Source organism: Castanea sativa, chromosome 11 (genome assembly GCF_040712315.1).
Source record: "Castanea sativa cultivar Marrone di Chiusa Pesio chromosome 11, ASM4071231v1".
Classification (NCBI taxonomy): domain Eukaryota; kingdom Viridiplantae; phylum Streptophyta; class Magnoliopsida; order Fagales; family Fagaceae; genus Castanea; species Castanea sativa.
In genome coordinates, this window is record NC_134023.1 from 52039386 (window position 1) to 52111474 (window position 72089).

At 35.1% G+C, this 72089-nt stretch overlaps 5 protein-coding genes across 8 annotated transcripts; 2 read left to right on the plus strand and 3 right to left on the minus strand.

Moving 5' to 3' along the window:
- Window positions 1–6291: 6291 nt before the first annotated feature.
- LOC142617150 (uncharacterized) lies at window positions 6292–13511 on the plus strand. 4 transcript variants are annotated; one of them, XM_075789866.1, is made up of 10 exons: window positions 6902–7032; window positions 7165–7260; window positions 7924–8033; window positions 10302–10370; window positions 10627–10742; window positions 10865–10919; window positions 11862–11982; window positions 12414–12485; window positions 12751–12845; window positions 13149–13511. In XM_075789866.1, exons 2-10 carry the CDS (start codon window positions 7233–7235, stop codon window positions 13254–13256), a joined length of 774 nt encoding a protein of 257 aa, XP_075645981.1. In that variant the 5' UTR covers window positions 6902–7032; window positions 7165–7232; the 3' UTR covers window positions 13257–13511. The 4 variants fall into 4 exon arrangements, with proteins under 4 accessions (XP_075645979.1, XP_075645980.1, XP_075645981.1 ...); XM_075789867.1 differs by having other exon boundaries at window positions 12438–12485; XM_075789864.1 differs by lacking the exon at window positions 7165–7260 and having other exon boundaries at window positions 6292–7032.
- Window positions 13512–16332: 2821 nt separating this feature from the next.
- Window positions 16333–18467, minus strand: LOC142615659 (nucleoside diphosphate kinase 1). The gene is made up of 4 exons (XM_075788399.1): window positions 18234–18467; window positions 17819–17867; window positions 17041–17272; window positions 16333–16629 (listed from the first exon to the last, which is right to left on the minus strand). The coding sequence occupies exons 1-4, from the start codon at window positions 18282–18284 to the stop codon at window positions 16515–16517; spliced, it is 447 nt and encodes a 148-aa protein (XP_075644514.1). The 5' UTR covers window positions 18285–18467; the 3' UTR covers window positions 16333–16514.
- Window positions 18468–28395: 9928 nt separating this feature from the next.
- LOC142616698 (uncharacterized) lies at window positions 28396–28839 on the plus strand. The gene is made up of 2 exons (XM_075789498.1): window positions 28396–28515; window positions 28645–28839. Exons 1-2 carry the CDS (start codon window positions 28396–28398, stop codon window positions 28837–28839), a joined length of 315 nt encoding a protein of 104 aa, XP_075645613.1.
- A 14901-nt stretch (window positions 28840–43740) lies between these two features.
- Window positions 43741–48619, minus strand: LOC142618096 (uncharacterized). The gene is made up of 2 exons (XM_075791098.1): window positions 47926–48619; window positions 43741–44812 (listed from the first exon to the last, which is right to left on the minus strand). Exon 2 carries the CDS (start codon window positions 44789–44791, stop codon window positions 43970–43972), a length of 822 nt encoding a protein of 273 aa, XP_075647213.1. The 5' UTR covers window positions 44792–44812; window positions 47926–48619; the 3' UTR covers window positions 43741–43969.
- On the minus strand, window positions 46363–50521 carry LOC142616699 (uncharacterized). Its single transcript, XM_075789499.1, has 3 exons — window positions 50005–50521; window positions 47926–48308; window positions 46363–46431 (listed from the first exon to the last, which is right to left on the minus strand). Exons 1-3 carry the CDS (start codon window positions 50519–50521, stop codon window positions 46363–46365), a joined length of 969 nt encoding a protein of 322 aa, XP_075645614.1.
- Window positions 50522–72089: the final 21568 nt, after the last annotated feature.

A 72089-nucleotide genomic window follows, 5' to 3' on the forward strand; every position in this document is an offset into this window, starting at 1 on the left:
TCTCAACATTCAACAACAAGTTACTTTTCAGAAACCACAATGTTTTTTCAAGGAAATTATTACACATGCTTTTAGAAAATTTTCTTTTGCCATTAAAAAAAAGAGAGCTAGATAATTAAGTAAATTAGATAGACAAACTTAGCATTAGCTTTTTCATATGCATGCCACATGTGAAAAAGTTGAGGCATCCACAAAAGCATGAATGCTTTCATGTTAGATTCACCAAAACGTAAAGTAGCCACAACTTTGGTGAAGACCCATGCATGCGCGTGGACCATAACTCTAATTAATTTTGAAGGCACTGATCCTGATAATAACACGACCAACACAAAAGCAAAATCCTGATATTAAAGGAGCAAAGTACAACATGATGTTGGTGTAGGGTCTCTCACATAAATGAAGTCTATACATCATGGCATGGTCCATGTTAGCAACATCCCATGTGACCCCTTTTTCTCTTTTAAGTCTTTTTCAAAAGGGTCTTTTTATCTTTGTAATTTATATATAGGTTCAGATATGTCTTTAGAACAAATTTTTTTTTTTTATAACTCCTTTATGAGAAATGTAAATGTATAAAAATTTTAAAAAAAATTCTTTTCTCATAAAATTTTTTTCTAAACCAATATACTTAGAGTATCCGTTAATTTTTCTTTTATAATTTTTAATTATCCTATTTTTTCATAAAAAATTTCTAAAAATATTTCCTAAACTAAAATGATGTTCTTTCTAAAATTTGGAAAATATAGATTATAATATAGCAATTTTTACTCCTACCCTTGCCCTTGGGCAATTGAAGTTTAGTAAATAGATCCTCTCCATATTTAAAATAGATTTATCACATGACTTATACTAATTGATCAAAAATTACAAATCTAAAGTTGTACAAACTATCAAGTTATTTTAAATGATGTGAAACTTTATATACTATTAAATCCAAGGAAAAAAGAAATATTCTAGCTATAAAATAAATTCTTCCATTTCTAGTGAAATGAAGATCTTGACCTTGAAGTTCGACCTACTATTCAAAAAATTTAACCTGAGAAACCAAGTAAATTTGTTCATTTGCTGATAGTTAATAGCAATTCAAAATTTGAAGTGCAATTTAAAATAAATATTCTAAATATAAATAAGGAACATTGTATTGTAATATTAAAGATGGTTGAAGCAATTTGCCAGGAAAAAAAAAATTGTTGCTTTATTTGTAAACATTTACATTTAACATTTAAATAGACAAGCAAATATAAATATTATAGAAAAATGAGATGACAAGAGATTAACACGAAGACAGCTACTTTAAATTTTAGGGGGAAAAAAAGAGAGGAGAAATTTAAAACATCCGCTAATGGTTCTCTAAAACCGACTAATATTTTCATAGTCTGTATTTACTTGAATAGATTTTAGCCTTTTTATTACAAAGGGGGAAAAACTCTTATTTATGTTTTTCTTTCATAGATTGAATATATTTCTAAATTTTGGATCGAACTTCATTGAAACAAGTAGGGTCTTTTTTAACCAAAGAAAACTTGTTTACTATACGGATTGAAATGATTCATGTTTATGTCAACCTTACAGTTTGTTTTGACACCTAAGAGTAGGGTTGTCCACGACCCACCCAGACCCGAAAAACCACTCGGAACCTGATCATTTTCACCTAAAACTGCCTGATCAAAGCCTGTTTTGGTCAGACGCAGGTTGCTAGCGCAAGGACCTGAGACCATCGGTTCGAGTTGCGGGTTGGCTGTTTGAGAAACCGATGAACCTGACCCGCCCGATGAGTTGTTCTTCCCTCATCGGAAATCACGAGTTTCGGCCAAAAACCGATAAGTCCAAACTCTTAAGTTCGACAATATAGGCAGATTTCGGCCAGATTCATCAAGATCTTGGCCCGATCTTTATAGATATAGGGAAATATCGGCCAGATCTCGTTAGATCTGACCAGATTTGGCAAGATCAGGCAATATTTCGGCCAAAATCCGGCCAGATTTCGCTCCACGCCAATAAACCCAAAACTGACCGATATGGACCCGAAACCGATACGACTCGAACCGGCAGACCCGAAACTCTATTTGGGTCGGTTACAGGTCAAACTTTTCCCCACCCGATGCATTTGGGTCAAGTCCGGTTAAGCACAAATCCGACCCGGCCCGACCTGTGGACACTCCTACATAAGACATATCATATCAACCTACTTAAAAAGTAGATTGTGTTAGGACTTAGTAGTTTTGACATGATTGTTAAACATGTAGTATTTAGTTCACCCATGTAGTTAAATTCCTTTATCTCAACATGCTACGAACATGAATTACCACCCAAATATCATTCTTACAACTCATATGTCAAAGCACCAAACATACCGAATCAGTTCTTGCATAATAGAAAATGTATAACATTTCAGCCAATCAAGCTCAAAATTCACCCACATTAGTTAATGCAAATTGTGTAAAAATACATGATTGCTATAGTAACGATAAATTTACATTGCACACTATTCATTTTGCATTTAGTTTTTTAGTAGAAGAGAATGAATGTTGGTTGTTGTATATGAAGAAAGAGAAACAATTAAAAAAATCAAGATTTTTTTGTTATTTTAATACATGTAGTATAAAATAGATAATTTGATATGCAGTGTCTTGAAAAATGAGTCTATAAAAAAAAAGTAGACACCTATGCTAAAATAGATAGAAATTTTTACACGAGTTGATTTGAATGCTCTTAACATCAAGTTACCAAAACACACTTGAATTTGTTATCCTTAAGTTTTTTTTTTTAAAAAAAGTTAAATTTTTTTTATACAAGATAGAAATTTTACTTTAACTTAATCTAAGTGTATATGTGTGTGAAGCTCCCTCCTAGGGACTTAAACCTTGACATTTGCCCTCTACACCCCACAAACACTTATCCTTGTGGAGTGACCATCGTACATTTAAAAGGTATTAATACAAAATTTACACATTTAATCCCTAAAATCACTCATATTAGTCAATGAAAAATATAAAAGGTATCAATTTACACATTTAAGCCCTAAAATCACTCATATCAGTCAAGCTAAAGATGTGTCAAATTGCAAAATTGCAATAATACTTGTATAAATTTACATTGTCACTATTAATTTTCCTTTTAGTTTTTTATTATCTCTTTACGTATCCCGAAGATAAATGAAGAAAGTAGATAATGATTATTGCGTGTGAAGAAAGAGAAATTATTAAAAAAATTCAAGAAAATTGATATTTTAATAAAATGTAATGTAAAATAGATAATTTGACGTAGAGCGTCTTGAAAAGTGAGTTATAAAATATAAAAAGTAGGCTCTTATGCTTAAGTAGGTTCTTATACTGTCACTATTCATTTTGTATTTAGTTTTTTATTATCTCTTTACATATCGTGAGGATAAAGGAAAATAGTAAACAGTAGTTGTTGTGTATGAAAAAAAAGAAACAATTAAAAAAAATTAAGAAAATGATATTTTAATAAAATGTTGTGTAAAATAAATAATCTGAGGCGTGGTGTCTTGAAAAGTGAGTTTGTGAAATATATAATGTAGGCTTTTATGTTAAAGTAGGCTCTTACATTATCACTATTAATTTCGCGTTTAGTTTTTTACTAAAGATTAAATTCTGTAAGGATATGGTATAAAACCAATGTTTTATACTTCTAATATCAACATGCCGTATTATCTTATCACATATTTAAGAATAAGCAAAACCACACTCAATCAATTCTAATACCCATATATAAATCCAATCAAATTAGGAGTTTATTGAGATGTTATTAGGTGTGGTAGGATATATTAAATTTTAAGTAAAATGTTGATATGGCAATCTCTTATTGGATGGTGTAAAATATAGGTTTTACACTCCATCCTTACCAAATACGGACTCTTTTTATTATCCATTTACGTATCGTGAGGATAAAGGAATAAAGTAGGCTAAAGTTTGTTTTGTTTTGTTTTTTTAATTTTTTAATTTTTTTTTAATACAAGATAGAAATTCTACTTTAACCTAATCTAAGTGTATATATGTGTGAAGCTCCCTCCTAGAGACTTGAACCATGACCCTTGCCCTCCACACCCCACAAGCACTTGTATTTGTGAAGTAACTATCGCACATTTAAAAGGTATCAATGCAAATTTTACACATTTAATCCCTAAAATCAATCATATCAGTCAATGAAAAATATAAAAGGTATTAATTTGCACATTTGAGCCCTAAAATCACTCATATCAGTCAAGTTAAAGATGTATAAAATTGCAAAATTGCTCTAATAACTGTACAAATTTACACCGTCACTATTCATTTTTCTTTTAGTTTTTTATTCTCTCTTTACGTATCCAGAAGATAAAGGAAGAGAGTAGATGATGATTATTATGTGTGAAGAAAGAGAAACTATTAAAAAAATTCAAAAAAATTTGATATTTTAATAAAATGTAGTGTAAAATAGATAATCTGACATAGAACGTCTTGAAAAGTGAGTTATAAAGCAGAAAAAGTAAGCTCTTATGCTTAAGTAGGTTCTTATATTGTCACTATTCATTTTGCATTTAGTTTTTTATTATCTCTTTACATATCGTGAAGAAAGACAAATAATTAAAAAAAATTAAGAAAATGATTTTTTAATAAAATGTTGTGTAAAATAGATAATCCGAGGTGTGGTGTCTTGAAAAGTGAGTCTGTAAAATGTATAATGTAGGCTCTTATGCTAAAGTAGGCTCTTAAATTATCACTATTCATTTCATGTTTAATTTTTAACCACCTTTTTACATAATGTGAGGATAAATGAATAAAGTAAATGGTAGTTGTTGTGGGCTCTTATGCTAAGGTAGGCTCTTACATTATCACTATTCATTTTACATTTAGCTTTTTATTATCTTTTTACATATCGTGAGGATAAAGGAATAGAGTGGATGATATTTGTTGTGTGCGAAAAGAGAAACAATTTAAAAAATCAAGAAAAATTGATATTTTAATAAAATTTTGTGTAAAATAGATAATATGAGGTAGTGTGTCTTAAAAAGTGAGTCTATAAAATATAAAATGTAGGCTCTTATGCTAAAGTAGGCTCTTACATTATCACAATTCATTTTTGCATTTAGTTTTTTTTTTATCATCTCTTTAGGTATCACGAGGATAAATGAATAGAGTGGATAACAATTGTTGTGTGTAAAGAAAAATAAACAATAAGAAAATCAAGAAAAATTAATATTTATAAAAAAATGTAATGTAATAGATAATTTAAGGTAGAGTCAAGAGTGTCTTAAAAAGTGAATTTGTAAAATAGAAAAAGTAGACTCTTAATTTTTGTATTTTCTCTTTATGTTTTGCGAGAATAAAGGAAGGGAGTGGATGATAATTGTTGTGTGTGAAAATAGATCAACAATTAAAAAAAATATATAAAATCAACATTTTAATAAAATATAGTGTAAAATTGGTGTTTTGAAAAGTAAGTCTGTAAAACAGAAAAAGTAGGCTTTGACATTGTCACTATCCATTTTGTCGTTAGTATTTGTATTTTCTCTTTATGTTTTGTGAGGATAAAAGAAGAGAGTAAATGATAATTGTTGCGTGTAAAGATAGATAAACAATTTTAAAAAATTGATATTTTAATAAAATATAATATAAAATTGGTGTCTTGATAAGTAAGTCTATAAAACAGAAAAAGTCAGCTCTTATACTAAAATAGACAGATCTTTTTTTATATACAAGCTGATTCAAATACTCTTAACATCAGGTTACCATTCTATTTAGAAGGAGATTATGAAGTGGTTATAAATGCTTTGAAGAGTGCCGAAAGATCCCTAGCTTCCTTTGATCATCTTATTGATAAGTAAAACCATCTTTAGAGGCTTTTAAGCATATTTGTTTTTTACAAACCCACAAATTAGACAATTTTGCAGCTCACAGTTTAGTTAAACATGATTGAGGATTTTCTTCCACACCTTCACGATGTTTTTCTAACCAATAAATAAAGTTTCAAGTACTTCTTCTCAAAAAAAAAAAAAAACAAAAAAGGTTACCATTCTATTTTTTATCTCAAAAGAAAAAAAAAAGTTACCAAAACACCCCTGAATCCGTTACCCGTGGTAAAAAGCCTCACTTCCCGCTTTTCAACTTTTTTTCAGTTCAAAGCCACCGTCCCCATAAAGCCCACACATGCACACCATCATTTCCAAACCATTCCGTTATATTTTCCCAAACAATATAAATATATATATATATAAAAACACAGTAAAAAAAAAAAAACTACCATAAAAAAAAAAGGCTATAAGAATTAAGATTCTAAAGTGCGTTTTAATAGTTTTTAATCTCCGATTTCCTCTCCAAAATAAAAAAGTTCTCCTCATGCTCATACAAACACACACAGCGAGAGCGAGCGAGCGAGAGAGAGAGAGAGAGAGAGAGAGAGCGCTATGTGTAAATGCAAAGTGTGACTCTGAAACTGACTCTCTCATGGTGTTCGAGTCTCAGATCTTGAGCGAACCCTAGCTTTTAACCCCGCACTCACTACACTTTTTTCTGCGGCCATTTTCCTTTCTCCGAAAGATTTCGATTTTCCTTACACTATTTCCTCAAGAATCGCTCTCGTTCTTCCAAGAAACGGCACCGTTTTCCGGTCTCGGCTCCGTTCCGATCCATTTCTCGCTTCGTTTCGCCGGAATCCGCCGGAGTTGGTAGAATTTCTCGTTCTTGCTCACTGGAATCTGCGATTTCCGGTTCGTTTTCCGAGCCGCATTATTCTGTATTGTATCAACCGCTCGCGGTTTTTCGTTGCGGCAGTGTTTGGATTTGTTTTTATTTTTTTTGGTTGAGTGAGTGAGTGAGAGAGAGAGAGAGAGAGAGAGGATTTGGTTTTTTTGGATTGGAGTTCGGTTTCAGATTGGTGAGGAAGAGATTGGCTAGGGTTTTGTTGGTGATGAAGAAGAAAGTCACTGTGTAGTGGCATTGGCTGTAAATATGGATGATAGAGGAGGGTCATTTGTAGCCGTGAGGAGGATTTCACAAGGTCTGGAGCGAGGCAATACATGTCATTCAACTTCTGGTATTTTTTTTTTGTTTGCTCACTATCTCGAACTTTCTCTCTTTAGAATTTACCTCGTCTCTCTTTCTCTCTCTCTAGAAAACTCTCTCTCTCTCTCTCTCTCTGAATCGCTTTTTCTTCTTTGAGGTTTAGATCTGTGAATTGGAAGTGAGTAATGGATGCATAGCACTGAGTATTAACTGAAGTTCTACGCTGACTTGATGTTTTCTGATATTCTAGCTTGCTGTGGTGCGTGAATTTTTGTGATGAATATATATATATTTTTTTGGTTTCTGATTTTGTATGATTTTTTTTTTTACTGTATTACTGTGAAATTTACTGTCTGTGAAGCTCATAATCGCGACGAAAACACTGTTGTTTAGTTGTTACTCTAGTTCATTGATGTTAGATTGGAATAGCTGTAGTTTTGAATCAGCCAAACGAATTTAAAAATTGCAATAGTTTTGCGTGATAAGTTTCGTATAGTTACGAGTTTTGTTCAATTGATTGATTACAGTAAATGTGTTTTTTGACTCTGTGTAAATGGTGATTTATGGGGGGTGTGTCCTGCATTTACGACTTGATGTGATTTGATTTTGCCTTGATATTGTAGTTTATAAATCAACTAACAGCCCTTATTTGTTGTTAAAGGCGTACTTTGCAAAAAATCTGTCGACGGTGAACAGTCTTCAGTTCAGTGTGCTTTGGTTTTACCGATGACAAAAGAAGAAGTTTGTAGATGTAGTTAATTCTGTCATAATGTACATTTGGATAATATAGCTTTGCAACTGAATATTTAGAAAGTTGATTTTTTCATTAGTGGGTGGTCAAATGTAAGATCCGAAAATAAAACTTTGCAGCTTAATATTTAGAAAGGTGATTTTCATTGGTGGGGGTTTTACCTTTTTACAGCTGAAGTTGTAGCAGGGTCGGCAGCATGGCTTGGAAGAGGTCTTTCTTGTGTGTGCGCACAGAGAAGAGAAAACGATGCTCGCCCCTCATTTGATTTAACCCCTGCCCAGGTAAAAATCTTGAGATTTGATTAATTGGCTTTTGTTAAGCACAACGGCATCAGTTCCTTTCTTATGCTCTTTGGGTAACCTGTCAGTTCTAAGTCTCTAGCTTTTACGAAGAAGGAAATTTAGTGGGTGACTATCCACGTTCTCTAATGATTTTTATAACTTCCATGTTCTCACAATCACATTTGATGGATGCATAATGAAGTAGTGGTTTGTTTTAAACATTGTAGTCTTAGTCTCAATTGCATTGTGAGAGGGCATCTAACCCCTCTCACTCTCTTTGTTTGACACTTCCTTCTGATTTGTTTTCAATGATTTCCCACAGATCATTTTTATTGGTCTTCACTATTCATTCTTGGTATCTCTGTTTGAATTTAATAATCAGATTGTTGTGTCGGCCTGTCCAATAATTATGGTCTTATTTTTCATTTGGTTGATGGAAATTGGCGTAGGGTTCATATTTGTAGGCAGTCTAACTTGCATGGAGCTTTCACAAACTAATCTAAGGGTTCTGGATGCCCATTTGAGTTTGTGAAATCTCGCACTTTTAATCTTTACAGATTGTCATGGGCCTTAAGCCCTTAATTTCTTCCATGTTTGTTTAGGTGACATGTAATTGAAGGGTCATTCTGATTTGGTTCATTACTAAATTGAAGACTTTAATGTCATATAGTGATTTATCCCATACATTCTTGTTTTCTGCTTGTCTCTGATGAACAATAGCTTGTATGTATTACCACACTAACCTACATCCATTTTCATTGTTTCATTGTGGATGGATCATTTTTGACAAACCAAAAGATGACTTTGTCTCAAATTCTGTTTTTAAATGCCTTTGGAAGGTGAGTGTTTGGTCTGGAATGTCCTAGGTTGACATGGAAACCTGTCATTGGTCGATGTAAATTGGAAACTTTGTCTTATATTTGTATTCACTAATTTTTCTTTCTGGATATAATCAATTATACAAGACTCTTCTCTTTTCAATCATCACTGTGAAAGCCCTTTTATGTGACTGCTCTAATTCTGAAGTGTCACAAGTCTTTTCGAAAAGGTGTATACTATAAGCATATAACATCGGATTGGTCTTGGCATAGTTATATGATATTACACTAACAATCAAACTGTAATTCAACTTGAATTGCTCCAACAAAATCAATTGGGGATCCAAAAGAATACATAGGTCAAACTTGCTGCTGAGTTCAGATTTATTACTCCTTTTGCCCACCATCTCCTCAAATTGTCCAGCTCTACTCCTTAGTGCAGCACTTACAATGTGTCCATGTGGAAATGTAATGGGATTTGTATTCCAAGTGCCTGAAATCAGTGTTATCTTGTATATAGAATTTCAAAAAAAATTATGATGTAGGACAAAACCAAAATGATGTAGTAATAAAATTTAAGGTCAGGAAAATATATGCAATCTAGGAGTCAGCACCTAGCAAGAGAGAACAAAACCTCTAGGATTTAGCACCTAGGGTTGGGTGCAGTCAGCACTAGACCATTGGAAAGATTTCAAGAGAAATTTTATTCATCAATCAAATTTTAATTTGTCTCCTTAGGAGGACAATACCATACTTACGTAGACTCTGATTCAACCGTAACTCTAGTTGACATAGAAAACCCTAATTCCAATTGATTTGGGAGATCCCAATTATTGAATTACAAAATAACCTCAGCACAGGGAAATTAAATAAAAAAGTATTAACCTAATAAAAAAATAAAACTCTAACTGACCAATAAAAAAAAAATTGACTTCCAAAATTAAATAAAAATAAATTTTTTTTTTGTGCTTCCCAAATTATATTATGGCAGTTATCTTAATTCATTTGGCCTGCATATCTAGGAAAAGATTTGTTGCCTATGCAGTTTATTGAAAGCTCATACTTCCAAAGGTAAAAGGTAGCTGTCTTAGGAAACTGATACTGTCATTGAAAAATGACTTGAAATGGCACTGTGACCTGTCAGCTCTCTTGGGACTAGAAACCATATCTACTGTGAGTATAGAATATTGCTTCCTGCTATATTTGCCACCATGATTCTGGTGGATCATTGTTTTCAATGTTGGTCAAGCACTGTTTCAATTTGGCACCAATTTTTACATGCTTTTAATTTGTTGCAGTTTCATCTTATTTCTATCATTAAACTAGGACATGTTAAAGCTTGCAAACTTGTCTTCTTAAACTACCATTCTTAATCTACCCTTATGGTTTATATTGATCAGTACTACTTCCATGAAAGTTCACAAAATTTCATTGACATTGGTGATGTCAGGAGGAATGCTTGCAGAGGCTACAGAGCCGTATAGATATTGCCTATGATAGTTCAATCCCTGAGCACCAGGTATCATTTTGTCTAAAGATTTGGTTAACTTTCTGGAAGTAGGTTTAATTTCCAATTATATTCATTGTATATATGCGAGCTTAATTTGGAAGAGTTCCTATATGTAAGCAATTTCCTTAAGTTTATTAGTTTGATATATGTGCATTTCTGTACATTCAGAGAAAAATTCATCAAATTTACATGGAACACCAGTACATTCCAACAATCTTGGAATTGTGAAGGCTCTTCTAATATTTTATGTGATTCTTTGTTTTAGGAAGCTTTAAGGGCTTTATGGAATGCTGCCTTTCCTGAAGAGGAACTTCGTGGTTTAATATCTGAACAGTGGAAAGATATGGGCTGGCAAGGCAAGGATCCATCAACAGATTTTAGGTAGATAAAATTTCATTCATTATATCCATCACACATTTATTGATAATTCCTGTTTTTATTTTGGGTTTTTTTGTATTATTAACCTTAATATCTCTAATTAATGGAATTTGGATATCTGGTAGGGGTGGTGGTTTCATATCATTGGAGAATTTGTTGTTCTTTGCGAAGAATTTTCCGGTATAATCTGTTTCTTATCTTGTTTTCTACTCCTTTTCTTTAAATATTCTTGAATGCTGACAAATAGATGTTTTTTTACTAGCAATTTGTTTAAAAGCCTTATTATATAAAATGGGAGGGGCACTAATGAAATTTATCATTGATAGCTTCGTTTTACATTGGAGGGAATGGGAGAACTAATGGTCATTTAAAAAAAAAAAAAAAAATTATCTGACTGTTTCTCTAGAAAATTTGGCCCTATTTGGCTAGATGCTTGTCTTATGTTACAATCACTACTACTGTGGTTTTCCCTTATAACGTGGAAATGTCATGAATCACTGGTAGTATCAAATAGTTCATAATCTTTGGACATTGTGATTATTTGACCAGTATTTTCTTTGTGCTCCTAGGGCCTTCTACCAATTTTTTGTTCAAGGATGGTGAAGTGGTGCCTTTGTGAATGCCTCTGTTTTTGGTTTTTCTACCCGTGTATATTTTTATATTTTGATTCTAATGTTAAGGCGTGGAATGTTGATTTGGATAACTCTCTATGAAATTAGCAATTACTAGTAAGATATCAATCATTTCAATATACATGTGTTAAAATGGGACACTTTGTGTGCAAGTTTGCATGACCGTAGTAAGCACATTCATTTTTAATGTGTAATACCTGCGTGTCTGAGAATCAGTTTCCAAAGAAATTTGAGGTAGGGCTGCCTACCATAATCTCTCCTAGAAGGCTAGACCTTGCAAAAGTGGGAGCTTTGTGCGCTAGGTGCAACTTTTTTGTAATACATGTGTGTCTGTCTTTGATGAACTTGTTCTTATTTCTGTAAAAGTTGTGCCACTCTGCAAACAATTTTTAGAAGGTTAATTTCAGCAAGTTTTAACTTTGGCCTTTCTTATATGCAGCTCTTGTTTTCATTTTGTTAATTTAAGAACTTATCGAACCTTTTAATGTAGAAATCCTTCCAAGATCTTCTCCGAAAGCAGGAAGGTGATAGGTCAGTGTGGGAATACCCATTTGCTGTAGCTGGTGTGAATATCACATTCATGCTTATACAGATGCTTGATCTGGAATCAGGTTAGTAACATTTTGTGTTCATTTCATGTTTAGATTCTTATGAGGATTATCCACCATTCCTGAGAGGAATGGTAATTTTTTTTAGAAAACTAGAAGAGCCCTTTGGACTCGCCTCTAGCTAGTAAAACTCACCTGCCAGAACCAATTGCTAGGTAATGCATTCACTCCTGATGGGCTAAGCAGTTTATGATCATGCCCAGGAGCAAAAATTATGGATATTATATACCATGTCAAATAGATCCTTCTGGCATATCCAAATTGTGCTTATGTGTGTTAATTTTTGAAATAATTGTATCCTAGAGTATGCTGCTAGCTGAAAATGCCAGATTCGAAAGGCAAATGGTTTTCTTGTCTCTTTCAAGTCAATTAATTTGAATTGGAATTTGATGTGTGAAAAATAGTATGGTCATAAATTTGATGCTTTTCATCAGATAACAGTGAATTTAATTGTACAGTCAAACCGCGGACACTTGTGGGAGCAAATTTTTTGAAGTTTCTTGCAGGTAATTTTGTGTTGGCTCTTAGTTTGAACTACTGCATTGTGTTACATTGTTGTTTATGAAAGTTGTATAGAAATATTGTGGAAGTATCCTTGTTGCCAATTCATATTCTCAATCTGAGGATCTATGTTAAGAATTATCTGGTTCTTTCATTAAGTTGATGTCATTTTCTATTGCAAGTATTTATCTTCAAACATCATAATTTTTTTTTTGCATGACAAAATGAATTGGCATTTGATCTTCTCTTATGATGTTTTTTGCATGACAGAAAATGAATCGGCATTTGATCTTCTCTATTGCATCACGTTCAAGCTAATGGATCAACAATGGCTTAATATGCGTGCATCATATATGGATTTCAATGTATGTATTCTTCAACCTGAGATTTCCTTGTAGTGATGTCAAGAACATTTTAAGTTACAATGAGTCCTTTGTAGACTGTCATCGATGAACAGATTAATAGAAAACCTCATAATAGTATCTACGGTTGTCCACTTGTCCTCTTGCTTAACAGAAATAGCTTGAATCATAATTATTGGAGAAATTGTTCTTGGATTCACAGATGCTGTGTTTATTAGCAGCAATGGCTGTTTTCCTGGCTGCTCTTTGATTGTTTGTAATTTGTCTTTGATGAATTGTGTTCTCTTATATTGTTTTTCTTTACAGACGGTGATGAAATCCACACGGCGTCAGCTGGAAAAAGAGTTGCTTGAGTTGCTTGAAGACATCACACGGCTGGAAGACTTGCCGTCATATGGCCTTCTTACCCGATAGTATAACTCCTAGATTTTAACACGATGGCTTGTAACAGCATAATTCATGTCGTCACTGGAGACACTTTTTTTTTAGCTAGATGGTGTTTGTATATGATACGGTGCTCCTCATTTTAATACTGCTTGCTCACAAGAGAGTGTTACCTTTTGATTTCTCAAAAAAGAGGGTTTCTTGTAGTTTGTAAGGCTGAGACAACTACGAAGTATGATTTCAATCAGCTGGTTTAATTACTGCAGTTAATTTTTTTTAGGCAAAGAGCATAGCATTTCTCTCACACTACTGCAAATTCAAAATGTAGGCATGGTACCAGCGTGGGGTTTGGTTTGGGTATAAAATGTTTTTCTGAAGATTTTATTGGATAAATGCTGTTCCAAACCGCAAGGAACTTTAACAAGGCAGTTAAATTATTGTTAAGACGTTGTGTACAGTTGACGAAACTGGAGTTTCTTCTGTTCTCTCATAATTTACATTTATAATATGGGGTTGTTATTTCATAGCATGAACGACCGGGGTGGTTTAATCAAGTATGAAATAATGAGGTCTATTTGTAGTTTTTTCAGAGTTGCGATTTGGAACTTTGATAAGTGATTCAATTTACTTACGCTGCCCAAGTTTTGTTTTGTTTTTGGTTTTTTTTGGGATGAATACACTGCCCAAGGTGCTCTCAAACTTTCCCCCTTAGACGGTTGTAGAGTTCCAATGTACTTAGCAGCCCATGGGAGTGACCAGGCGGTGGGCTTTTTAGGGGTATGCCGTGATGTAAATTCAAAGGTCTTACGTTCAATCTATTATACCATTGGCCATTGGGTTTTGAGGTGTCAATCTATTATACGATTGAGCCATGGGGTTTTGAGGTGTCATAGACAGAGTGGAATAGTTTAGCATATATATATATATATAAAGAAAATAAAATTAAGCAATTTATGTAGCTGTATATATCTTTTAGAGTTATGCTTCTTGTGGGGGATGAATATGAGCCTAGGTCGAGAACCAAAAGTCCAGTAAGATCATTTTTAGAAGGGTAGGCCAAGCCCAAAGACACGGATAAGGATTAAGTGATTTGATAGATAGAAGGGAACATTCTGATATCATTTTCACGAAGGGCCGGACAGACTACAATTACTGAGATAATAAACTGAATACTCCTTATGACGGATGACGAAAGGACCACGGGTAACCAATTCCCTTATGAATCGAGGTACCACCTTTCATTAAACCACTCCGGAAGCGCAAAGAAGGGATAAACACCACTAAAACAGTTACCTCCGCATTAATGAAGTTCTACACCTAATCTCTACTACATTAAATGCTAATTGATTAGCTTCACAGTGAAAACACTCTTTAAAAGTCCTATTTCATGATCAAAGAATGACATAACAAAGGGGGGATGGGACAAGTATCCCCCAAATTCAGCTGGGAATAGGCTAGCTGGGGAGAGAGGATAGGGAAAAATGACTATAAAAAGGAGGAGAGGTGCAATAGGAGGGGGGATTCAAAAAAGTTTAGTGAGAAAGCTTAGAGAAGAATAAGAGAGAGAAAATTGTAATAGAACAATATGTGTAAAAGTTTTGTCTTTATTCCTATCTCTTGTACCATAAAAATCCCATTTCTGTATCTATAAAAGCTTTTTTTGGTCCTTATCTTTCAATTGCTGTTTAGATCTCCCAAATGTGAAATATTTGCCCATTCTCTTTATAAAATAATTGTGCTAAGTCATTTTTTATATCACTTTTCTCTTAGTGGTTGTTTTTGGCCTCCACACTTCTTTTTTGGCAATAGTTGTATTTTTGTCAAGTATATATATATATTTTTTCAAACAACTTCTAGATGTAGTCATATTTTGGATAAATTACATTTTTCTATCCTAAACTATCGTCTTGAATTTCGACCTCCAATTCTAAATATACATTGCACTTGATCTCATTGACGTTTGTTTTGCTATTAACTTTTAACATGATTTAGCATTGAAAGAGCAATTTACCCCTCAATTATCTATTTTGGAGGGAGGAGTATATTAGTCTTTCAATACTAAATTTCTTCATACTAGCACCAAAATAGATGTTAGGGAACATTGAATAAGTGTAATTGGAGTGATTGTTAAAGATGGAAAAATGTAACGTTCCCTTGTATTTTTGTCCAATATATTTCTTTAAGCCCAACACACCGATAATAAAAAATAGGTTCAACTAGTCTTTTACGTTCCATAATGACGCGCTAACTTCTTCTCTCCCACTTTTACTTATTTATGCTGTTACTTGGACCTTAAAAGTTTTGAGTAGTGCTACATTCACAATATTTTTATAACATTTTCACAACAAATCACAAGTGGTTAGTTATTATTGGTTCAAATTTGAATTTAGCTCTGAGATTACTTTTTAAACCCAACAATAACAACCAGTAACAATCTACCGCTTAGAATTTGTTATAAAAATATTATAAACATATCATTTCTCAAAATTTTACCTGACTTGTGGTCCTACATAATTAGCAGCAAATGTTGGAAAGAATCAAAGGCATTTGCTCTCATACTCGCACATTTTCGCCCACTTACAAGTCACAAGTAAGGAACATTCATTTTTGGTTCGGAGGCCGAAACCTCAACCTCAATGTTGGCATTCCCCAAATCTCCTTGACGAACAAGCAATGGACCAAACAAGTTGAAATAAGTTGCAACATTTCTATTAATCAATAGAACAATCAACAATACTGTGTAAGCTATAGAAAAATTCACTCGTCCAATTTTTTGGTCTTCTAGAAGTTGTGCTAATCTTCTACATGCAGGACTGTTGGCCTGTCCACAATCTGATCTTATTGTTACTGCATCACGAGCTAGGCAGTTATACCGTTATACACCAAATAATAACTGCTGTTTTTTTTTTTTTTTTGGGTGCAAATAACCGCTGTTTGATTCAATGTCAATGCAGCCAAGTATTTAACTGTTACAAATTCAAGTGCCCCGACCAAAAATGATCCCCAAACATAAATTACCATATCAAATCAGAACCGCATCATGATTGATGGCCTATCATCCAAACTAAAAACAAAATATCTAAAATAACTCAGTGCACAACCAAACTTAAACTTAATAATCACCACTGCAATAAAAGTGCAAATGATAAGCACATCTCAAGTTCAAAGGGAAAAGACATGACATGAAAGTCAAAATTTCATAACTAGCTTATCAAGTTGTACTCATAAGACTCATAACAATAAATATGCGGAGGAAGCTAAGCATCAAACAGCGACTCAATCAAGCATTTACTCGTAGACCCAGTGGTGAAGGCTGCTCTCCCAGTTAACAGGGCCATCAGGGAACCACAGTGCAATTTCTTTCCTTGCACTCTCAACTGAATCACTTCCGTGAATGACATTCCTGTAAAACAGAAAGTAACTTCTACATCAGATATTGTTCAGTCCTCAGGTAGCACTAATCCAAGGTTACAATATAATCAACATTTTTCACTCTACACTCCTGCATAACAATTCAGTTTCAAAACTTTAAGCAACAGCTCCAGGAGATTATCAAAAGAAAGTAGAATGCCAAACATTTAGCTGTGATGCAAAAGTGAGAATTAGTAGACAAATTGCATTCAAGACGATATTTGCTAGCTCATTTATACAAGCTAACAACCCAAGCTTCGACAAATCCATTAACCACATAAACAAACCAATGACCTAAATGATATACCTTCGACTTATCAACAAAATAACCTAGAGGTTAAGAGTACAAATAGTGCAGTATGCTACAAGAGGGAAAAATAGTTAGGCGGAAAAATTTTGTTACCTGCCAATTTCAACAGCAAAATCACCACGGATGGTTCCTGGAGCAGATTCTGAGGGGTTTGTGGCTCCAATAATCTTTCGGCCAGTTAACACAACATTCTTACCTTCCCAAATCATAGCAACAACAGGACCAGAAATGATGTAATCAACCAATCCACTGAAAAAGGGCTTTGCAGACAGATCAGCATAGTGCTTCTCAGCAAAAGGTCGGTCCACAGTGATGAGCTTCAAACCTAAACACAATTCACATGTATTCAACTAGCAATGAGTAAAAGAATTTTAATATTAAGTCGGAGTTCAATAAAACTTGGGCAAGATAAACACATGAGCCTTGGCTGAAATGACAATTTCTTCCCCCCATAAAAATGGTTTGGATGGTCAGATAAAAGGTATAAGGACAAGTGGGTGGGTGTGAAGCTTACAGATCAGTATGTGTATAAATCATGAGAAGACATTCTTATAAAACTCATAGACATATGCCTTCTAAATATTCCTTTGCCTAATCACAATGGAAGTCTATGCATGTAGACTAGAAATTGTTCTAGTTTTGTTCTTAATATTGATCTGTCAAAGAGTAGGCCAAATATGATACATGAAACTGAGAACCCAGAGTCTCAGACAGACATTATCGATTTATATATTAGAAAAAACACACACACAAATAAATAAATAAATAAATATATATATATATATATATATAAGGCTTCCTAGCACATACTAAAGCCAAACCATAACAGTCACAGTTGATATTATAAGATCAACAGTAAAAAAGGTAGTACCTTTCAAAGAGAAACCCTTCTTCTCAAACCTGCTAATAATCTCACCAACCTGAAACACAAATAATTGCCTTAAATTATTGAACTACATTTAAATAACAAGTTAAATACTTCGCTTCCAAAAAATATCCAATGTAAACCAACCAAAACTATTTAAATTTCACATTAAGGTTTAACTATTTAAGCTCATCCCCTTTTCTCAGGGACCAAACACTAGATCTACAAACACCATCAACACTTCAAAAACCAAGTAAAAACCCACAACCCAATTCAGATTACATACCAAAAAAGCAAACCCAAAATTTTCCCTTCTCTTATCTGCACTTTCCCACCAGCCAAACCCCAGATCCATATACACACTATCAAAAAACCAAAAAACAAATCTTTTAACCCAAAAACAAAAAGAAAGACAACATACCAGGCCTCTCTGGACACCATCAGGCTTGATCATGATAAAGGTCTGCTCCATTTTTGTCTCTTGAGGTTTTGTGTTGTAGCTCTAAGGTGTTAAGAGAGGAGAGAGATTTGACGATATGATAAGAGAGAGAAAGGGAGAAAGAGAGTTATATAGACGGCTCAAAAGAGAACTCTTTAACCCTAATTGTTGCGCGTAAAGAATATTCGCTGAGTAACTCTTTTTGTTTTTTGTTTTGTTTTTTTTAAGATTTATTTGAGTAGTGTACTTGGTGGTCGATGACCACACCAACTGGGATGAAACGCATGGCCGATTCCCCCGTTATTTTCCACGGAAACGATATTGAAAAAAGTCAAAAACAATAAAAACAAATACGAGGAATAAAGTCACTCACACGTACATATATATATATATATTCTTGTTATTCGTAAAAAAAAAAAATTAACATAAGTAATAAAGTTTTTGATAGTTGAATAAAAGATTTAAGTCTAATATTTGCCTACACTAAAAATTGACTGGTGCTTCGGTGAAAAGAATGTTCCACCTTAAGGGTAAAATTGACCCGACTCAATACAGAGTTGGGTCATAATTTTTTTTTTTAATAGTGCATCAGGTTGAGTTTGGGACATGAGATTTATAAATCCGTCTAACTCGACTCGACCCGACCCACCTATATTTAATATAATTTTAAATTTTAAAAAACATATTATATAATTTTGTCATTTACTTTTTTACCTCTCTTTTGAAATAAAACTCAATCCATAGTTTGTGTTTGTTTGATATTATGTTCATGATTATTTGGTTATAAATTTGCTTTTATTTGTGTTGGTGTTGTTCTGATGCTCAATTTAATAATAATAGTAGTAGTAATTAAAAAAAAAAATCTGTCCAACTCATGGGTTCAACCCGATCCATGTAGGTTGGGTTAGACCCCTATAATGGGTTGGGTTGAGTTTGATTTTTTTTAACCCACCATGGTGGGTTAGGTTGAAAAAAATTTCTCAATCCGACCTATGCACATTCCTACTCCACCTAAATCTTAAGGGAAAGAATACTTTCACCCTTATGTTCATTTGATTAAACCTTGTTAAATTGGTGTTAAAATGTTATGTACTAAGAAAGGGTAGATTTTCAAAATTATCTTTTATTTTATAATTAAAATTCATTGATTTGGATTTTTAATTAAAATATTTACTATGATTTTTTTTTCTTTTTTTCAATGGTTTAGGGAGAGATTTATTGTTGCAAGTATTTTGGTACTTGATAAACTTTGCATTATTATTTTGAAGTTAACAATTATGTTTTTACTAATTATGGTTAAACTTTGGTAAACAAAATTTTAAATAAATTTATAATATTTTGTTACTAATATAAACAAAAGGAAACCTCTAGGGAGGGGAGTGTAATTACCCTAAGATTTAAATAGTATATATTCCTAATTAAGTGTACTTTTTTCTTTTTAATATGACTTCTACAATTAAAAATTTCTTCTAGAAATAAGGGGTCTAGATGGTTCCAGACATTCTAATATTTTATGTTTGGGATAGCAACTAATAAACCGTTCAAATTTTCTTTTAAATAGAGGGACTTATCATAAGTCAAACAAGTTTGAGACCCATGATAGAACTGAGAATTCTATCATTTCTTGTAATTTTCAAAATAAGAGTCAGATAAGATTTGTCCTACCATCCATATTTAGTATTAATTTATGTAATTTCCTCAATTTTTTCTTCAAATTTTGGCACTTATTTCAATTTTCTGCTAAATTTTGTGCCTAATATGAATTAGAGTTTTCTAAGGGTCTTCTAATGGTTCTAGAATTCCTTTGCTATACAATAGTGGTTATAAACCCTGAGCATTTGGCCTATTGAGCAATGGAATTTCGAAAAGTGATCTCCCCCCCTAACACCCCCACCCCAACTGTTAGAGTCTTTCATTTTAGATTCAAAAAAGCCCCTAAAAATTTTACAGTTATATTCTTGAAATAGACGTGTTTAATTTCTTATGGCTATCATTCTGTGATATAATTTTAATGGTTTATTTTATTTAAATGTCTAGTAAGTATAATTATATCTAAGAAAAATGATTTAGGGTCTGTTTGGTTGGGTGATAGAAAAAAAAAAAAAAGAATAGAAAAAAGAGAGGAGATGGAAAAATGAGAGGATTGAAGAGATTATAGTTTTCTCTCATGATATTTGGTTACGGAGATGAAAAACTTGAGGGTAGAAAACTCATTTGTTTGGTTGATAAAAAATGTGAGGAAAGAAAATGTAGTTTGTACTATTTACTCTCATGCAACTATTACCTAATATATAAAAAAGATTTTTTTTGCAATTAAAAAATCACTTTTCCATTATACTTTATATATATATATATGTATGTATGTATGTATTAGAGGTGAAAGCCACCATTTAGTTTAAAAAAAAAAAATCAACTACTTGATTCAACAAACAAATTGTAGCAACAAGTAATGTTAACGCACCATGAAATGGGTAATTTTGGTGTTTTCTTAAAACCCCTTTCCTTCCCTATTTTCTCCTAAAATCTCTCAAAATTTGAGAAATGGGATTTTGGTGAGCTCGGAGAGAAAATACCTAAACTCCACCAAAATCCCTTTGCCCCCATTTTCGAGTCTTTTTGCTAACTATTGCAAAAAATAAAGTTTATTGGTGTTATAGGTACTGTTCAAAGTTATTTGGAAAAATGAGGAAAGAGATTGAATTTCGGCAACGGCGTTGCCAAAATTGCAAGAAAAAGTATGAGACAGTGAAAGATAAGTGATGTGACTTGGGAGAGAGAAAAATTGAATTTCGGCAAATTGGTTATCGAAATTCTTGTCCTACCCAAGCTCTGCCCGTGAAGTGCCCTATGCATGCTAGGGGGAGTGCCCGAATGGTTTATCAATTGTGGCAACCAAGTTGCCGAAATTGTAGGAAATGGAGGAGAGAGAAAATATGAATTGTGGCAACCAAGTTGCCAAAAATGGGAGGAAAAAACAAATTGTGGTAATGGCATTGTAGAAATAGAAGGGAAAAAAATTGTTGCAATTGATTTGCTGAAAATTGGAGGAGAGAGAGAGTTGTTTGAATAAAAAAAAATATAGTACACATATTCTTATTCTTCAGTACTTTTTTTTTACCAAAGCAGTTTAATTTATGTATATGTCATGTTCTTTCATTTCGTATTGTAAAAGTACTCTATGAAACAAATAATGATAGATTAAAGTACACTGAGTACATTGATTTTTATTCTAAAAAAAAGTTCATAGATTGATTTGTGGCCATGACACTAACGAAATAGAAGGGAAAAAAAATTGTGGCAATTGATTTGTGGAATGATATTACTGAAATAGAAGGAAAAAAAAATGGTGGCAATTGATTTGTGGCAATGGCATTGTCGAAATAGGAGGAAAAAAAAAAGTGACAAATTGATTTGTGGCAATGGCATTGCTGAAATAGAATGAAAAAAAAAAAGTGGCAAATTGATTTGTGGCAATAGCACTGCCAAAATAGAAGGAAAAAAAAATTGTAGCAATGGTATTGCCGAAATAGAAGGAAAAAAAAATTGTGGCACAACTAAGGATTGTAAGTTTTGAGTTAATATAAGTTTTTTTTTGCTTTACTTATTAACTTACAGCTCTAGAAATTAATAGATTTATTATTATTGTATAAAGATATGCTTTGTAAATATTAGAAGCTAATACATTGTATGCCTATGATTATGATTATGATTATTGTTGTTGTTGTTGTTCAAATTTTAGATTAATGAATTTTTTATGGTTAAGACTACAAGCATTTTCAGTATTGTTGTTATTTTGTGTTTATTTATTATTATTTGATTGTGTTTTTTGTTGTTGTTGCAAGTATCACTTTATAATTCTCATTCTTTCAGTTGGTATCACAATTGTGGTAAACATCTTCAATTCTCTAATTAAATTTATGTATATGTTTTGTTAATTTTGAAATTATTTAATATTATTTATTGTTATTATTAGTGTGGGGCCTTGGGTTTCGGTCAAGAGCGTGGGGTTTTGGCTGAGATCATGAGTAGTCCGAGTCCGAGGAGGAATATCTCCTCAGATAAACTAAACATAGATCGGGTATAGATCCTAATGATCAAAGTGACCTTCTAGGAAGTTCTAATGATAGGGACGAGCATCATGAACATACAAGAAGGATAAGGACTCAAAAATATCTGAGGGAAAGCTGCTACACCACATTGAATGTCCTACAGCTAACTTTCTGACTGCATTTATGTAGAACAGACCCTGAACAGTGCTACTTCGGCAACCACAACTCACAGAAAGCTAGAAAGGGTGTCTGATGGGACAAGTACTCAAGTGGTGGCTTAAAAGATCAACAAGTGTAGGATTAAGATCATCTAAAAGGAGCTATATAATTAAAAAAGGAGAAGAGAAAGGGGGGGGGGGGAGCAATATCAATAACTCCTGTAACCATTGTCATCCAATATATACTAGAACAGAGCTCTTTGGACTGTGCCGAGGACAAACTTTCTCGCACAAATTGAGTTCAATTCTTGTTGGCTCATCATCCAAAACCATATTAACTGTTATCCATGTACTAAAACTTAGCTCTTTGACCCACTTTCTACAAATTTATTGTACTGGGTTCACTAGGCTAAGATCCCTTACATTTTGGGCTTGGTCTGAAAATCGTGGTCCTACAATTGGTGTCGTCTATGGGAAGAGCTTGTGTGATAGTGAGTGCAATGGTTAAATATGGTAGGATCAGGCCCCCATTAGCAGGAGTCCCTGGGGAAAGCGATTATGGTGGCCAGATTACTATGTGAGCAAGTCACTGCATGAGGCACACACAGTTGTTGTCCTAACTTAGCTTCCGCTCAAGTCTATACTATGAAGTGTGGATTATACGGGGAGGATTGCTGAATGGGGCACAGTTTTAGGGGCTTTTGACATCAAGTACGTGCCTCGTACCTCTGTCAAGGGCTAGGTCCTCGTGAATCTGGTGGTTGAGTTCGCTGAACCTCCACTAGAGGAAGTGGCAGTAACACATGAGCAATTCAAAGGGGCTCGGCGGCGGGGCTAGTTCTTGAAGGTATATATTGATATCTTTTAATCTTTTGAAATGGTTAAATAGAACTTTAGCTATATCGGGTCCTCAAACCTTCTACTTTAGGGAAATTAACACACACTGACATCTTTTGAAGTAGTTAAACAGAACCTTAGCTATGCCAGGTCCTCAGACCTCCTGCTTTGGGAAAATTAACACACATTGTCATATTTAGAAGTGGTTAAATAGAATCTTAGCTATGCTGGGTTCTAAGACCTCCTGTTTTGGGGAAATTAACACACACTAGCATCTTTAGAAGTGGTTAAACAGAACCTTAACTATGCCGGGTCCTTAGATTTCCTACTTTGGGAAAATTAACACACACTGACATCTTTTGAAGTGGTTAAACAAAATCTTAGCTATGCCGGGTCCTCAGACCTCCTGCTTTGGGAAAATTAACATACACTAGCAACTTTGGAAGTGTTTAAACTATAACTCAATCATACCTCGGTCCTCGGACCAAATGATGTGGAAAAGTTAACACTCCATAACAACTCTCAAAGTGTTCAAACTATAACTCAATCATGCCTTGGTCCTCGGACCAGATGATGTGGAAAAGTTAACACTCCATAACAACTCTCAAAGTGTTTAAACTATAACTCAATCATACCTTGGTCCTTGGACCAGATGATGTGGGAAAGTTAACACTCTATGACATCTCTCTCAAAGTGTTTAAACTATAACTCAATCATGCCTCGGTCCTCGGGCCAGATGATGTGGGAAAGTTAACACTCCATGACATCTCTCTCAAAGTGTTTAAACTATAACTCAATCATGCGTCGGTTCTCGGACCAGATGATGTGGGAAAGTTAACACTCCATAACAACTCTGAAAGTGTTTAAATTATAACTCAATCATGCGTTGGTCCTCGGACCAGATGATGTGGGAAAGTTAATACTCTATGACATCTCTCTTCAAAGTGTTTAAACTATAGCTTGATCATGCCTCGGTCCTTGGACCAGATAATGTGGGAAAGTTAACACTCCATGACATCTCTCTTCAAAGTGTTTAAACTATAGCTCGATCATGCCTCGGTCCTTGGACCAGATAATGTGGGAAAGTTAACACTCCATGACAACTTTCAAAGTGTTCAAATGAAACCTTAGTAATGCATGGCTCCTCGGACCACATACTTTGGGGAATTAACATTCCATGATATCTATTTGTTTCTCACTAAGTGTTAAGACAGACCTAAGATTATAACCAAATCCTCAGATTGGTAGCTCTGAAAGGAGCAATTTACAGTACAAATATGGGGCGCGTGAAACAGCACTCCCCCGGGTGTAAATCAAAGGATCAAAGCAGAATTAACTCTTAAGAATTCAAAACTCAACTTTTTTCCTTGGATGAGAGGAAAAAAATGGAGTTTTGAGGGGCTATTGTGGGGCCTTGGGCTTTGGTCGAGAGCGTGGGGTTTTGGCCGAGATCGTGAGTAGTCCGAGTCCGAGGAGGAATATCTCCTCGAATAAACTAAATGCAGATCGAGTATAAATCCTAATGATCAAAGTGACCTTCTAGGAAGTTCTAATGATAGGGACGAGCATCATGAACGTACAAGAAGGATAAGGACTCAAAAATATTTGAGGGAAAGTTGCTACATCACATTGAATATTTTGCAGCTAACTTTCTGACCGCATTTATGTGGAAAAGACCACTGAATAGTGTTACCTCGGCAACCACAACTCACAGAAGGCTAGAAAGGGTGTCTGATGGGACAAGCACTCAAGTGGTGGCTCAAAAGATCAACAAGTGTAGGATTAAGATCATCGAAAATGAACTATATAATTAAAAAAGGAGAAGAGAAAAGAGGGGGGGGGGGGAGAGCAATCTCAACAACTCTTGTAACCATTGTCATCTAATATATACTAGAACAGAGCTCTTTGGACTGTGTCGAGGACAAACTTTCTCACACAAATCAGGTTCAATTCTTGTTGGCTCATCATCCAAAACCATATTAACTGTTATCCATGCACTAAAACCTAGCTCTTTGACCCACTCTCTACAAATTTATTGTACTGGGTTCACTAGGCCAAGATCCCTTACATTTTGGGCTTAGTCTAAAAATCGTGTCGCTGCAATTAGTATATGACCACAAAAATTGTAATAAATTGCATTATTGTGATCTTTTTATAATCAATTTTACATTGTTGTTATCAATTATTACATCTATTACTTGGAAAAAATATATTGCATAATATGTTTGCTGGTTTATAATAAAGATATGTATGTGTATTATTATTATTATTATTATTATTATTCTTATTTAGTACAATAAATCGTACATTTGTGTTTCTTTTTCTTTAAAGTTTAGTTGGTATAAAAATTAATTATATGCTTTATAAATATTATACGCTAATATATTGTAAATATTATATATGGTTATATTATAGTTAATACTAATTATTGTATGTGATTATTTTTGCTAGAACTAATATTATTATTATTATTAAAAATGTTTCTTCATAAATCCTTTATTTGAGTTTCTTTCAATTTTATTATGAACTACAAGTATTGTAAGTTATATTTAATATTTAGCATAAAAAACTGTAGTAGTCACTATATATTAATTTTGTTATTTTTTATTATTATTGTTCTTTTGTTTTTATTTAGGATTATATTTTTTTAGAAGATATTTATGATTATCTGATTATGTTTTTTTTTTTTTTGTTCTTTCTTTATTTTCTTGCAAGTATCACTCTATAATTTCTACATTCCTTCACTTCATATCGCAATTGTAGTAAGCTTTTTGGCCCCCTAATTTAATTGGACATTATTTTCTTAGCTTGTAATTTTTTATATAGATGGTTTGTAAAAAGTATACCATCAGATATTGTAATTGTGGGGTATGAGAATTCTGAGTAAGGTGATCACATCATGTGTCACGCCTAGCTGAGAAGGACAGTTGCTGGGCCGAGGCCATGTCCTTGGATTTTATGATCACGTCATCAATGCGCTATCAAAGAAGGCTCTACTGTGCAGAAAGGGCCTTTAGGAAGGGAGATGGCATTGATGGGATTGAAAAGCTAGATACTGCCATCACATTTAATGCATCCCACCAAACCTTCTAGCCACATTTATGTGGAGAAGACCTTTGAATAGTGTTGCCTTGGACGCTGCATCTCTCAGGAACATGAAGAAGATACTAGATAAGACTGGAAGATGGGGAATGATCTGCGCAATGAACAGGTGGAAGGCCAGGATTATTTGAAAGTGTCTATATAAGATAAAAGACCCTCCATGAGAGAAAAGGGATCGGGAAAAATGAAGAAAGAAAAATACTGTAGACTCAAGAACAATATTTGTAATTTGTCTTTAGAAGAGAGAAATATAAGAATCAATCTCCTCAGCTCCAGTCTGAGGACAAATCTCAATATATGAACTGTTCCATCTTCATCCCATTGTAATTTTAGCCCATTGTCATCATTAACTCAACTCATTAAAACTTAGATTTAGAGCCTACTCTTTATAAATTTATTGTATTGGGCTATTTGGGCCTACACCCATCTTGTTTTGGGTTGAAGGTGTAAATTGCGACCTTACAATTGGCGCCATCTGTGGGGAATCTTGGTGTTTCGTAAGTTGAACGTGATGGTAGGCTCAAGTCTGCACCAAGCGGAATTGATGGGGTCCCAACATCAAGATCTCTTTTTGAATCTTGAAAGGGATAGGGACTAGGAGGGCAGTATACATACCACCTACACTAGCAAGAGTCAGTCACGAGGTGGGAGTCGAGTCTCTCATAAGGAAAATGCTAGAGCCATGCAGTTGGAGATTGATCCTTTGAAGAGGAAGCTCGCCACGAACGACGGAGGCGAACTCCTTCTTTTTTTGACCCTTCTCCTGATGATGGTGGATACAGCAGTTACAGGCCTAGATCAAGGACTCCCCCTAGTGAGTCTTTCTCATGTGAGGAGGACAACCCTCATGGCCGCAGAAGTAAGAATTCATCTTGCAGAGCACTGGGAAATGATGCTATGAGTAGAGCGTTGAATCAGATTTCCAGGTCGCCCTTCACACGTAGAACTGAATGAGGGAAACTTCCTTAGCGATTTACTTAGCCAACGTTCACCATTTACAGTGGCTGAATAGACCCTATGGAACATGTTAGCCAATTCAACTAGAGGATGGCTGTGCACTCTAGAAATGAGGTGTTGATGTGCAAGATTTTCCCATCTAGCTTGGGACTTGTGGTGATGAGATGGTTTAACGGTCTGAGGGCAGGTTCTATTGATTCCTCTAAATAGCTTACCCGGGTGTTTGGATCTCGCTTTATTACAAGTAGTAGAGTTTCTCGGCCTTTAAATTCATTGCTGTCTATGACTATGTGGGAAGGGGAAACCCTTAAAACGTACTCAAACAGATATTGGGAGATGTTTAATGAGATTGACGGAGACTTTGACGATGTAGCAATAAGGACTTTCAAGGTCGGCCTACCTGTCGGACATGATTTGAGAAAATCATTGACCAAAAAGCCTGTAAGGAGTGTGCGCTAGCTTATGGACCGTATTGACGAGTACAAGCAGGTTGAGGAGAATCAACAGTAGGAAAAGGGGAAAACGAAGGTTATCCTTCAAGAGATGAGGGATTTCAAGTTGGACAAATGCAACAATAATAGACCCTGAAGAGAGTTTTCTAGGCAATCTGGATCTACGGTTCTTCGGGTGGTCAACACGGTGTTCTGAGAACTGGTTCATCAAGTATTGGAAAAGATTAAGGATGAGCCCTACTTCAAATGGCCAAACAAGTTGGCAGGGGACCCTATGAGGCGCAATTAGAGTCTTCATTGTTAGTACCACCAGGAGCGAGGACATAATACTGAGGATTGCAGGACTCTCTGGAATCATTTGGAGCAATTAGTCAGGGATGGAAGATTAAAAAAATTTTTGTATTGGCCCAACGGGCAAGGAGATCAGACAGGGTCGGGAACACAAGAAAACACTTCCTCAAGGCCTCATTTGAGCACAATTAATGTCATTTTTGCTGCTGCTGGAAGGATCGATTCTCGTCCCTCCAGAGTGATGTCTATAGCACGAACACTTGCCGAGGACTCTAATTTTGGGCCGAAGAGGGCCAAAATGAATATCCCACTGGCATTGGGTTTTTCGAAAGAAGATAAGATTGGGACCATGCAGCCACATGATGATGCCTTGGTGGTCAAGCTCAGGATAGGTGGGTATGATGTGAAGAGGGTGATGGTAGGCTAGGGTAGTGGTGCAAAGATTATATACCCTGACTTATACAAAGGATTGAATTTGAAACCAGAAGACTTGACAGCTTATGATTCACCATTAATAAGCTTTGATGGTAAATTTGTCATTCTAAAGGGTCAGATTAGATTACTTGTGCAAGCAGGTTCAGAGGTGGTGGAAGTGGATTTTCTTGTGGTAGATGCCAATTTTCCCTACACAGCCATTGTGACAAGACCTTGGCTTCATGCCCTGGGAGTTGTTGCCTCAACTCTGCATTTGAAGGTGAAATACCCATCGGGAGACCAGATTGAAGAACTGATTAGGAGCTAATCCATGGCTAGGTGTGTATGGCGGCTGCAATTATGCATCAACCTAAGGCTGAATTATCGGCCTCTGCTAAGGGGGGCTCATAGCAATCAAGGATCCCGGTCATGCCTTTAGAGATAGCGTTAGAAGGCCCCACGTGTAAGAAGCTGGAGGAAATTATTATTGACGATGATCCAGAAAAATTCTTTCAGGTTGAAGCCCAGTTGCCTCCTCAGGAGAAGGAAGAGCTGGCCATATTTTTGAAAAAGAATATCGATGTGTTCACATGGAATGCTTATGAAGCTCCCGGGGTAAATCCAAATTTCATTTATCATCATTTAAATGTTAACTCGGCGGTCCTCCCTAAAAAGCAGCCACCTCGACGTTCGTCTAAAGAACATTCTGATGCCGTTAAAGTGGAAGTAATCAAACTCAAATAGGTAGGCGCTATCAAGGAAGTCCTTTATCCTGAATGGTTGGCTAATACAGTAGTAGTGAAAAGGAAGAATGGGAAATGACGAGTTTGTGTAGACTTCACAGATTTGAACAAACCCTATCCCAAAGACCCTTTCCCAATGCCTCGTATAGATCAATTGGTGGATGCCATTATAGGGCATCCTCGGATGAGTTTTCTGGATGCCTTCCAAGGATATCATTAAATACCCCTGGCCCTGGATGGTCAGGAAAAAACAGCTTTTGTCACTCCTACAGGAAATTACCACTACAAAGTGATACCTTTTGGTTTAAAGAACGTAAGGGCTACTTATCAAAGGATGATGACCAGGATGTTTGAGCCACAACTAGATAAAAGCATTGAGGTTTACATAGATGACATGGTGGTGAAAAGTAAGGTGGTGTCCGAGTACGTGGAGGACCTTGAGAGCATCTTTAAGATACTAAGGAAACACAAGCTACGCCTTAATGCTTCCAAATGCTCCTTTGGCGTGGGATCAGGAAAATTTCTGGGGTATATGGTCACTCATCATGGAATCGAGGTCAATCTTGATCAGGTTAAGGAAATAAACAGCTTGTAGCCACCTCGGAATCCTAAAGAAGTTCAGAAATTGACAGGAATGACTGCTGCCTTAAACCGATTCATCTCTTGGTACACGAATAGATTTAGGCCTTTCTTCCAGTTGTTACATAAGTGGAAGGGATTCGACTGGATAGAAGAGTGTGCTTTAGCTTTTCAGCAGCTTAAAGAATACCTTTCTTGGCCACCTGTTGTGTCCAAGCCCGAGGAGGACGAGGTTTTGTTTGCTTATATTGCTGTGGCTTCACATGCTGTTAGTTTGGTATTAATACGGGTTGACAGTGGTGTACAGAGACTAGTTTATTACGTAAGTAAATCATTGCATGAAGTTGAGGTTCGTTACTTACCATTAGAAAAAGCTATTTTAGCAGTGGTGCACGCCACACGTAAGCTTCCCCATTACTTCCAATCACACACAGTGGTGGTTTTGACTTAACTTCTGCTTAGGTCTTTATTTCGGAGTGTTGATTACACAGGAAGGATTGCCAAGTGGGGTACAATGCTAGGGACTTTTGATATCAAGTATATGTCACGCACCTCTGTAAAAGGCGAGGTCCTCGCTGACCTGGTGGTTGAGTTCGCTGAGCCCTTGTTAGAAGAAAATACTAAAGGGTCAGGCATGGATGAAAAATCAATTGGCATGATCTCCCTGAAGGAACCTTGGTCATGAAAAGTGTACGTGGGTGGCACGGCCAATCAAAGAGGATCAAGAGTGGGATTAGTTGTGATATCTTCGGAAAAGATCGTTATTGAGAAATCTTTGAGAATAAATTTCTCAACTACGAATAATGAAGCCAAGTACGAAGCTCTATTGGTAGGAATGATTATGGTTCAAAAGTTAGGAGGGAAGATAGTGGAGATGTTCTTGGATTCAAGACTGGTTGTAGGCTAAGTGGAAGGGGAGCTGGAAGCCAGAGATCCGAGGATGCAAGAATATTTGAATCAGGTTAGACATTTACAATCAAAGTTTGAATTTTTCACCTTAGTGCAAATCCCCAGAAATAGAAACACTCATGCTGATTCTCTAGCCACCCTGGCAACCTTCTTGGCACAGAGCTTACCTCAGGTTATCTTGGTAGAAGATTTATGTAAGCCTACCAAGATGAGTGTAAATACGGTTTGTAGTCATCAGATTAGAGTGGGACCTAGTTGAATGGACTCCATTGTGCTATTCTTGAAAGATAATATCCTGCCTCAGGAGAAATTAGAGGTTGACAAGATACGCAAAAAAGCTCCTTGGTTTTGGCTGTCTGAGAATCAAAAGTTGTACAAGCGTTCTTTCTCTAGCTCGTATCTGCTTTGTATACACCCTGAAGCAGTTGAGCTACTCTTAGAGGAGTTACATGAAAGGATTTGCGGGAGCCACACAGGAGGCAGATCTTTGTCCTACAGGGCCTTAGGGATATTAGTGGCCAAATATGCAAAGGGAAGCACAAGAATATGTGAAGAAATGTGACCAGTGTCAGAGGTTTACCCAAATATTCACCAACTAGGAGGTGTCCTTAACCCTCTGTCCAGCCCTTGGCCTTTTGCTCGATGGGGCTTAGATATTGTGGGGCCATTCCCTAAGCCAGCAGGAAATAGGAGATGGCTGCTGGTCGGCACGGACTATTTCACTAAGTGGGTGGAAGCTAAGCCATTGTCAAATATTAGGGACTTGAACGCAAAAAGATTTGTTTAGAAGAATATTGTCACCCGTTTCGGGATTTCCCACACTCTCATTTTGAACAATGGACTTCAGTTTGATAGCAAAACTTTTAGCAAATTTTGTTGTGACTTGGGCATCATGAATAGGTATTTCACCTCAGCTTACCCACAGGGGAATGGACAAGCTGAGGCTGTTAATAAGGTGATAGTGAATGGGCTCGAGAAGAGGTTGGACGATGCGAAGGAAAAATAGGTAGAAGAATTGCCACATGTCCTTTAGACATATCGGTCTATCCCTCGCAGATCCACAGGAGAAACACCCTTCTCAATGGCATATGGGGCCGAGGCTGTAATTCCTCTTGAGACCGGATTCCCAATGATGAGGCCAAGTTCTTTCGCTCTGAACAACAATGATGGACTGTTACAAATGAGCTTGGATTTGTTTGGAGAATGAAGGGAGAACGCCATGGTTCAATTGGCATATTATCAACACAAGCTTAAACAAGGGTATGACTCAAACGTGAAGTTGAGGCCATTAGTACCGAGAGATTTGGTATTAAGAAAGGTTTTGGGTACTACAAAGAATTCAGCATGGGGAAAGTTATGGCCCAACTGGGAAGGACCATACCGCATCACCTCGATAGCTGGAGTACGAGCTTATTATCTTGAAGACCTAGATGAAAATGTTGTACCACATCCCTGGAATGTAAATAACTTGCGAATGTATTATTATTAATAAAAGTCTCTTCTGTTATATATTGCTTATTACTTCATGCGTTACATTCACCATTTCTCAAAGTATCAAACAGAACCTTGGCTATGCTTGGCTCCTCGAACGACATGCCTTGGAAAAATTGATATAACTATTAAATAGAACCTTGGCTATGCCTGGCTCCTCAAACCACATGCCTTAGGAAAATTGATATCTTTCATCATTTCTCTAAGTATCAAATAGAACCTTGGCTATGCTTGGCTCCTCGGACCACATTCCTTGGGAAAATTGATATCTTTCATCATTTCTCTAAATATCAAATAGAACCTTGGCTATACCTAGTTCCTCAGACCACATGCCTTAGGAAAATTGATATCTTTCATTATTTTTCTAAGTATCAAATAGAACATTGGCTATGCTTAGCTCTTTGGACCACATGCCTTGGGAAAATTGATATCTTTCGTCATTTCTCTAAGTATCAAACAGAACTTTGGCTATGCCTGACTCCTCAGATCACATGCCTTGGAAAAATTGACACTTTTCCATATTTGTTTATCAGCTAATCCTTGTTAATCTTACAAAGAGTGTAATCCTAGCATATTAGTCATCACATGAAAACATGGGCTTATCCAAATCATTGGTAAAAACATTTTAAGGGTTCGTTAATATACTCTTAAAACAAGATTGTTTCCTTGACAAATTACACAGATTTCAGAATTGTTATTTAGTCATTTACAAGGTCCTATCCTGTTTAAATTGAGCAACAAATCATGAACACTACGTATAGGAACATCATTGAACTAAAATCCCAGCAAAGGGTATTACTGGACAGATGTAAATATCTCAAATAAACAGAATTGTGCATAGGATAAAAATAAGATAAAAGTCTTAATCTTGTCATTATATATGGGGGTAATTACATTATAGATGAAAATAGAAAGAAAATTACAAAAATAAACATATAACAAAATGAAGCTACTGCAATAGCTGAGAAAGAAGAGAAGGGAGTCCTGGGCTATGCCTTGGCCTTTGGGGGAGGGTCTTCCTTGGTTTTGGTTTCCTTTGTCTTGTGATCAGCCCCTTTTGACTTGGCATCAGTCTCTTTGGTCTTAGGAGCCACTTCTTTGAGCTTGAGGGAAACGTCTGGAACCTTGGCCTCAGGCAAAAGCTCAACCTCCTTGCTCTTGTCCTTCTCTCCTAGCCGAGGACCACCCTGACCAACCCCCTTACTCGAGACCTTTTCAACCTTCTCACTTTGGTCACCAATTTGGTCAAGCCTTGTGGGGACCTTAAGAGGGGAGAGAGCTTTGGTGGTAGAGGGTTGCACGGGGAGAATGGGTTTGGGGGCAGTAGAAAGCGAAAGGACAGTTGGAATCGCATGGATGTCTTGGGGAAACCATACGTTTTCATCCCTCTTCCACTCTGAGGTAGCAGGGACTCCTGCCACATTAAGGGCCTCCGCCCATACCATTTGGCAGTAATCCCTACATACCTCAGCAAGCTCCTCGGCTAGGTGAATCTCTGTTTCCTCGACCCTGCAATTGTAGGAAGCCTGGTACGAAGCCTTCACGATCTTCTTGATGGTGCGAGTCGCTTCCTTAGCCTGAGCTAACTCCGCCTTCAAGTCCAGAATTTGTTGTTAGGCTATGGCTAGCTCTATCCCATTGTAGTGGAGTTTTTTGCGTTGCTCCTCCACTCGAGTCTCGGTGTTTTTAAGTCAGACCTCAACACTCCTTCTCCCTTTCTCCTTTTCTACTAGCCTCTCAGCGAGCTCTTTATTCTCCTATTCGGCTAAACCTAAGGCTTTTTTAGCCTCGGTCCGAAGGTTGGCCTCGGCTTTAGCCTCGCTTCGAGCATCATTTACCCATTCCTCGGTGACAAATACCTCCTGGATAGTCTGCACGAAAGTAACAAACAAGTATGTCATAACAAAAAGAAGGATATAAGAAGATATTCAAACTAATAGCTACTGATGCTGGCAATAGAACTTACCAAGGCTAAGTCCCTTTTCAGGGGCAGGAAGAGCTCTTACCGCAGTGTTTTCTTTAGGGCAGCCATATCCTTAGGCAGAAGGATAGGCTGCTCTAACGCCTCGGCCAAATAATGGGCGTGTTCTTTTTGAAATTCCCTTATGATGGAGTTTCGAGAAACGGCAGCCTCGTCCAACTCTAGCCGAGGGGTCCAATTGGACTGAGATTGATGCACCTCGGCCACTTCATGGCTCTCCTTGCTCTCCATAGAAGAAGCTTGTATCTGGCCCTTAGTTGTCTTCTGTTGTTTGGGCCCCTTTTGTTGAGCTAGCTCCCCATCCTCAATTTCATCTTTGTTTTATCTTTTCTTTTTTAAGGTTAGGTATAGGGAGCAAACACCTTGGAGAGGAGGAGGGGGTGGGAGAACGGGAGGGGGCTGGGACCCCGAAGTGCCCTTTGCAGCCTATTCCTTGGCCCTATCTCTAAGAATAGCCTTCAAGCCTCTCCTCGTTTGCAAAGACATGTTTTCTTCCTCTTCCTCGGTGCTACTATCCACATGAACAACTACAAAATCGGGATAACAAATACCCAAGTTTCTGTCTGATTCCCCCTCTTCGCCCGAAAGGTAGGTAATAGGGCCTTCTGGCTCTTTCTCTTCATCCTCAAGTCAGAATTGGTCAATTTCCTCCTTAAGTGATAGCCGAGAAGAAATGGTCTCTTCCCTTAGGTTCGCTGCTATTGGGAGAGCTTGTTGTCGGACAATTTGCACTACATCTTCTTCGGCTAGAAAGCCTCGCACTTTGACATCAATACGATTGAGTCAAGGATCGCTCGCAAAGATTGCGTTGCCAATGTCTTCAAAGGTGTCAGATAGGGGCTCAAAATTGAGGATGAGGTGGATAGCCCTCAATTGCCTGTCTGCGCTTACAAATACCTCGGATCTAAGCAGTTTATTGAGATCGTCGACGTTGACAAGTTTGATATTAGGGGCCACGTGCCTTTTATCTACAAAACACAGCCGAGAAGGAAACCTATGGTTAGAAAGATGAATACTTAAAAACGGGAGAAAAGAGTCACAAAACTAAACCTCACGACGAGGAACCTAAAACTAGGGTACCCCACTTGGCTCCCCCTCCTATGTGGGACAGTGAAGACCGTCATGCCAATCCCTAGAGGCGATTAAATAGTCATCCTTCATGCCCTTGTTGGACTTGGGAAGCCACGAAATAAGCCTGACGGCCGAGGACTTGGACTTGAGGTAATACCCCGCGTCACCGAATGAATGACACTCGTACATCTAGACGACATCATGCCAAGTGAGCTTCAAGCCCATGTGCGCATTAAGGGCATTAACACTACCCAGGACCCTAAATAGATTAGGCGCACATTGATATGGACATATTCTATGGGCGATTAAGTAGTCCCTAGTCACGCTACCCATAGGAAGTGTCATTACCCTTTCTATAAAGGCAATCATGGGAATGATGACCTCCTCCTCTTTTCTATCCGTATGCCAGTCCCAAGGAGCACAATGTCGAAGGGAGACTCTTGGGGGGATGTGGTATTTAGCCCTAAAACCCTCTATACTGACGGGGTAATCTACAAGATATTTGAATCTACCCATCTAAACAAGCTAGAGAGAGGAGGAAGATATATCTAAAGGAAGAAAATAGAAAATTGTAGGCTGAGAAGACTGGCCGAGGAGAAATAGTCTACAAGAATAAAAAAAAAACTTACGAAAGTAAGTAGAAGGAGCGCCTCAGAAACTTCTTGAGATTGGGAAGGATTAGGAAATCTTGGAAGCTTGGAGAGTTTGAAGGTGTGCAAAATGAGGAAAATGAATTCTCCAAGCGCTTTATATAGGAGGCGGGATTTGGGTGGGAGTTATCCCGCCCAATATTCGAGGAAAAGTATTAACCGTGAGATTTTCATCTCACTGTTGGATGCGGGGAACAGGACGTCGCCTGGAGCATTTAATGAAGCGTTACGGACTCCGAAGTGTCAAGTATAGTTATGGGACACGCAAAATGACATTTTTGTATGTCGGAGTCAGGAACACGTGTCAAATCAATTGCTTATAGTCAAAACCTCGTTTCCCTCCTCGGATGGGAGGAAACAAATTGGAGTTTTGAGGGGCTATTGTAGGGTATGAGAATTTCGAGTAAGGTGATCACATCATGTGTCACGCCGAATCGAGAAGGACAGTTGCTGGGCCGAGGAGGCCACATCCTTGGATTTATGATCATGTCATTAATGCGTTATCTGAGGAGGCTTTACTGTGCAGAAAAGGCTTTGGGAAAGGAGATGGCACTGACAGGATTGAAAAGCTAGATACTGCCACCACATTTAATGCATTCCACCAAATCTTTTGGCCACATTTTGTGAGAGACCGCGCCTTTGGCCCATTTTTAAGAAGTGTCGGGCCAAACCCACGCGAATGGGTGGAGTCGTGTTATTGCCTCTCAAAATGGAGGTTCAACTAGTTATATTTTTCTCTTTAGATCAAGGGTTTTACAATGGAGTCGCCACTTATTTAATTATTGAAAAAATAAGAAAACCAAAATTGAAAAATTCCTCATTTTATTAATTTTCAATTGAATTTTCATTGATAATAGGAAAATTACATGGCTTTGGTCCTAGATATAATCTAAGATAAAGTACATGGCTTTGTTTCTTAGTTACAATCTAGAAATTGAAAATTACATGGATAAGCATTTGATCTACTAACCTTTGATCTAAGTTCGGAAGCTATGTTACAAGGTGGGAAGGTGTTAGACACCCACCTTACCCGGTGAAACCGGTCTTCTAGACTATGGTGGCCAACATTCATATCATATAATCCAATATGTCAATCAATTTGCATGTTGAATTTAATGTGTGTGCATGTGATGAACCCTAATTCAATTTATTAAGTATTATATTTGGATTGAAAAATAAATTCTAGTGGATGTATGTGTATGGTGATATTCTAGATTCAAAGATTTGAAAGAATTATTAAACAACATATTTTTCATGTTTTTTGATGTGGATTTAAGATCAAAACTAGTGTTTATACATGAACATGTGATGAACAAGCAAGAACATGTGAATAACATATAAGAACATTCAAACATATTCAAAGGAATTTAAATGATTATTATCATGCTTTAATCTTAAACTCTCGTTATGGCAACACATAAAAACAATTTGGGAAATAGATTATACCTTCATGCAAGATCCATATGGTGGAGAAGGAGACTCTTGAGGGAGGTCTTAAGGGTGGAGGAAAAGAAGAGTTAGGAGAAGAAGGGTGAGTCTCACACAATACCTTGAGTCTTAAGAAGACCAAGATATGACAAGACTACTCAACTTCTTAGAACTCAAGAGAGGAGAAGGGAGGGGTTTTTTTTTCGTGTCCTAGAATGAAGGAGAGGGGGGGTTTATATAATAGTGGTGGAAGAAATATGAATGGAAGGCCATTAATGAGGGTTGACAAAGAATCATGAACCTAGACCTCATTTTAGCCTTGGGGGAAATTTGGAGCATTAAATGTAGAAATTGGTGGGAGTGAGGAGCAAGCCAAAATTCGGTTTTCTCGTAGCTGCTATAACAGCTTGTAGAGCCAACTTCAAAAAATCATATTTGAATCAATCTGATCGGAATTGTCTCATTCTTATGATTAAATTGAAGCCCTGGATGTCTAGTTTCTGGGAAAATTAACTTTATTCACAGATTTAAAATATTATGAGAGATATCGATGAAATATTGAGTAGAGGTCATTTGTTAAAAAAATGATTTCAGCACAATTAACATTAATAGGTCCCAAATTAGCTCCCAATTAACATTAAATGGCTCCAATTACTCTCAGTTCAGACTTAATTGATTCCAAATTTCCCTCTAATTAAAAGATAATTGCACAAATTATTCATTGAACAATTAATATTTAATTATCTAGTTAATTAAGTGTATGCAACCTTATCATAAAATGTAGTCCTAACCAATCAAATTATGACACATCATTGATCTTAAATTGATTATACATATAACCAATTGAAATCAATTGTTCATAATCACATATGGTCGAACTCAATTTGTGACAGTGCATCTCAGTCATTAAAACTTGATTTAATGATAACTTTCAATCGGGTGGTCCGATTAGGGCTTATGACCAGTCGATTTGATCGTTACAACATCAAGATCATTTTGGTGAAATGAGATTAAGAATCTAATTACTAAAATCAAAATGCATATTTTCAAGGCAAAATTACCCTTTTACCCTCCAGGTGAGGTTAAATACGGGTTGCAAAATGAGGTGTCAACACATTTATGTGGAGAAGACCTTTGAACAGGCCTTGGGCGCTGCATTTCTCAGGAACATGAAGAAGATGCTAGACAAGACTGAAAGAGGGGGAATAATTTGCACAATGAACAGGTGGAAGGCCAGGATCATCTGAAAGTGTCTATATAAGATAAAAGACCCCCCATGAGAGAAAAGGGATCGGAAGAAAAGAATAAAGAAAAATACTATAGACTCAAGAATAATATTTGTAATTTGTCTTTAGAAGAGAGAAATATAAGAATCAATCTCCTTAGCTCAAGTCCGAGGACAAATCTCAATATATGAACTGTTTCATCTTCATCCCATTGTAATTTTAGCCCATTGTCATCATTAACTCAACTCGTTAGAACCTAGATTTAGAGCCCACTCTATAAATTTATTGTATTGGACTATTTGGGCCTACACCCATATTGTTTTGGGTTGAAGGTGCAAATTGCGACCTTACAGTAATTTTTTAATCTTAGTGTTTATATATTAAAGATACTGTAAAAACGAATCTTCACTTACACTATACTTTATGTTATGTGTGTATGAATTTAAAAATACGATAATTAGGGTTGATTCCATTCCAATTATGAGTATGAGTATGAGTATGAGTATGATTATGATTAATTTCTTATATTCTATTTAATTTAGGGTTGACCAAGTTCTTAATAGTACTTTATTGTTAATTCATTAATGTCATAGAGGTTATCTCAGTCCAAAAAAAAAAAATGGTTAATTTAGTTTGATATATAGACAATTTCCTACTAATATAGAGGTAATGGATGTTGCATGGTTTAACTCATTGTAGCATTTAATGTAGGATATATTTGAAATGGAGTCTGGGTCATTCAATCATTCTCTGCTAACCCAACAACAATATCATATCTCTAATGATACAATAGAAGGCAATGTACGTTGCACGATCAAAATTTATTAATGTCCTAATAATATCTACAATTATTCAATTTTCTTTATTATTATTATTATACCTAAAACTTAGATATTAAGGTTTATGAGCATATATATACTAACTTTTTTTTTTTTTGGTTTTCTTGTAGCATACATGTATATTATAGGCTACCAAACTAAGCATTTCTTTAAGGAAATATATGTTAATTTTGAAATATATTTTTGCTAAATGAAATTTTAGGCAAGAATTCATGGACAAATAATTTAAAACATATCATACAAATTAGTTCATGTTGCAAAACACATAATACAAAAACAAGATTTTCATGCTTAGCTATGCCCCTAAAACATATCAACATGAATATTATAAAAAGAAAAGTAATTACGTAAGAGATGTAACTCACCTTGTAAGAGATAAATAAATAATAGATATTTGCAAGTGTTGTTCCTTATAGTTGTTTGTAGAATGTATGACATGCATGAATTGAAAATGGTTGGAAGAATTTTGAGGGGAATAAGAGTGGAGAAGAAGGTTGATGGAATTTTTAGGGGAAAAAGAGTAGAAAATAAGAACCGTGGAAACTTCAATAACATTAGTGCTGTTTAAATAGGATGCAAGTTTCATATAGGTTAAATTCTTAGATTTTAAATTGTATAACTAGATACACCAATTGACCAAATACAACACAACACAGACCAAGATGGGACCCTCTGATACAAACAAATTACTTAACTATAAACATATATTCACTGCAAAGAATCTCTACAAAATCTCAGTTTCTTTGTTTTCTTTTTTGTTTATAGTGTGCGCATCAATCATTTTTTTCTTCCTTAACTTTCTTTCCTGCGTGGACATGAATTTGAATAAGAATCTATGTATTTTTTTTTTTAGAATAAGAATCAATGTACTCAATGTACTTGAATCGATCATTATTTGTTTCGGTACTTTTACAATACGAAATGAAAGAACATGACATACACAAACCAAACTGCTTTGGTAAAAAAAAAAAAAACCACTGAAGAATAAGAATATGTGTACTTTTTAGAATAAGAATTCAAAATATATATATATTTTTTATTCAGACAACTCTCTTTCTCTCCTCCAATTTTGGCAAATCAATTGCCACCATTTTTTTCCCTTCTATTTCGGCAATGCCATTTCCACAAATCAATTGCAACACAACAAAATGGGAGACTCTGATACAAACAAATTACTTAACTATATATATATATTCATTGCAAAGAATCTCTGTAAAAATCTTAGTTTCTTAGTTTTTTTTTTTTTTTTGTTTATAGTGTGCACACTTTCTTTCATGCATGGATAGGAATTTGAATAAGAATCTATGTGCTTTTTTTTATAATAAGAATCAATATACGCAGTATACTTGAATCTATCATTATTTGTTCCATAGAGTACTTTTACAATACAAAATGAAAGAACATGAAATACACATAAACCAAATTGCTTTGGTAAAAAAAAAAAAAAAAAAACTACTGAAGAATAAGAATATGTGTACTATATTTTTTTTATTCAGACAACTCTCTCTCTCCTCCAATTTTCAGCAAATCAATTGCAACATATTTTTTTCCCTTCTATTTTGGAAATGCCATTGCCACAATTATTATTATTATTTATTTTTTCCCCCCATTTTCAGCAACTTGGTTGCCACAATTCATATTTTCTCTCTCCTCCATTCTTTACAATTTTAGCAACTTGGTTGCGACAATTGGTAAACCATTCGGGCACTCCCCCTAGCATGCATGGGGCACTTCACGGGCAGAGCTTAGGCAAACAAGAATTTCGGTAACCAAGTTGCCGAAACTCAATTTTTCTCTCTCCCAAGTCACATCACTTATCTTTCAACTGTGTGGTACTTTTTCTTGCAATTTCGGCAACACCATTGCCGAAATTCAATCTCTTTCCTCATTTTACCAAATAACTTTGAACAGTACCTATAACACCAATAAACTCCGTTTTTTGCAATATTCAGCCAAAAGACTCCCCATTTTCTCTCTTATTTTTTTCTTTCTCCCTTTTCCATCCCTCCAAAAATCACCCTTACCAAATGAGGCCTTAAAGAACTTAAACAATAAAGGCAAAGATTCAAATTACAACCTTTGAGTTTGGGTGAATAATCATCTTTATCTCTAAAGAGTCAAAAAAATAAAAATAAAAATAAAGTCACTAAACTTTAATATTTTAGACAATTTAGTAAATCCATCTACTGCCACCTATAAATGCTGTTAAGTTTAGTACAACAATGTTGCGTCACATATACAAAAAGTGACAATTTTATAGATGACAATAGAGATAGAATGATGAACTTGACATGAGCGTTAACATTTAATGATTAAAACCACTGAAAATAAGAAAATGATAATTCACCAAAATTTTTTTTTTTTAGAGTACTAAGTATTTTAACACACATACAAGGGGAGAGGAGAGAAGGTTTTAAAGAAACTAACAGTGGTGTATATTCAAAAGGACCTTCACCAAAACTTGAAAGTGTAATTTGGATTTTAGCAAAAAAAAAAAAAAAAATTATCTATTTGGTTTTTCTTTTGGTAGTTTTTGCAAACTTTATTTCAATTATTACTTTAAATAAAACTTTATTTCGAGTCTTAATCCTAGCCAATAGACACTTAGATGTTTTTTTAGCCAATAGACACTTTTTTTCCCTTGTTGGATTCTTGAATCAAATGAGAGAGAGAGAGAGAGAGAGAGAGAGAGAGAGAGAGAGATGATTTGAACCAATAGCATTCACTTCATACTCTTTACTATCGATTCAAGACACTGATATATATATTTTTAAGGCAAGATTCAACCTCAAGCAATATTTTTAATTATGATATAGTAGGTTTCGGTTAACTCAATTAGTAATATCTTTTATTGTTGAGTAAGAAATCTGTGGTTCAATTTTCGTTTATACCAAAAACCAATTGATATCTTGGTTTGATGATAAAGAATTATCGTAAGGAGCGGACGCCATAGGTTGAAATTCTCTAAAAACAAAAAAATGTATACATCGTAAACAAATATTACTAAACCGGTCCATTTCAACATTTTGTAAATCAAAGCATTCATTACATTTTATATCATATCAAACTGTCAATGTAAAATCAAATAATGCACCTATCATCAAGAATTTATTTATTTTTTAAAAAAGATAATGCACATTCTTAATCTCATATGATATGTAATGATGCATCATTACATAGCATATCACATTGAGTGAAGTAAATGTAAAAACTATTATGGAAAAAAAATCAAAAGACATGCCATGTGTGATCAAATAAACAAAAGAGGAAAAAAAACATATTCTTAATGGGGGAAAAATGTCATATGTGAGCAAAATAATGAAAAGAAAAACAAATTTAGAAAAAAAATTGCTTTGTTTACATACGAGCCAAAATCATCATATTTACTAAAATTTAATAAAATGGACTAAAATAAGTTGGAATTTAGGTTAAGGTAGAAGGGGGAGAGATTCCAAAGACAAGAAATTATTTTCAGCCATTTTGATCGGGAACATAATGAAATTGATAACCATGCCGAGGTCTTTCACTTAATAAAATATAAATTTTATCAATTGAGTTACTTGAAACTCACGAGACAAAGGATATCTTTATAAAAGTAGAAAGTGGAAACTAAAATTTTGGAAATGGATTTATTTGATTATTTTTATCCAATGGAGATCAAAAGCATGGAAGATGCATCACAATATTAAGATGGAAAATAGTACAAAAAGAAGGGGGGGGGGGTGTGGGGGAGTTCGGAGTGGGGAAAGTTATACTAGTTAGGGGAGTGTGTATTTGAAACTTAGAGGTTTCCATTAGAAACAACAAGAAATACCCATTTAGCTTGAGCTACAAGACTCCTAGCAACAAAATTTAGAAGTTTTTTATTCACTGATGATCAGTGAATATTCTTAAAGCAATTACCCCGATTGGTTACAACCAATAATAGGGTCGCTCGTATCAAAAAAAAAAAAATGATAATAATAGGGTCGCTCTTATGAGTTATGAATAGTTAACCCTGGTAGGCTGGTAGGTAGAGTAATGTCGTGTAAAGGATTTGGCATATAGAATATAGACAAAGTGAGTGAATAAATTTTCGAATTTTAAAGCTTGTGGACATTAATATACTCCATATAATTATGTTATTTCTTTTGATTTGAGTGCTCTGATAGATTTCAAAATTATTGTACAACTCGTCATAAGAGCACAAGAAATTATGTACTACAGTATATGAAAATAATGGAGAAGGAATTTCGAATAGGGATCCAAAAGGACAACAAAATCCCATAATCATTTGGCAGGAAGCAATTTTTAAGAACTATATGATACCATAGTCTCAACTCTCAAGATCTAGCTATTCATGAACAAACACATCAGACATTTAATAATTGCAAATGTTTCTCAATGCAAATTTACCTCGAAGAAAGAAAAGCAAGATCAACAAGGGCCAGCAAGACCAACAAGAAGGACCACAAAACTGCAAATAAAATCTCAAAAAGAAAACTGAAGATTCCAGAAAGAACCTGCTAATGCTTTTACTAAATCCTCATCCAACTTTGAAATCACAGCAAACCCATCCCTGCGGGCATCAACCTTGATTCCATGTCCTGAATCAAGCATTCCTTCTCTAATATTGATTTTCTTCTTTTAGATCGTATAAGCTGCTTTTGTTTATCTTTGAGTACCTCCAATTTAGTTTCCTGTGATAGTATAAGCTCCTCAATCTTGATTTGAGATTCTAAAAGTTTCGCGTCAGCTTTAAATTCTCCCTCCATACGAAACTGTGCTTGCGCAAGTCTATACAAATGGTCAAAGGCAAACTGAACATTGAACCCAACATGCTGCGCAAGTTGAAAGTTCTTCCACCAATTGAAAAGTAAATTAGCAGTGATGTCCTTAACCTTGGTGTTGCACATGCTTTGTGCAACCCCACCAACTATGTTAAGGACATGCATCTTTGTCCTTGGATTTGAAGTGGAGCTTGCACTAAAATCCCCGTATTTGTCAAATAAGGACTCTAGTATAGGGGCACAGTTCTGAGAGACCATGTAGTCCCTGACTTTTACAAGTTTTGACTCCAATTCCAAAAATGTCATACTTGAAATATCCTCCTCTCCCATAGGATACTTAAGATTCTTTAAAATCAGTATGAATGTCTCATCTGAATTTACCAAATCTTCAAGAATACTATCCCTATTCCCAGAGTCAGCTTTAGACATTATCTCTCCAACCAAATCTACAATAGCAGCTTCTGCATCTTCGAATTCCCTTTTCTCATCTTCATTAGAAGAGCTAACTATTTCTTTTAAGGTCAAGCCTCTTTTTGATGTCTTCTCAACAATATTGTCCCTATCCACAATTCTCAACTCCACATCTCCACGCATCCCGTTCAGTGAGAGTATCACCTGGTAAAATTAAGCTAACTCTATGAATTGGTATACAAAGACAACATATTAAGGTAAAGCAAGGTGATGAAATAAGTAATAGAACTATGCTCGTTGGGGACTAGACTCAAGTGACCGGTTATCTTGTCATACTAATCATCTATGTTTTATTTGTTTTAACCATTCTTTCCAATTTCTTCTTATGGCTATTGAGTTATCTACATCCTAAGCAAGAACACACCAAAAAGCCCAAGGTGCCTGTGTCAAACATGGACAGGCCTAGGGCATAGTTGCTTGAGTGTCTGTTGTGAAAAATCTTATTTTGCAATTTATATGTTCTAAAAGCTCTAATACCCTTTGAAAAACTCTGATTTAGGCCCCAAGCAATTAATGCAATGAAATTAATGAATTTATTGCACAATTTAACTAGATTTTCCACTTATAAGTAAATATTATTATATTCATCACAAATATCAAATACTGAATCTAACGTAGTAAACAATCAGCACAAAGATTTTAGTAAAGAAATGGAAAACCAATGAAGAACCTCTTCAATTATAAAAACTCTTTTGGGGATCCAATCATGTTAGAAATCCACTATAAGGAAACCGTCACAACAGTCTTACCATATGGATAGGGAGGCTCTTGCGTGGTTTCAAGATGCTAAAGAATAAGGCCTATTCACCAGTTGGGACTTAGGAGGCCTTTGTTAGGGCATTGCAAATAAGATTTGGAAGTACAACCTATGATGATCCAATGGAAGCCCTTACAAGGCTTAGGCAGACCAGCTTTTATTGGGCAATTTGAAGCACTATCAAATAGGATTACGGGGCTGTCAGAAAAGCACAAGTTGTTTTCTCATTGGATTAAAGGATGAGGTTAGACTTCTTGTGAGAATGCTAAACCCACTGAATCTTAATGCAGATTTGGATTAGCAAAAATTCAAGAGGAGTACCTCTTAAGTCTTAACTGGTAGGAAAACTTTCAAAAATTCTCAAGATTCAAGTAGGCCTTCCATCTTGGGATCATTTAAGGCTATACAAGGATGGACCAACTTAAGCCTAAACTTTTTGTCCGACAATCATTCCAGCTCAAATGGATGAAAGAAGCAAGAAAGGGCTCTGTTATCATTGTGATGAGACGTGGCAGCCAGGACATAAGTAATGGAAGGGCTACAAACTCATTGGAAGGGCTACTAGTTATTGATGCATAACTAGTAGAGACCGCAGTTACTACTGCAAAGCAAGAGGTAACAGTGGATGCAATTGAAATCAAATTATATGCATTAATTGGAAACCCTATCTTCAAGTACCAATAGAATGTTAGAAAAGATTGAAGGCCAGTGGGCTATTATCCTCATTGACATTGATAGCACTGATAACTTCCTAGAGTCATCAATTTTGGAAGCATTGAGGCTGTTGGTAACATCCAAGAAAGGGCTTGAAGTTAAGTTGGCTAATATGGTTGTGATCATGATAAAGGGAGCTTGTGCTGATGTTTAAGTCATAATGCAAGGCCATTTATTCATGGTTGAATTGAACTTGCCTCCATTAGAAGGATGTGCGGTAGTGCTAGGCAAACAATGACATTGCACTATTGGCATTATCCAATAGGACTTCGAGCAATTGACCATCAAGTTCCTGGATATAGAAAACCAGGTTCTAACAATGTCTGAAATCCCCCAATTCCCCTCAGCATGATGGAGATAAGTTCTTTAAGTCCTTAACAAGGAAGGCAATTGTGTTGCAGATTATTGTAATGGGTACAAGCATGTCAGAAACAACATTTAGAAGAGATTAACAGGCTGTTGGATGAAATTGCCAAGTCTTTGACACTCCTTTGGGGCTGCCACTGTCCAGGGGACATAAGCATTAAATCACCTTGAAGAATGGCACTCAACCCATCTGTGAAAAGCCTTACAGGTACAATTACTATCAATAAACTGAAATAGAAAAGATAGATATGGAATTACTAGATGCAGGGTCCATTAGGGCCAGTCAAAGGCTCAAAGCCCATTTTCTTTGATAAATTCGATAGGTACAGTGGGAGCGGTGTGATTTGAACACTAGATGTCTTCATTGGAAACATTAAGATGTGCCAATTGAGCTATAAGGCTCTTGTCGAGCCCATTTCCCTTCTTCTACGTTTAGTAGCAACTTGGCAATAACTTGAAAGGGATTACGTTGCGAAATGTTCTCCTACTCTACAAGGCAGACTGTACCTTGGTCCTAATTCATCATTCAAAACTAATTTTGGCTCGTCATTTTAGTTACCTTAAGTCCTTGCACAAAGCCAAGCAGGATTTCTATTGTAAAAGGATGAAAATCAAGCTCAAGATGTATATCAAGGAATGTAAGGTCTTTCAAAGTTCAAAATTGAAACCTCAGCCCTTGATGGACTTAAGTCAAAGCACAAATTTTAACAAAAACCTAGTTTAAACTAACATGTCTATGTATCATCTGATATGTATGATTAATACGATATGATATAATTCATATGATACACATTTATGTTTCATACAATTCATGAACATGATCAATATGTACCTATGATATGGTACTTTTTTCATTCGATACAATACTTATTGCATGATATGTATCGTGGATCATGCTATACTCACAACTATGCCCACTACACTAAAACATCACTAGCAATTATTTATTGTTCTTTAAAGAAATCATTAGTTGTTTCCATAAATACTTAATAATTTTGAGTTAATTGGTGAGGGATGAAACAAGTAGGGTATGTTAAAGTAGGTCTTTTGTTCATATCTACTATTTAAAAAATTGATTTTTTTTTTTTTTGCTTTATTCATCCTTGGCCTTGCCCACATCTTTAATGGACTAATTTTGCATACTTCAATGGTAGACCTTAATTTCAAAACACACACTTTTTCAAAATCAATCTTCTCAAATGAATTTTCTAAAAATTATTAGATTGGTAAACAATATTATACTTTCATCATTCATTATCAAAACATCAGAAGTCACACCCAAAGGTAATTTATACACTAACCAATGAATGGTATGAATCTGTACGCTATTCGCATTTTATATCCAAGTTAATACAAAAAAAAAAAAAAAAACTTATTGAAGGAAAAATGAATTCATTTAAGATAGTGAATTTGTACATACCTCATCAATCACACAACTGATATGTGCCACATAGTTGCTGCATCCTGCACAGTGATAAACACTTTCCCGTGGGTCTCTACTGTTTTCACAAGCATCACAATAGTACTCACCTGAATAATCTTCCACAAAATAATCTCTAAGGTGAAGGGGATGGATATGACATTTATGCTTAATGGTACTTGGCAGTGGAAGACAATAGAGATGGACATTGAAGTCACACTCTACACATCGCAAATACGAGACATCGGAATAGCTAGTTTTGCAAACTTCACACTGAGGGTCATCATACACTTTCTCGAAGAAAGTAAGGAGATGCCTGTGACCTTCATACTTTATTGGAGGCTTTAATGAAGCGCAATTAGCATCCAACTTAAAGCTGCATTCTTCACAACGAAAGGAAAAACCAAAGCAACTCTTGCAAGAACAAGCATCACATGTAAATTTTTTTCTAGGAAGAGTTTTTCTTGATACGCCAATTAGACTATCATTATGATGTGGTTGAAAAGGATGTTGCACCTCTTCTACAGATTCAATACAATCTTGATGGATGAAGAATTTGCATCTAATGCATTCATATGATGGACCACAAACGTGTTTCTCACATACACCACAGCAAACTTCATTCTCCTTGTCATCGTGGATTGAGAAATGCTTGTGCCTCAAATATTTCACTTTCCCCTTCTTATCCAAGGATTTTAAAATTGAGACTCTGCACAACAACTTTTCATCAAAAAACAAATTAAGAGTGTGCTTTGGATGAAAAGGATGTTTAATCCGTTGTGGGACTGCAGCACATGATCTGTGGAGATAGAAATCACATTGGATGCAACCGTATATTTCACTAGAGATGACTTGATTGCATCCATCGCAGGAAACTACATGATCATTACTGTCCTTGTTACAGAGGATCAAGGGGTGATGGTGGTAGGAACTTAGAATGTAGTTTTGGCCTTCAAAATTTCTACTGAACATTAGGGCACATTCAACATCAAGGAAAAAGTGGCATCTATTACAACAGTATGCAAACTGGGAGCGACTTTTTTCACAGGCTCTGCATGTAAAGTTTGTAGTCTCCTGTTGTAGAAACAGAGGGCATGGGTGGAAGAAATGCTGAATCTCATGGGGCAGTTCAAGACATAATTCGTGGATTAAGAACTTGCATCTCAAGCAAGCAAAGGATTTTCCAAAGCAAGGTTCACCGCAAGCAGAGCAACTAGGAAAATCAATATTATTCATAAAGAAATAACTAGTAGAATCATTAACCTTATTGTCAACGATTATCAGTGGATGCTTATGGAAGGAATTTTGACTGATTCTATCTGTTCCCAGGAGCTTTAGACATGACTCATGCAGGAAGAAGTTGCACAGGAAGCAAACGTAGGTAGGCCCGAAGCAACATTTACGGCATAAAGTACAACAAACAACGCCAGGGACATTTCTATGATAGTAAACGATTTCCAATGGATGGTTGTGAAAGTGGTTTTGAATGTGCTTGTAGTGTCTATAATGTTCGATGAGATCTAGACTGCATGATTCATGGAGATAGAAAGCACAATCAGAGCATCTGTAGAATGGACTAGAGAATGAGAGTTGTTTCCTGCACGCATAGCAGTTAGCATTACCAGTACCTCTGTGTCCAAATATGTTGTGGAGGAACAGGGAATGGGGGTGGCTGTAATGATGAATCTCTTTTCCTTCTTCCCATTCGAAATAGGAATTATTCGGGGAGTTTTTTATGTTCGATGAGCATACGGGCGCATAAATAATCAATCTTGAAATTGCACAAGTCACAGCGGAAGGTTAAGGCTTGGCATGTAAGGTTGCAGAAATCGCAGCGTTCCCTCTCTTTCCTATTGCGTAGCATAAGAGGATGATCTGAATGCGATAAAGAAAGTTGGATTTCTGTTGGATACTTAGCACATGACTTGTGAAGGAAGAAATAACATGGCTTGCAACAATAGGTAGTACCGTGGCACACTTTTCTGCACGCTGCACAGTACTTTCTATCCCTAGCTTTTATACAATCATCATATATCAACCAATGCTCGTGGCTGACATGTTGAATGGGCTTGAACTTACGGTTTATAAGCATTCGAGCACAGTCAAGATCGATCTTGAAATTACAATCCTCCTCGCAATGTAAGCTCCGTCCTCGATGACTGTAACATCTAGTATGACAGAAATCACAAAAAAATGATGGTTGAGTGTCAGTATCACTAACCTGTAGCTTTAGCTTGTGGTCGTGAATTGGTAACCGAATCTTTGCTTCGCGTGCACATAGAACTTCCATTTTAAAATCGCAGTCAGTGCAGGGGTAGGTGCAGCCCAGACAACGTGTTCGACACACATTGCAATCGAAAGCCCCATCATCTGCAATACCGTGCAGCTTTAGAGATTGAAATGGATGGCGTAAGTGTACGATCTCATCCTCTAACTCCGCACATGATTTGTGAAGATTATACTGACAATGGTAGCAACAATAGACGTCGCCATAGATATTATTCCCACATGCAGCGCGGGTGCGACGAAAATCTAGGTAGGACTTCTTTAGTAGCAATCGATGCTTATGGCTTAAGTGTTCGATCTCATCCTCCATCTCTCTTTCTGTTTTTAGTTTTTTCTCTTTCTCGATGCTTATGGCTGAAGTGAGGTTCTACAGTTCACTTTCCCGCTTTACACACGGCTTTTTCGATGCTAGGATTTAAAAGAAAGATAAGAAATGAAGAGACTGGAATAAAATGAAGAAATTGAAGGTTTACCACAACCTATTTAAAGTACTCTTAACTTTATTCAGCAATAAAAAAGCACTCTTAACTTCACTTTTCTTCAGGTTTAAGTTTATTCTATCAATTTTCCTGAATTTTTTTAAAAAATATTTTTTGAAAATAATTTGAAATAATTAATTAATTTTTTTTAATTTTAAAAATTTGAAAAAAAATTGTACACTCAAAATTTAGTGGAAAGACCTTAATTGAATGAACATGAAACTTAGAAAATTTAATTGAACAAAAGTAAATTTAGAAGACTGAAACAAATTTTGGTTCATTTTTTATTTTTATTTTTAAATTTTTGGTCTAGTTAACAAGTATTTTTAGGGCATATGTTAATGAATTATTTTAGAAAAATTTCGATACAATTTTTATGGGAAATTAAAAAAAATTGTCTAAAAATTAGTTTTTTTTTTTCTCATAAAAAATTTTCTAAAATAATTTACTAACAAATGTCTCTAAGACATCTAATGATAAAATCCATTTTCACTGGGAAGGAACCAACCAACACAAAGAAGGGAAAAAGGTCACTTTGCTCAATTTTTACTTTTATTTTTGTCAGTGTATATAAAAAATATCTTATAAACCGTAAAATTTTTTATTAATTTTTTAAAGGATATAAAATAAAGAAAATGAGATGATGTCTTAAAAATTTGTCACATATTTTTATTAATTTTTTTGCACATAAAAATTTGTCACATATATTTATATTATATAATAAACAGTATTCAAACTACTGTTTCAAATTTATTGATGAAAGTTAAAAGATTGGTGGTACATTGCTTTTGGAAAGATCTAGAATGTTATTTACTTATTTTCCGTTTCTTGTCTTTAATAGATATTTTGCACATGTTTTTTACATAAACACTTTCAAAATTAATAATGTTTATTCAAATAGATATAGAGCCTGTTTGGATAGGCTGTTCACACAGCCTTAAATCGCGTTTTAGAGAAAACGTGATTTTGTAAACTGTTTGGCTCTACAAAATCAGCACGTTTGCGTTTTAGAGATCCAGATTTTTCACGTTTATAAAATACTGTAAAGTTCTGCATTTTTAGAAACGCTGATTGAGTTACCGCTATTTTTTTTCTTCATGAATATCAAAATAGCGCTAATACGATATGAAATACCAGCTTTATCCCTTCCCATGTATATCTTTTCCTCTATTTTCTCAGTCAATCTATACTCCTCCATGTATATCTGCTACTCTATTCTCTCAGTCTCCACGGGCTCTCTATTCTCTGTTCCTACTTCTGCTTTGTTTATGGTCTTCGTTCTTCGTCTCGCTTGCCAGGTAACAATTCTTTGTTTCTTTTCTGCTAAATTTATGTTATAGATTTGGGTTTTTTGCATGGTGGGTTACATGATTGTTTGAATTTGAAATCAAAATTTTGGAACTTACTTTGGCTGAGGGACTCTTTTTGATAATTAAGAGAAGGAACTCTTTTTGATTGAAAACACAAACACAGACACAAGCACAAAGAGACCACTGATGAAAGAGCAAATTGTTGATTGTGGAGAAGAAACCCAACAAACAGATGTAGGCTACTCCAGGATGAAGACCAAAATAGAGACAAAGAGCTCACAGAAGAATAGAAAGGAGAAAGATTGAATAATGAGCTTCATTGCTTCAGCGGCCAAGAGTAAAGAAAGAGAAGTGGTCAAGGTAGTAGGTGGGGTAGGTGGGAGAATTTATTGAGTTGCCACGTTTTGCTTGGCTAGTGGTGGAAGTTTTTAAGTTTTTATGTTTTGCTTTTATTATAAAGAAAGTAGTTGATTCTTATATTTCTAATGGGCCACGTTGTAGACATGTAGTGCAATACAAATATCATCCATTCATCACTTAAAAAAAATAGTTTTTTCTACCCAAAAAAAAAGTGTTATATTCACAATATTTTTACAATAAATTAATAATGGTTAGTTGTTATTGGTTCAAATTTGAACTTAACACTAAGATTACTTTTTTGCTCCAACAATAACAACCAGTAACAACCTGCCACTTAAGATTTACTGTAAAAATATTGTGGACATATTATTTCTCTTAAAAAGAGATGCTACATCCACAACATTTTCACAACAAATCATAGGTGGTTAGTTGTTATTTGTTCAAATTTGAACCTAATGTAATTATTAAGCTCAATCACATATTTTCAATAATAAAAAAACACTGATTACAGGAAAAATGACAATATAACCTTCAAAAAATAGTTAAGTCCTTTTTTGAAATTTACCTTCAAAATAGCTATTTTAAAAACAACTTATCCAAACGTTTAATATGACTTTAAAAAATAAAAAACGCATATTTTCACATTTTTATCAAACACTTATATGTGGTTTTTAAAATGAAAATTTCAAAACGCTAGTTTTTAAAACGCATATTTTGAAATAGCTTATCCAAACAGGCCCATAGTCAAGCCATATGATAACACTACTAATCTTCTCCTTCTGTTTTTTTTTTTTGTTTTTTTTTTTTTCCCTTGAGTAAATGAGAAAGCAAAAGGTCTAGGGGTCCAGACCATCTGGAAGAACAAAACACAGCCCACCACATTTAGGGTCAAAAATTAGATTGCCCAAGGTCAAAACATGCTCCCCATACAAAGCAATAAGAGTCTAGCAAATCCTGCTTCCATTACTAATCGTTCCAAAGTAGTTACAATTATAATCAAATCTATTTTGAGGGATTTTTCAATACTAATTTGGTTGTATTACTATGTAATCTCCATTATACAACTTGAAAAATTGTTTATCATATCCCATTTACATCAAGTGCAAGCCATATCATTCGCCTTTTTCCTAATCCATTTAAAACAACAACTATCAAAAGCACTACTTAAGGACTTGATATCTTCTAGCATTATGATGATCTCCAAAGGCGGATCTTCAGCTTCTTTCACAAAGCCATTGATACATACTTTGGAGTCTCCTTCCACTACTATCTTCTTTGTTTGTAATTCTGGAGCTAGTTGCTGTTGCAGTACTTCTAAGCTTATCGCAAAAGCTTCTGTAGTAGCAGGGGGAGTGTTGAGTGATTCGCTTGACACAAGCTTTAATAAGTTTTTCCTTTCAACCACAACATATAATTGCAACACCAGCTTTCTTACTGCCCATTGGCCCACAACAGCAAGCATAAAAATTTTATTTAATAAAACATGTGGAGTTTTTTTTCCATTGCTCACCCATCTCTTTGACTTTGCCTTGCTTCTGTTTCCCTTTTTATGTTGGTATGCTCTTCCAAGCCTTTACTTGGTTCATTTTATCTGTAATACTTGAACGATCACTTTATTATTTTACTCCAAACTATACTTAATAGAAAGAAAGCTTAAAGAAGCCTATTTCTTTCATTGTATTCAAGCAGAGGCTGGCTAGGTGAATGAGGCGGTCGCTTAAGGCCCCAATGTAAAAAAAGGCACACAAATCAATATATAAAGCAGCAGAGATCTCATGTGAGAAAGTATGAGGTTCTGCCAAGTAAACATTCTATGCAAAGAGAATTAAAATATTCTCAAGTGGCACATCAAAGATAAGAACAAATTAAATATTGACTTTTTGTTTTATTTGGTTCAATGTTTTATAACTTTTCATCCCTCACACATAAATGCAAAACTTTTTGCATTTTAATTTAGTATATATATATATATATATATTTTTTTTTTTTGATGAGGAATTCAGTATTTTCACTTCTTGCACTTCTACCCTTTATATATACCTACTCATAGTCATTCGTGTTATCTCATATCAAATACACATAGACCAAAAACGATGTCTTTTACCTTCAATATTTCAACGACACCTACCTAGCTCTAACATTAATTGTTGTTTCATCTAATCCTAACCCATATGAGTTGGCTACAACCAAAGTAGGGGGCCTTGCATTTTATATTGAGTAACCTGACAATTACGATTTTGATGTTAAAATCGGACGTTGTGTATTTGTGAGTTTTGTAAATTATGTTATTGACTGTGGGTGTTTATCCTAACCCGTATGAGTTGGCTACAACCAAAGTAGGAGGCCTTGCATTTTATATTGAGTAACAATGACAATTACGATTTTAATGTTAAAATCAGACGTTGTGTATTTGTGATTTTTGTAAAATATGTTATTGACTGTGGGTATTTGAGATATGTATTTTGTTTTATAATTAAGTAGAAAGAGAAAGACATATTCTATATAAACTTTTATTCTATAATATTTCTCAAAGTTGTTTGTTTTTTAATCAATTTTTCTTATTACTTCAATTGAATAATTGTAATAGATATGTGTATGCAATTTATAATTGTTACTTTTTATGATGAACTCAATACCAATAAAGTTCTATAACATTCTATTCTAATATAATCTAATCTAATCCAATCTAATCTAATACTATATATAAAAGTAGAAGCCCTTAAGGAGGTGCTATCATGTTAGGAAAAAAGGCCACTCAAAATACTGCCACCTTTACAATTTATTCTTTAAAATACCGTACGATGCACCATTTTGGGAGAGTCTGATAAAAACCCAAATCCGCTTATAAAAAAAAAAAAAACATGAAAACGCAAAACAGACCTACGCTGCAGAAAGAAAAGTAGAACCGAGAAAGAAAATGATAGAGAAAGAACTTCGGTCTGCGTAGATGGTGGAGAGAGAAAAATCTGAGAAGAAAGTCAGGACTTTTCCCTTGATTTACTGCGGTTAAAAGCCAAAATTCACCTTGGATTATTTAAAATCTGAATGTATTAGGCGAACAACTTAATTTTTAATATGCAATATGTTTCATAAAATTACTGATCGGTCTTTTGTTTTATTCTAGAATTCTTAATCTATGTTGCCAATTAAATTGTGAAAGGTTGTTTCGTACACATCTCAAAACTCTAATTTTTTTTTTGTTGAATGGGTTTCGATTTGATTCGTTTTTGTTTTGGGTTTTTGGGTTTTCTATCAAAATGTTTGTTTCCTCAATTTTAGATATTTGCTTTTGTTTTGTTTTTTTTCCTTTTTAAATTACAGAAATCCCTAAATCATTGAGATTAATTAAGTGTAAGATTGAAATCATTGGGTATTTCCATTTCTAACATTTATTTTCCTTCTTCAATCTTATTTTAGGCTTTTCCTGCCAGAATAGCACGCACCAAATAGAGTCCGTAAGGCATACAGAGATAAGCGTATACCATAACAGGTAAAGTTATTGTTTTTTTTTTTTTTTTTTTTCGTTTTCAAATTTGGGGATTGAATATGATTTAGGTTTGAATTTCTTGGTTGGATTGGTTTAGATTTAGTTATAGTTAGTTTTGGTTATGAGTTAGGCTTCCATTAGCATGCCTCTAATCTGATAGGTAATTTGGCCGGTTGTTTATTTTTTACATTTTGAAATTATTTTTGCGTTAGTTTTGGCTTGAATTAGATTGGTTTGGTTTTAGTGATTATTTATGGAATTCATGGTATTTGTTTCTCAAAAAAAAAAAAAAAAAAAACTGTTGTCTACAATTCCATCTTCTCCTACTTTTCTGCTCCTTCCCTGTAACAAGAAAGGTTCCATTCTTAATTTCTGATCTTACATAGTTTATGCCTTATTGTTCTTTCTATAACATTCACTGTTGTTTATATAATTATGTTCCATCTTTCTAATAAATCTTCCCTTTCTATTTTGTCTTTTCTCCAATAGCAGAATACTGATTTTCTATGCTAGATAAAGCCATTGGGTTTTCTGCAAAAGGAATTACTCAATCAAGGTTAAAGGTTTGGCTACCTGTTACCCTAATCTCCCATTTATTTTTTCAATTTCTTAAGTTCTATTTTTTCGATTATTGTATTGGTTAGATTTTGTTTTTTTTTTTTTGGCTGATTTTTGTTAGATTTGTACTTTTTCATTTGCCCCTAAAATTTGAATTGATTTATGTTTTGTTGATTATTGTATTTTGCTTAGATTTGGTTTTTATTTGGCAGTTATTTTGTTAGATTTTTTTTCCTGCCTCTGAATTTTGAATTCATTTAATTCTAGCATTAAAAATGCTTCAAAATTATGCACATTTCAGGTCCAAGTATTAGTTCAGTTTTCACTGTTTTTGGGTTTCCATTTTTTTTTGGCCACCTTTGAAACAAAATCTTTCCAAATCAGGATCTATACCCGTAGGTTTATTGTTAGTCACTTTAAACTTGAAGCTTTATAAAAGTTCACACTTTTGAAACTTTTGATTAGATAACTAAATGAATATGAATGTTGCTTAAAGAAAACACACACATTGTTTACATAAACTTTAGGTAGATGGCATAGCTTTCCATACAAGAAATTCATAGATGAGTATGGATTAAAAAAAATAATTGTTTAAGTAGTTAGTGTTATCCCTTGAATCCTTTGTATAATTGATACCTGCCTTTGTAATTAATATTTAGGATATAACAACCCTACAACTCTTTGGTAACAAAGGCATTCTTTCTGTTTGGTGGAAAGTGAAGCCCTTTTGGCATTTGTAGCATTGTGTTGTGGTTATTTAATACTCAATTGTAGAAGTCTTAAAATAACATTTTGCAATTGAAGATGCTATTACTTTACAATTTGGTTAACAATTTAGTAATGAAAACAATTACCACCGGTTATTGACGGCATTACAAAACTTGAGTAGACTTTGCCCTTTCTGTTTTTAGCAAAAATCCTGCCTCTCAGTCTTCAATTATATTAGAATCATCTATGTTATGAGTCAATTTCTGTTTCTACTTTGTTTCTTGAGAAAAATAAAAACAGGAATTTCTTTTATTAATTTGATTAATGTATATATCTTCATCAATATTCTTAATGTGACTCACTTATCAAAGACAAAAAAATTTAAGGCTTTTTAAAACAAAAAAAATTCATGCTTAGTCATCATTTGCTTCTGAACCCTAATTTCAGTGCAAGTATGAGGAAGAATGAAGGGTATTATTCCTTTTATGGAGAATTTCTATTTGGACTCATTAGAGAAATTTGTCATTTGTAAATTTCATAAATTAGTTTAGTTGCTATAATTTTTTTTTTCATCTGCGCTAATTTCCTCATTTTGTGTTATATGTTTTCATTTTTAGGTTTTCTAACTTTGCCTAATAGAACCACAAAATTATAAGATTTGGGGAGAAATAAAAAGAAGTAGCTTCTTCTTCTTTTGGAATTTCTTGAGTTGGAGGTATTTCAATCTGGCATAGGAGCATACTAGAGCAAGATGAAAGTCAAGATGGTGCTGAACAACCTTGAGAAGACGTGTAAGAACCTAAAACTTATTAATATTTTATGTAAAATCAATTTTTGACAGGTTTAAAAATCTGCACCTATTACAAAGAATAAAATTTTAATCTGGTGTAACATTGTTGAACACTATTTTCTAGTTAGATACCTACTTGAGTCTTTTTTTGTTCTTGATTTAGTTTTGGTTGATTGGATGAGGTTTGATCCTTTAGTAATTTCAGATTTTGTTTGTTCATTTCTCCAGTGCATTTTAATCAATGGTTATTTCTGTGTGCAAAAGAATCCTCTTCTGTAAGTAGATCAATTGTATTTATGACGTTATATAGCTATTTGTAATTTATTTGGAAACTGCTTTGTGGTGGTTGCATGTTGGAGTTGGTAAACTGAATCTTATTTACTAACATAATGTCAGAAGTGCCTTTTCTCCGCATGTTATTTGGTCTTTACATTATGTGGGAGGCATGTCTTTATATAAAAGAAGCTAGATTACTTATGAAACCAATGCTTTCTCAGCGTCCTAATTTTTCACAATGCCTGTCAATGTCACATTAAAATTATAAGCGCTGCAACATTGCTTTTTTTTTTTTTTTTTTTTTTCCTTTATGACCAAAAGTGAAGTGCAAATCCATTGTGTAATAAAGAGGAAAAATTAGAAGAACTAATCTGGGATTCTGCTTTCAGTGATTTAAAGTGGGTGTGTAGTGTGATCCTTAATAGCCATGTACTCTTTGTAAGCCTTTTGTTATTTCGGTTATTGAATTATTAACATTCTATTGTAGGTTTAGCCAAATAGCTATCTACTTAAGTTGGTTTCAGAGTTTAAGAAAACAATGATCTTATATAAGGTGAGTTTTTCTCTATTTATTATTGTTATTTCAAACATTTTTCAAATGAATTTATGTTTGTTTGTGGTTGGTAAACTTTGGGTAGTTGTGGATTTGTGTTTGGGTGTTGAGACATTTGTTTGTTGCAATGATATGACCATTTTGGGGTTTTGTCTAGTGTTTCAGTTCACTAAGAAATTATATACATTTGTGCATCCTATTCATTTGAAAAAATATTTTGGAAATCAGTTACATCAATATAGATTAACTGCATGAATTCAACATTTTTTTGTAACAAAAAATTTGTTTATTGCTTTTTTGTAACTATGGGGCATTTGCATCTCATAAACAGCTAAAAGATTGGTTAAACTTTGCATATGTTGCAGCCTATTAGAGGAAGTTTCTGCCTATTAGAGGAAGTTTCATTCATATTTTCCACACACCCCCTCAAACTTGCAAGCCTTGGCTTCACATTTTCATCATTTTTGTTTCTCTGTTGCTCTTTTCTTTTTTCTTTTTTCTTTTTTCGATCTTATAAGATTTGTGGAATTTAAAATATGATAATTTACTGTATGTCAGATTGTAGACAATGAGGGTTTTTATTTTAATTTTTTCATCGGACTTCCAATTCTATGTATTTACTGAAATGTCTTTCAATGACCTCATTTTAGTGGGCAAGAAAATGAGTACAAACTACATTTAATGCTTACCATAAAAATGTATTTTTTATTTTTTTCCCTTAAGCTCATAGTGCAAGTTACAATAGTATAAATGCCCAAATGAATTCTCCAACTGACATTGGCTGAATTCTCTTTTAGATTGTAGATTGATACTGAAATTGTTGAACTCATTTAATTCTCCTTTGTAGTACATCACTACCACAAATGATTTACAATTTTTTTTATTTTTATTATTATTAATTTTTTTATGGTAGTAGGTGGACGCCTTACAATTGGTAAACAACTGAACATACATATACATTAGCCTTATCAATTTTAGTATCTTCTATTTGGGTTTTTACCAAGTTTTTCTTTTTTTACTCTTTGATCTTCCATGGAAATTCGGCAACACCTTATTAAACGATAAGAAAAATATGACTATATTCTATTAGAAACTTTCCTATGTTTTTTTTTTATTGGACTTTGTTTTATAAGTAAAATTTTGATTTAGAAATTTTTATTAGACATGTTTAAAGGAACAAGAAATGATAAGAGCTATACTCATTCATGTGATCTAGATTTTAGATGGTAGAACTAATGTCGCATTTGCATGTGATCTTCATTTGGAATCAATTTAACATTAACATTTTGTTCTGAATCTTTTGATATGTCCAGGTATGCAAAAAAATCCTCAATGGCTTGGTTGCTTACAACATTAGACCCATAAAGACTTTTAAGAGAGAAAACATGAAGTCCATAAACAAAGGGTTAAACTATTTGACTTTCAGTTTATTTTAGGATTTTAAATGTTATTTTGGGCTATGAATCTAAATTTTAATGATGTTATGAAGAAAGGTATTTGTTTTTCTTTTGCTGTAAGTTTAATTTTTTCCGGTTATTCAAATTGTGTTAATATATATTATTATGATGAAGTATTATTTACTTTTGATGATGTTATATAAAAAAGAAAAGTACATTGATGATGCTATAAACAAACAACCAACACAATTATAAAAATCCCGTGCATTTGCACAATAGCAATTTGATTATGCACATCAATTTAGAGTCCCATTGAGAATCTCATTTAGAACCTGTAGTTTATCATTATAGCATTACAAAAAAAGTATAGACACATACTCTTTTAGAGAGAGAACATCACTGTCAGAATCATCAGAACATTTCTCCCTGCATTCTCTCAATTTGGTTCATTTCACTTCAATTCTTGATTTGTTTTGGGCGACAAAGTTGCAACATTGAGTGTGTGTTGGGTTAATATTTGTGTTTGTGTAAGTTTTTCAACCATGGAATCTTTGCTGGATGAAGTTAAATGAGAATTCCATAAATTCCAATATAGTTGCTTTGTAGATAAAATAGAAAAATTTATTATTGAAATCCATGACAGTTTGGCTGTGTAATCCATAGAAAGTTTGGTGGTAAATCCCTATTTCTATCTCCTCATAATCATTTTTTCTCTTCTTGGAATAATATGAAACTTAATCTTAAAATGAACTTTTAGACTCTAATTCTTATAGGGCTCCCAAGTTGGAACCCTTCTATATTTTTCTCTATAAAATTGAATTACAATGGCCTTTAAGATTATGTATTTGAAAGATAGAGGAATCTGATAAGTAGGTTTGGTTTGTTTATGATTTATTTCTCGGTGGCTTTGTGCATTGAGATTAGAGTTTGGATTTTCTCTACACATTTTTTAATTTGTCATTGAGAATGAATTGTTAGTTCAGTGAATTTGGGTTTGATTTAGAGGTGGCTCGGTGTTTTTGAAAGTATGTTCGTAAAAATATTGTGGGTCTGTGAATGTGATCTTACATTGGAGATTTTTACTGATTTGGTGGTGGCAGTGGTATTGAACTTGGACTTGGTTTTTGCATACAGGTTTGCATAAGTGAATTAAACTTATCTTCTAATAAGATTAGATTTTATACTCCAATATTTGTTTCTATGATTGATTACAGACCACAGTTTGATATTTTGGTTTTCTAATCCTCCTTTTCTCATCAACACATATTCTTTTATCTTACTCTCATCTCTCTTACAAATTTCACTATATATAAAAAATAAGTACCCAAAATGCGCAGAATATATTCCTTCTTTCATTTGTTTATGTGCCATATATAGGGGCTATCTTATTGTTTGATTTATTTTTTCACTTGATATATCAAAATTTTGTAGATGCAACGACCGTTTTTTTGGTTACTAATATTACAATTTGACTAGATTGTAATAAAGCTATGGCATTTTTTTAAAGCATGTTGAGTATGTTACTTTTGAGAAAACTGGTAGTAATGATGCATTTATTTGTTTAATGACAGGCATATATTAATTTTGAAATATCAAAGGGTGAGGTTGAATGGAGAGAGCTTGATGAGAGACTTATAGACATATTAAAGCATTTGAAGGTCTGGATAAGCTATAAAAAGATGGAGGTTACTTTTAACTTTGTGCCTAGATAGAATAAACCACTCAAATTTCTTACATTGGTGTACTGTATTAAGAGATTTGAGCTTTTATAGGGCTTTGAACTTCTGTTAATATTCATGTATTACTTAAGTTTTTTTTTGTTTGGAAACTTCCATTTGGATCTAACATTTCTTTATTGTTATATATATATATATTAATTATGTTTTAATTACTTGAATTTTTTTCCTTGAATTAAAAGCATGTAAGTTTGTGAATGTATAAGAAAACTTACTTTGTTCTGTATAACCAAATTTGTAGTCCAACTTGTTGTAGATTTTGATTGCAAGTAGATATGGGTACACTTTTTGCAATTTCATATCCTGCCCTACTGTTACAACTCCCCATACACTTTCAATAACGCAATGAATCTATGTAAAAAAAAAAAACAATTGGTGTACTGTTTACTGCAGATTATGATCAAACTTTGTGGTTTATATGCATTTATGATTTTTTGTTTTGTTTTGTTTTTTTTTAGTTTCTTACCAAGCTTCTAAAATACATTTATTTTGTGTAGTACACAAATGTTGGGGTTGAATGAAATCTACAAAGGTCTATATTTATTCCTCAAAGGAAACGATATTTGGCCGATTGGAAAGGAGCAAGAACAAAAAGAACAACTGAGATATGAAATGAGCATTAAGCACATAACCACACAAAAAGCAATGTAGAGGCACATTGGAATTCAAAAGAAAAAAAAGTTAGCTGATGCTGAATCAGCATCTTCAAATGCACTTGGTTGGATTGTTTTAGATTTAGATATTTGAGTTAGATTTGGTTTATATATGGTATTGGGTTTAAAATAAATTTTCTTTTGACTATTTTTTATTAGATTTGGGTTAAATTAGTTTTTGGTATCTGCCTTTGGTCTTTGTAATTAGATTTGTGAATGGAGATATGTGTTGGGTGTTTAGTACGTGGTAAAAGTGTATTTAAATATATTATTAAAAAAAATTTCCTTCTAATAAATATAAATAAAAAGGTTTCTGCACATAGTGCAGGTTAAAAAGCTAGTTATTCTATAATACATATACAACATTCTCTAAAACCATTTTACATAAAACTTTACAACATTATCTATACATCTCATGGGTAATTTACTAGTAATTGTTCAATGGTTTGGTTTTGATATTTTATAAAAAGATATTTAGTGGAATTGTTATTATTATTATTATTATTATTATTGTTGTTGTTGTTGTTGTTGTTATCTATGTGAGTTTATTTATTTATTTTTAATTTAATTTAATTTTATTATATTAATTTATCACTAATGAATGACATTTTTCAAGAGAGTGTGTGTATACGTGCATGTGCGTGCGTGTGAGCAAATTTTACCCCTAAAACTCAAATCTTGGTTTCATCACTATTCGCAACAAAATTTAAGATGATTTTTTAAGAACTTTTTGATTTTATACATCAAAGGGGAAATTGTTGCAATATTTAGTATATGGAATTAATCATAGATGATCCTCAAGACTTAAAAAAAAAATGTCAAATTTCTTTTTGATATATAATTGCGCGCATTAATTGTAATGTATTAAAAAAACAATTATTTATGTCCTTTCATTTGTTGATGGTATGTTAATACTAAATGGAAGCTAGTTTGGAATTTCATGAATTTTTTTTTGTTCATACTCCGCTTCCCTTCGATTGTAATATTGGCTTAGTTCAGGACAATATGTTTCCTATGTTTTTCCCTTTTAAGATGTGAAGATCAACAAATTCAAAGAACTTTGTGTTCTTCGAACTCCTTCATTTTTGTAGCAAAATCAAATTGAAGCCAATTCACAGTAAACTCATGGAGATTTGCACTCTTCCCTTTTCTTTGAATTACATTCTTTTCACAACAACATCGAATTTTATAACGAGTATTTCAAATTTATATTGTCATAAACATTTTTATCCTTCCATAATTAGATATTTTGTGCATGTTTGTTACATCAACATTTTGTCTTAACTTCTAAATTATATTCTTCTAAATTACATGAGTGATGCTATAGCCATAAATTATTTTACAACATTTATACAAAATGTTGATGTGGCCAACCTCTTATTAGTTTTCATCTAGATCCATCATTAATATCACTTTTTCATTTATCAATAATTACTCATCACATTAGCAGTTTGTAATTTTTTTTTATAAAATAATTTGTATCTCTAGCATTATTCAAATTGCATTATGTTTATTATCAAGCTCCTCCTCTTCAATCATGAAGGATGTCTACTTACTTTAATTATTAGTGGAAGTTCCCTTTGATATTTTAGAACGACTTTTGACAAAAGGGAGGTCATTTTTAGTTATAAGAGCAGGCCCCCTTTATTCCACTTTGAAAGCCATAAGGAATCGGCGTATTGATTGATCTTTATATCCAGACTAAGGCCACTACCACTTAATAAAGATTATCAATCCGGGCAGTGGTCAGCAGTGCCATTGCCGTGCACAGGGGGTTAGAATTTGTTAGATCATTCCCAATTCCACGAAGAATTTTGCACGTGCAATAATGCTTTTTTTTTAGTGTTATAATTTTTTATTAATTTCAATTTGAGGTTTATATATTTTCTCACTATTATTACGCATTTAAAATTACTGATACAGTTAGAGTGTCATGAGACTAATTTCAAAAAATGAACACCGAATATAGCATTGAAATTATATATATGTTCATTTGTAGATTTGTTCATTTTTTAAAACTAGTCTCATGACACTTCTAGCTGTATAATTAGTTTTAAATTCGTAATATTAGTAATAAAACATGTAAACTTCAAATTAAAATAAATGAAAAAATATGAGAATTAAAAAAAAAAAAGCCTCATTTCCGTGTGCAATGGGCTAGTATTCCATAATCATCATCCATTTTATCTATTGTTTGTAACTTGATTGTCAATTGTTTCTTTTTGGAAAAATTAGTACAATTAGAAATATATATATTTTTAGAACATTAGTCAAATTAAATTTTTTTTTAAGGTTTGATATTTATTTATTTTATTGTTAAGTGAGTGGTTGCTTCCTGCTTTCCAAAATTTAAATTTGGCTTTTCCTACTTCCCAAAATTTAAATTCACTCGTAGTTCTCACAATCAACATGGACTAACATTTTGAGAGGATTGAAATAATGGTATAGTTCATCTTGCCAATTACACTCTTATTATTTTTCTTTTTCTAGTGGGGTTTATCTTCAAGAGTTCATTTTAAATTTTGTTAAATAGTAACATTAGAAACTTTATTTTTTAAAATACTCTTAGATTTTGACGGTGCAGGATGTCTACTGACTTTAATTAGTGGAAGTTCCCTTTTGATCTTTTAGAACGACTTTTGACAAAAGGGAAGTAATTTAGTCATATAAAGGGCGGCCTTCTTTATTCCCCTTTGAAAAGCCACGAGGAATCCGCGTATTGATTGATTTTTATCTCCATACTAGGGCCACTACCACTTAATAAAGATAAAGGTGATCAATCCGGGCAGTGATTAGCAGTGCCATTGGCCAATTGCCCTGCACAGGGGGTTAGAATTTGTTAGATCATTCCCATGTAGCACCTACTTTATCAACTTTAACACCTCATCACTTAATAATACATCATACATTTCATCTCCTATTTTAATATACAACCTGTTAAAATAATACTAGACTCATCACACGGTGCATGCAATGAGAAGTTTTTTTGTTTAGTATCATAATTTTTCATTCATTCTAATTTGAAGTTTACACATTTTTCCACTAATATTACATATTTAGAACTATTAATACAATCAAAAGTGTCATGGGTGTAACTTCAAAAAATAAACACAAAAAGCATTGAAATCATATATGTCCATATGTAGATTTGTTCAATTTTTTAAGCTAGTCTCACGACACTCCTAGTTATATTAGTAGTTCTAAATGCATAATATTAGTGAGACAATGTGTAAACCTTAAATTAGAATGAATGAAAAATTATAACCCTAAACTAAAAAAAAAATCATCCATTTTATTTGTTGCTTGTAACTTGACTGTCAATTGTTTCATTTTGGAAAAATTAGTACAATTACAAATTAAAATTTTAGAACAGTAGTCATATTAATTGTTGTTTTTAAAGGTTAGAAATTTATTTATTTTATTGTAAGGTGTGTGGATGCTAGCTTCCACCTTCCCAAAATTTAAAATTGACTTTTCCTCCAATTTTTGACAGTTTACCTTTTTCTTTGACTACATTTTTTTTTGGGAGCTTGTAGCTACGTTGTCAAAAATGTACTCGTGATTCTCACAAATTCATCTTGCCATTTACACTTTTGTACAAATTCTATTTTTATTCTAGTGGGGTTTTTCTTTAAAAGTTCATCTTAAATTTTGTTAAATAGTAACTAGGTTGGGCTCAAAACTTACTTGTATAGTGGGCTTAGTGTTTTCTACTAAGGGTAGTGCTTTGCCTGAAGACCCACTTCTCACTCTATTCTCCTATTTATAGCTTGAGATGGGTAGAGGTGTTATGATTACTTCCCGATTTCACTCGTGTGGATGGAGTCCAATCCCATCATTTCTAATAAGAAGATGTTTTGTTGGGAATTGTGGTAATGGCATTAGAACTGGCTCCCGCCTCCAAAAGACTGCTCGGCAACGATACTCCCCAAGGCAATATCGGGCTGCCGAGAACATAGGCTGTTCTCGGCAAGCACATTCCCGATCAAACTATAATTGATCAGCATGGTCTTGTTTTTGATACGTTCAGGACAGGATGGACCTATTATGATACTTAAGCTCAGCTTGGGCCCCAGGGTGCACCCGGCCAAAGAACGAGGGCCCAACAAAAATGGGATCGTGCGCTGTACCATAAGGCTGGGCCTAAGGCTTAATGGGCCTCGGACTATTCCCCATACAATAGCCCTCCCTTGATTTGTGTCTGGCCTCCAGGAACAAATCAAGGATAGTCTGACTGGCACAAGAGACTCCCCAGGGAGCCCATACGTCAGTTATTGAACTAATAAGATGGCCATTAATTCCCTTTTGAAAGGAGCTTCCTGCCAGGTTGTCATGTCTAACTGCAATCATAACCTGACTGTTTGTGAACCGAGGCTACGCATGTGGGGGTTACAAAAAGAATTTAGAAAGGTTTTTCCTGCCTCCTTTTCCATTAAATGCATCCAACCTAAAAATAGTTCCTTCTGCTTTTTCAGATTACTTTTTGCTTCCCCACTCCTTCGAATTTCTCTCTGCCGAGCATACTCCTCCTGTGCATAGATCCTTCAACCAAGAGCGTTACTTTCTAGAGCCCCAGTAAGTTCTCCTCTTTCCTTTCTTCAATTTCTTTTCCTCACTCTAGTATTAGGAATGGGTTATTCACACCTTCTTGATACTGAGGCAACTCTGCCTAGTTTTAGGGTAGCTTAAAATATTCCGAAGGATGTAGATATAGCTTACTTCCATGAGGGCAACTTCGCTCTTCAGCAACGCCTTCATGTAGTGTTTTCCCCTTTAATGGCCATTCTGGAAGGAGGGGTTAGGTTTTCTGTAGATCCCCTTATACTCAGTACCCTTAGATTTTATGGTTTATGTCCCGACCAACTTCCCCCTAATTTTTACCGATTAGTGTGTTGCGTTAGCCACTTAAACCAAATATATAGGTTACAACTAGACCACCACGACATAAACTTTATGTACAGTTTGTGCGGTAACATTAAATCTGACTGTTACCTCAAGGTTAGAGATGTACGAGTATGACTCATATTGTGCCTTCCCGACTCTAACAGAAACTAGGCGGGGGAGTTTGTTTGGGTGAGAGGCAACTGGCTTGCTAGCGAGCTTACTTGCGCAGCTTCGCTGCGTGATGTTGGTCGGTACCCTACCTATTTAATTGTGTTGCTCTTAGTATTTGGCTTGCTTTTATTTTTGTTGAAACAAGTATTAACCTACTTTGTGTTGTTTTAATGCAGAAGGTAAAAGGTTCAAACAGGAAATCAGAGTTGTGCACATGAGAGATTTAAATTTTGTGCTTCAGTCAGAGATATTTGTGAATTCTAACGGGCAACTCCGTGCATCCCATCTTATACTCGGTTGCAATTCGGTCTACTCCACGTGGCAGCCTTTTGGACAAGCCCTGTTAGTGGATAGCCCTTACTGTCGTACATCGACGTACAACATCCTAATTTCCTTCCCCTTAATCTTACCGTAGGTGAAGCTCAGGACTTCGGTCCTCGGATAGTAAGAGTAGAATCATTAGTGCCTATTAGGGATGAATCAGTGAATCTCGTCTCCCAAAACCGTATAGTTCACAGACTTGTTGGTGAGCCTCAAACCTTAGTTCAGCCAACTAAGCAGGAAGCAGCCGAGTCTATATATTCATCCGAAGCAGAAACCGACCAAGGTGAAGAAGAAATGGTGTCAAAGCGAGCGTTGACCCTTGACCACTTCTTACTTGGTGCCTATCCTACATTGCAACAACAACAACCCCAAGGCAGAAACCCAACTCCCCCCCTTCTTCTGGCGGCACAAGAAAAAGGCAGCGTACTGCCGAGCAACAATTGAGGATCTCGGGTGACGTTCCCTTGAGGACCCCACCTCCTCGAGTATTTGGCGGGATCATAATCCAAGAGCTTGTCGGTGGTGCTAGGCCAACTGCCCAGGTTGGTTCTCACGTTGCGTTCTCCTCTCGGCCAGAAGTGGGCTGGCAAACCACCTTCAGGCTCAGTAATGAGCTCCTTCCAGTAACATCGAGTGTCAAAACTTGGGCGCAGGGTGAAGATGGATGGATCGCCTGGAGCTTGGCACAGGGTCTCCTCTTGCCCAAGGACGTGCATTTCTTCTTGGGCGGGACCGATGGATCACTGGCTAACTGGCTGCAGTGGCATACCATAGCGGTAATTCCCTATCCTATCTTTTCTTCATTGTATAAATACACTTGTATTTTCTTTCTTTTCATGCTTGTTATTGTGTCACTAGGCCGCGTAGCTGTCTTACATTATTGATGAACGATTGAAGGAGGCCGCAGGATTCTAAATGGGAAAAAGCTCTAAAAGACGTTGTCATTGCCACCGCGAAGGACAAGAGCAAGGCAGCTAAGGCTGCTGAGTAGAAGGCTTAGGCATCCGAGAAGGCCCGGACATTGGCGGAGAAGAGGCTGGCAGAGATGGACGTGAATCCGGTGCTGCAGACGAGGAGGATACCCTTAGCATGAGGGAATTGGTGCGTGAGATTGACATTCATGTGGAGTTGGTTGATCTCGAAATCACTAGTAACCCCAATGCTGCATTGCCCAGTACCCAGCCTGCCGAGGACATTCAAGCTCAGCTATTTCCTATTGATCAGCCTACTGAGGATGCACTAGCACAAACTGCCGAGGATGCCGCCATGTCTCAGTCTACCGACCCTGCCACTCAAGTCTGAAGAAAATTGGTTATCATGCCGCACTTCCCTATTATTATGGATTTTCTTTTCCGTCATTTATTTTTTTCTTTATTTGGTTTTACCTATGGTCACTGGGGTGTGGTGACAAAACACTGGTTAAATTTTAATTTGCGCTTATTTTATTCTATTTGATTAGTCACCTTTAGACGATGACTAGACATCTATTTTAGCCATATTTATAAATAATTTTTGCATTTTTGTCAAATTACTTTTATCATACCTTACTTTTTCATTTGTAATGATCGGGTAGCTAAATTGAAGTTTACTTCAGATCGGTAATAAAACATTACACTTTCATGTGTCCTTAAAGAGGATTAGACAATGTCTCTACCCGTTCGGCGACCAGGACTGGACTGAAAATGGGTTTCTGCCCTTAGAAGGAATAAACGTGAGGTTCGCGCCTTCTCAGTAATTAGAATTAGACCGAGCACTGGATTGTGTTCTTAACGAAAATGAATTGTTCCTAACGAAAATGAATGTCTAGGTTCCACCTGTTCGGCGACTAGGGTCGTATGAAGCTCAGGCTTCCGTCTTAAGAGAAAACAAGTGTTAGGTTTCCGCCTGTTCGGTGATTAGGATCGAATCGGGAACAGGCTTTTGTCTTTAGAAAAATTTAGCATAAGGCTTCCACCTGTTCGATGATTAGGATCGAACTGGGAATAGACTTTTGTCCTTAGAGAAGTTTAGCATAAGGTTTCCATCTGTTCAGTGATTAGGATTGAACTGAGAAAGGCTTCTGTCCTTATGTGGCCGACAAATTAATAATGATGCAGTTAAGAGTATGAATGTTCTTGCACACATAAACATTGATCACATATTGCATAGCATTATACATGTATGACATTATGCTTAACCCAAGTTTCTACATACCAATTGTCAGTGGTAAAACCTTTTTAAGTTGTGAACATTCCATGGTTGGGGAAGTGGTCTCTCGTCCAAATTTTCTAGGTAGTATGCTCTAGCTCCAGCTATTGTGGTAACTCTATATGGCCCCTCCTAGGTCGGGGCTAATTTTCCCGCATTGATCTCTCGAGTGCTCCCTACTACTTTTCGTAGTACCAAATCTCTAGCGCTAAACTCTCTTCTCTTCACCTCTTTTTTGTACCTTCGAGCAAGTTTTTGCTGGTATTCCACTAGCCGTATGGTTGTTGATTCTTAGTATTTAACAAGTCCAGCCGATTTACCATCAACTCGTTATTCTTGGGAAGGGAAAATTCTAAAACCCGAGCACTGCACAAATTCACTTCGACCGGTATAACTGCTTTTGTTCCATACGTTAGATAAAATAGAGTTTCTCCTGTGGATTGTTTGGGAGTCATCCGGTATGCCCACAAAATGCTGGGCAATTCCTCGGCCCACCTACCCTTAGAACCTTCCAATCTTTTCTTCAGCCCGTTCACAATTGCTTTGATAGTGGCCTTAGCTTGGCTGTTACTCTGTGGATATGCTGGAGTGGAATACTTGTTCTTGATGTTGAGATCGCTACAGAATTTGCGGAAGGCCTTGCTATCAAACTGTAACCCATTATCAGATACCAGGGATTCTGGCACTCCAAATTTTGTTACTATGTTCTTCTATACAAACTTCTTGACGTCTACATCTCGAAGATTAGCCAACTCGTCAGCCTCCGCTCACTTGGTGAAATAGTCCACGACCACTAGAACAAATCTCTGGTTTCTAGTAGCTCGAGGGAACAGACCAACAACGTCTAGCCCCCACTACGCAAAGGGCCACGGGCTACTGATAGGATTCAAACTCTCGGTCGGCTGATGGATCAATGGGGCGTGCTTTTGACAGTGCGCACACTTCCTCACGTATTCGGCAGCATCTTTATGCATCTGTGGCTACCAAAATCCTCGAGTCATTGCTTGGTGGGCCAATGAACGTCCTCTAACATGATTGCCACACACCCCCTCATAGAGTTTGGTTAGGAGTTGATCAACCTTGCTGGGAGGTAAGCACTGAAGGTAAGACCCCCTGAAAGACCTCCGATATAGCTTACGGTCTGCCGATAGCCAATACCAAGTAGCTACCCGGTGTACTCTGTCTGCTTCCTTTTCATCAGTTGGCACACAATCCTCGGCCAACAAGTCAATGATTGGATCCATCCAACACGGCTCAGATATTTCCACCACTAAAACACCTACCCTCGCGTTAATACTCGGTTTTTGCACCAGCTCCACTCTGATTAATAGAGGTACCTCTTTAGTTAGTGATGACACTAAAGTGGCCAGAGAGTCGGCATGCCTGTTCTGTCCCTGGCCACTTGCTTTCAAAAATTGGCTCATAACTTGCTTCACCAGCTGCAAATAGCCCATCATCTAGGGATCCTTGGCTTCAAAACTGCCCTACACCTAATTAATCACCAACCGAGAATCCAAGTAAACCTCCACATCCTGGGCACCAAGATAAAAAACAGCTCTCAATTCGACGAGTAGGGCTTCATACTCAGCTTCGTTGTTGGAAGCCTTAAAACCCAATCTAAAGGAATGTTCCAACTTTATCCCTTACGGGGAGATGATGACAATTCCAGCCCCAGCCCCCAGTGCGCTAGACGCACCGTCCATGAATACCTTCCATGGGTGGACCTCTACATGACAAACTATCCCCATCTCCATCTTCGGGGAGACCTCTACATGACCCTTCACCGAACTCTTAGGTCTTTATCTGATGTCAAAAAAGGCTAGCAGAGTTCCCCACTTGGCTATTCGGCCCGTGAAATCAGATCTCTTCAACAATAACTGCAGGGGGTACTCGGTCAATACATAGATGGTATGAGCTTGAAAGTAATGGCGCAACTTCCTCGTAGCATGTACTAGTGCTAACACCAACTTCTCCAGGGGCAAATATCTAGTCTTGGTATCGACCA

What these genes read in the sequence shown, in the direction of transcription:
- LOC142618096 (XM_075791098.1), bottom strand. Translation starts at nt 44,791, where the DNA reads ATGCGTGGAGATGTGGAGTTGAGAATTGTGGATAGGGACAATATTGTT.
- LOC142615659 (XM_075788399.1), bottom strand. Translation starts at nt 18,284, where the DNA reads ATGGAGCAGACCTTTATCATGATCAAGCCTGATGGTGTCCAGAGAGGC. An exon ending in ATGGTGTCCAGAGAGGCCTG is followed by an intron (nt 17,868 to 18,233) that starts GTATGTTGTCTT and finishes TTTGTGTTTCAG; the next exon opens with GTTGGTGAGATTATTAGCAG. An exon ending in TTTGCTGTTGAAATTGGCAG is followed by an intron (nt 16,630 to 17,040) that starts GTAACAAAATTT and finishes TCTGTTTTACAG; the next exon opens with GAATGTCATTCACGGAAGTG.
- LOC142617150 (XM_075789864.1), top strand. Translation starts at nt 6,948, where the DNA reads ATGGATGATAGAGGAGGGTCATTTGTAGCCGTGAGGAGGATTTCACAA. An exon ending in TTTTTTGAAGTTTCTTGCAG is followed by an intron (nt 12,486 to 12,750) that starts GTAATTTTGTGT and finishes TTTGCATGACAG; the next exon opens with AAAATGAATCGGCATTTGAT. An exon ending in CATCATATATGGATTTCAAT is followed by an intron (nt 12,846 to 13,148) that starts GTATGTATTCTT and finishes TTTTCTTTACAG; the next exon opens with ACGGTGATGAAATCCACACG.
- LOC142616699 (XM_075789499.1), bottom strand. Translation starts at nt 50,521, where the DNA reads ATGGAGGATGAGATCGAACACTTAAGCCATAAGCATCGATTGCTACTA. An exon ending in TGCTCGAATGCTTATAAACC is followed by an intron (nt 48,309 to 50,004) that starts GTAAGTTCAAGC and finishes TTCGTTGTGAAG; the next exon opens with AATGCAGCTTTAAGTTGGAT. An exon ending in TCAGTTGTGTGATTGATGAG is followed by an intron (nt 46,432 to 47,925) that starts GTATGTACAAAT and finishes TTCTATATCCAG; the next exon opens with GAACTTGATGGTCAATTGCT.
- LOC142616698 (XM_075789498.1), top strand. Translation starts at nt 28,396, where the DNA reads ATGAATATCCCACTGGCATTGGGTTTTTCGAAAGAAGATAAGATTGGG. An exon ending in ATGATGTGAAGAGGGTGATG is followed by an intron (nt 28,516 to 28,644) that starts GTAGGCTAGGGT and finishes GTCATTCTAAAG; the next exon opens with GGTCAGATTAGATTACTTGT.